Source organism: Pelodiscus sinensis, chromosome 1, assembly GCF_052426305.1.
Source record: "Pelodiscus sinensis isolate ZL-2025 chromosome 1, ASM5242630v1, whole genome shotgun sequence".
Lineage (NCBI taxonomy): Eukaryota > Metazoa > Chordata > Testudines > Trionychidae > Pelodiscus > Pelodiscus sinensis.
In genome coordinates this window covers 106,299,122-106,371,210 of record NC_143052.1, presented here as the reverse complement: position 1 = coordinate 106,371,210, position 72,089 = coordinate 106,299,122, and the positions used below count along the sequence as shown (strand labels likewise).

General features: G+C 42.7%; 2 protein-coding genes across 2 annotated transcripts in view; one reads left to right on the top strand and one right to left on the bottom strand.

The window, feature by feature from the left end:
• The window catches only part of STMP1 (short transmembrane mitochondrial protein 1), a 12,911-nt gene extending 1,575 nt beyond the window's left edge, over window positions 1-11,336 (top strand). Inside the window, exons 2-3 of the mRNA XM_006114377.4 lie at window positions 5,292-5,345; window positions 10,906-11,336. Of these exons, the coding sequence (XP_006114439.1) occupies window positions 5,292-5,345; window positions 10,906-10,986 (135 nt within the window). The 3' untranslated portion in view covers window positions 10,987-11,336. The remainder of the gene's footprint in view (window positions 1-5,291; window positions 5,346-10,905) is intronic.
• A 10,766-nt stretch (window positions 11,337-22,102) lies between these two features.
• Window positions 22,103-71,145, bottom strand: SLC13A4 (solute carrier family 13 member 4). Its single transcript, XM_006114375.5, has 16 exons — window positions 70,300-71,145; window positions 59,615-59,743; window positions 52,160-52,296; window positions 51,379-51,560; window positions 47,440-47,494; window positions 45,742-45,781; window positions 44,805-44,882; window positions 42,820-43,010; window positions 37,318-37,437; window positions 33,734-33,835; window positions 32,585-32,686; window positions 30,728-30,825; window positions 29,040-29,170; window positions 27,183-27,344; window positions 25,144-25,281; window positions 22,103-23,988 (listed from the first exon to the last, which is right to left on the bottom strand). Exons 1-16 carry the CDS (start codon window positions 70,396-70,398, stop codon window positions 23,854-23,856), a joined length of 1,899 nt encoding a protein of 632 aa, XP_006114437.3. The 5' UTR covers window positions 70,399-71,145; the 3' UTR covers window positions 22,103-23,853.
• Between the last annotated feature and the right edge of the window lie 944 nt (window positions 71,146-72,089).

Here is a 72,089-nt window from a genome sequence, read left to right as displayed (position 1 = left end):
GTCAGGTAGATTACCTCAGAAGAATTGGATATGCCAGTACTTCCAGGGTCCACAGCTCCATTCTTTGACATCTGTTAAATATTATTCACTGCACCAAAGGGTTTTTTTCTTTCAATAAAAATTATGCACACATGCAAAAAGAGATTATTTTAGGGACAGACTGTGATGCCTTTTCACCTCAAGAAGTGCCCTTCAAATCCATGAGTGTACGGTACTATTTAGTATGAAAAAATTATTACAGTCTAACAGTTAATCAGGTTGCTAATGATTTCCAACACATACAAGTGACTTAGCCTGAAATTCCCATGTGTAAAGTTGACTCACTGCATGTTTAATTACAGTGATACAGCTACAGTGCTCTAGTGTCATAATATAGACACTTCATATTTTTTCCATCCATGTAATGTTTAATACTGCTCTCCCAGAGGCAGTAGCTAGGTCAGTGGAAGGATTCTTCTGTCAACATATCTGCATATACAGTGGCATTTTGATCAGCCTACCTATGTTGTTCAGAGTGCGGACATTTTTCATGGCCCTGAGTTAATGCATCTATGTTGATCTGCTGGGGTATCCGACCTCTAGTCCCCAGTATTATGTTCATATAGTAAAAACAAAAGGAGCCCTACATTTTAGTAGAAATTCTCTTTTTGAAATTGGGTACATCTTCTTTATAACAGCTGTAGACCTTGTAGGTGGGAGGGATGGGATCAGAGAAACTGGCACTTACTGGCACTGTAAATAAACAGTGTTTCACAAAAAAAGGGAAAAAAAGTAAATCCATTAAAGTAATGGAAAATTTTCTCAATTCTTCCACCTACAGTTTTAGTTATAACATGACGGTGAGGCTACATAGACACTGGCCAGTCTTGCGCAAGAACATATGCAACTGAGGTGCGGCAATATTGCCTTATTTACATACTTAATGAGCTGCCATTTTGGGGCAAGGGGCTTTTGCGCAAGAAGGAGCAGTCTGCACTCCTGTAGAAGTGTAGCAGTTTACACTTCCGGAAAAAGGCCTTTTTTTCTGATGCTGTACTGTAAGCTTACTTGCACAAGAACACGCGTGCAGTGTAGGCACCCGGCAAGTTTTTGTACAAGAACAGTCATTCTTGCACAAAAAGCCTGCAGTGTAGACATAGCCTCATTGAGTTGCTATTCTAGTAAAACACATCACTCTGATGGCAAAGGATTTATGTTAATTTGTATTTCATGACAATTTTGCTCCAAAAGAATCAGTAGTCTCAAAGCTGTTTTAAGCATATTTTTAATCTTACTGCTTCTCCAGTTTGCTATGTTCTCTCTCTTTTTTTTTCTCCTTCTCTCCCACCTCTTTGTTTTGACAACACATTACCTACTCTGTTGTAGTGACTGCAGTTACTTAGGTATTTGAGAGGCTTCTGGCTTATCCCAGCTCTACTCTGACCATCTGCAAATACTAAGCTGTTCCTGAGGTCAAAGTTAAACTCCTTGCCCAGGGTTACTTCCCCCCCTCATTCCCAGATCTAAAGTGTGTTTTAATTAATGAAGCTGTTTGTCTCATTGATAGCTGAACATTCTTTAAACTTTTGTTGTTTTTTCTTTCAGTGTGTGTCTGCAAACTCTGGCAGATATCTAAAGCCAGATGCTCAACTATATGATTTATTTACAATTCTAATTAAATCCTTAATTAATCCTAATACCTGGCACTTATTAAAAGTAAATAACAGAGACAACAACATAGTCCATGCTAGAAACCAAACTACACCAGCAGTTTCTCATTTTTCACTATAGGTGCTGCTAACCTAATTTGGGGATATTCTGGATTTTTTGCTATGTTCAGACATGGTGCTAGTATGTCCTGATAATGCATTGCATATTTATTTGAAAATCAAGACTCTGGTCTCTCTCTTTTAAATCTTTTTTAGTTAGTTGGCTATTTTCAGTTCTGGTGTGTGTTGATAATGCCATCAGAGGGCCACTTTTGAATCACTTTAGCTCTTGGGTGTTTATTAAAAAAATAAGCTTCCATAGCCTACCCCTGCTCCAATACAAGATTAAAAAAGTAATCCAGTGAAAACAGTGGGTAATAGGACTAATACATTCAGCAGACTTTAGAATCATAATGTTTCTGAACTCAGCTGCCTCTTGAAGCCCCTGTATTGCAAACACCTGATAATAATCAGTTTTAATTAAGACTTTCTGATTAGTGTATGCAAGCTGGTGAAGGGGAAGGAGGAAGGGCACATTGATTCTGGGTTCCTTCCTCTTCTTTCCTGTGAATGGAAATAGTGTAGTGTCTGTCGCTTCTTCAGCCTAGCTAGAGCTGTAGCAGGGAGATAAAGGGATAATCTGACAAATTTTATATTTTTGCATTTTAGAGTCAAGTAATTGCTTGTTTTACATTTAACATGTATTTTAGCATATTGGGTGGTTGTTAGAAGCCCCTTTAACTCTAATTAGTTCTTTACTGTCCTTAACTGTCACATAACCTTTAATTGGCAGCATTTTTATTGTCAAAAGTGAAAGATTAAATTGTGCAACTGCCCCTCTTCATCTTCTTTAAACCTCAGTAATGGATGAAATAACACATCAAAGTCTGGACTGAACTTGCATGGTGTGTTTTGAGCTCTGACCTCAACTAATGGGATATGAGTTGTTTATGGTGTTGGGTTTGACATGGGTGTTAAGATAATTGCAATACAAAATAAGGCTCACTTCATGGTAAAGTATTGGTCTCAGCTTTGGATTCAGAATGTATTTTAGGCTAAGAGCAATAGAATTAAGGCATTAATCCTTTTTTAGGAGAAGAAATCGAGAGAACTTTCTTAGTAAAACTATTTTGTAAGGGATAGACTGAAAGGTTTCCCCAGTGACTAGCACTATAAGCCAGTCTTTGCAAAGAGTCTCTGAAATTCTCAACTGAGAGTCTCTTGCTTGCCTTTTTGGTGAGTTCATGGACACTACCAAGATATAGGAAAGGCCCTTCTGCTGTATTGACTTTCAGCAGCAAGCAGGATTTAAGATTCTTTTTCTCTCAACGTAGCATGCATTAATAATATTGCATGTAAAAAGCTTCATTAATTTACAGTTGTTTGGTATAAAACTACTTTATTATTGCAAACACACACAAAGAACGCTAAATTTGTTGGGGGTGGGGGAGCCCTAAAGTTTAAAAATGGAGTAAACAGATAATTTAAATAAATGTTCTGTTTCCCTTACAGTTCAGACATTTAGTTAAAGATAGCATCACCATGTGAAAATGTGCAACCAGCTCTATTAATGGCCAAAGCTTCCTAACAAGAACACATTCAGATTTTGGTTTTGGTTGTCTGGTTTGTTTGTTTTTAACCAATGACAGATACTGTGTTTATGCTGCTGAACTAGATAGTTGCATTCGTAGCACAAAGCAGAACAGAATATAATTTCTAGTTAGGCTTTCATTGCAAAATCATTACTGTTGCTGATTTTAAAAAAAGCAGCACATGGATTTTCAGAGATGAGTCTATACTTGCAATATTGGTAGTCAACAAAATCTTGTTAGGATTTGTACATCAAGCAAGCTTAATGTGAAATGTAATGATCATAAGGGCCAGAGTTTTACTTGGCACGGCTGTGTGCGAAGAATCTGGATGTATATTTCTGAGGAAACAAAGGATTTTTTTCTTCTTTTCTCCTCTGATTAAGATCTGAATTTCTCCTAAGTCTGCAAGTGACAGGAGCTATGCATTCTATTTCCTTTATTCTTTCTTCAAACCTCATGGACTGAAGTGACCTGTTTCGTTAGCACCCAGCAACTGCTATTCCAAACCTTAGACCTAAATTTATATTCTCTGCTAAGTATTATAACTAGGCCAACCCAGGAATCCATCGATGCATTGTTTCTGTACAAGCTCCTGAGCTTAGTAAAACTAAGCCAGGTGTTCATATTGTACCAGACAGTCCAGTATTTGCGCGCTCTGTCCGGTAAAAAAAATCAGCCAATACCGGACGTGTGCAATGTCCAGTATTGTCTAATTTTTTTCGGCTGCGCACCGGACGGAAGCCTGGTTGGGGCGGGAGGAGTGGCTGGGAGTCCCAGCTGGGAGGCGGGGCTGCGATTGCCGCTAGGAGCCCTCAGTTGGTTGAGTGTGAGGAGGAGGAGAAGCCTCTTCCTCGCTCATGCATTGCCGGGAGCCTGCGCGGTACAGGCAGCGCCTCGGGATCTGCAAGTGCCCGGGTCAGTCCCACTCTGTGCCGGCCGATTTGCTCACCCTCCCCATCTCCCTTCCCGGCCAGCCGGTTCTCCTCCACTTCCCCTCCTGATCTTCCCTGGCCAGCCCCCCTGCACCGCCCCCCAGCTCTGCTTCCCGCTGACCGGTTCCTCTTCCTAATCTCCCCTGGCCAGCACTGCTGTATTCTCGCCCCCCCTTCCTCCCGGCCAGCCGGTCCCCCTCCTCTCCCCTCCCTCCCTGCCCACAATCAAGTGTGTCTGGGTTTTTTTTGGGGGGGGGAGGGGGGGGGGAATCTACCTGCTAACCCTATCCTCAGCCCATCTGTTTTGTAGCTCATTTCATTTGCTTGTGACTTGTGACATCCCTCAACCCCCACCCAGTGCCTGTTGTTCTTAGTATGTGTGTTATGGTAGTTCCTGTGAGCCTCAATCATAGAGCAAGACACTTCTTGTGCTAGGAGCTGTATTAATATTGAACAAAAAGACTTTTCCTGTTCTATTATGTTCCCTTGGTTTTAATGGGCTTACTATTATTTTTAGAAAATAGTAGATAATCAAGAAACTTCATAGAACAAAAGACCAAGCTCTGCCCCGAAGATTTCTTGGAACTGTAAGAACAGTGATGAAGAAAAACCTCATATTCTGGTGTTGGTGGTCTTACAGAAAGAGTGGGGGTGTAGATGAGTACATAGTGGAAGGAAGAGAGAGCGCTTCAGGGAGCGAAGTATAAAAAACATCTATGGGTTGAGCTGGTAGAAGTTTTGTGCATGAAAAAAAACCTTGAATTTTAAATTTTTTAATTTTTTTGCAGTGTTTTTTAACCAATGTTTTTATCAACATCTTTTTGAAATATTTTTTTCCCACCAAAACCACCTGCATTCTCTTAATGAAAACAATAATTCAGAAAGTGACTTGGAAAAATATCTCCCTTCTGAAGCCTGGGAAATTAAAACAATTTTACAAGTTTTCATGATTTCCCTGCCACCAACACCATTTTTCAGTCTCTTTGACTGACCAATGTTTATACATTCTGAGCTAGTGAAGGATGAAATGTTAAACTCCTTGTCATTCATTTTCTTTCTTTTTTTTCTCCCCCCTCAAGCTTGGTTTTGCTTTCGGCAATGTGGTTGGGATGTATCTGGCTCAGAATTATGATGTAAGTATTATTATTTATGAAAGTAGTAATATTTTGTATAAATGGCCCTACCTGTCTTACCACCCAGGGTGGCAATATTTTCATTGTCCCTTTCCCCAGTAGTTGAGCTAACACAAAAAACTTGGCCAATTGGAGGAGAGAAAAATGCTGGCCAATAATTAGAGAAAAAATGACCAGCCAGTCAGAGTAAAGCCAAAAAAAATTCACATGGTCCAATGTATGGCACCGTATGTAATTGAGCAACCAGCTTGCCTGTGCATTGAACTGTCTCTCATTTATGTGTATTACAGTAATACTTAGAGATCCCAGCTGAGATCAGAACCCTGTTATGCAGCTGTTGTACAAACCTATATTACGATACAGTCTCTGTCTTGAAGAGCAGCTTGTAGTCTAAATAGATGAAACAGGAGCCCAGAAAAGTGAAGAGACTTGACCTGGAGTTAGCTGGCTTACCTGCTCAAACTGTCTCTTGAGGGAATCAGTGAGGTGCCGGCTTCATTCCACACAAAGTGGCCAGAGGAGGAGGAGATGGTTGTGATAAGTAAGTAATTCAGCAGTCATTTATTAAGATTCATTAGCTGAGTGGAAGGGATTCAACAGGAGAGAAGGAGATATGCAGATGTGGGGCTATTCCATAAGCCAGTGGTTAGGGCACTCTTTTGAGAGGTGGGAAACCTCTGTTAAAATCCTTTCCAGAGAAGGAAAACAAACCTGGGTCTCTCACATCTCAGGTGAGAGCTACTACCACCACCTCCTCTTTCAACTGATTTTTGAATGACTCAAGCAGATAGACAACCTCTGAGCACTGTTAAGAGATCTGACTACTCTGGCAAGTTAGTTGTCTGAACTCCTATTGCGTTTTGGTTTGCAAATCACTCTCGGGCTTAGGTATCTAAACTCAGAAGGACTCGCTAGTGAACTTGTTCAGAGGCAGAAATGTAAGCTCCTGAGTTTTTGCAGTAAAGTGTTCCTTAGGCAAAGTATGAGTTTAAGACTATAGACTTCAGAGGAAGTTTTGTGCATTGTAATAAAGCCAAAACTAGGACTTAGGTATCTGAGTCTGGGCTTTAAGAACCTACAAAACTTTGTGGACATTATACTTAGTCTTTTTAATTTTAAGGTAGCATTTGTGGCACACGTAAGAAATGTTTAAAATATGATTATTAATTGTATAGTAGGTGTTTAATTTTAGATCTGCTAAATCCTGAAAACTACAAGCACGTGATTAGCCAAGATCACACAGCTGGTCACTAGTGGGTACGTCTACACTGCACTCTTATTTCAAAATAAGCTATTTCAGAATAGTTATCCAAAATAGCACGTCTATACTGCAGGGAAGCCTCAAAATTAGTCCGAGGCAGGCTTCCCTAATGTAGACGTGCTAGCTTGATTTTAGAGCCCTAGGAGGCACTGGGGAGGAATAATTTAGAATGGTCTTGGGGAGGAGCTATTTCGACATAACAGCGGTGGAGCGGCTATACACTCCTGATTTCAAAATTGTTATTTCGGAATAGGCATTAATCCTCGTAAAATGAGGTTTACAGATTTCAGAATGAGCCATTCGTTATTTCAAAATAATTTTGAAATAACAATGTCTGAGAGACACTCACATTGTTATTTTGAAATAATGCTAGCTATCTTGAAATAATTGTGCAGTGTAGATGCACCCTGTCAGAGCAAGGCTTAGAACCAGTTCTCCTAACTCCCTGTTCAGGGCCTTGCCCTGTAGGCCAGTGTTTCTCAACCAGTGCTACAAGTATCCTTAGGGAACTCAAGAGAAGTCTGGAGGATGAGTCAACTGAAATTTGGAGAAAACTGAATTTTTGTTTTAAGTTTTATAGCGCTTTATTATTTTTTGTACTTTACACCCAAAAATTTAATTGCCTGTCCAGCTATGATTGAGTTGTTTAAACAAATGTGTTGCAATGGTAGAAGAAAAAATTGTGTGTCTGAAAACTGTAGGTATTGAGGGTATATCTATATTAGAAATGTTACAGCAGTGAGTATATCTGAAGGGCACTGAGAATACATATTTACTACAGCAATGTAAGAACCCTCCTATTGCTGAGGTAAAAATTCATCTTTTCCAAGAGGTGGCTGCTAGGTTGACAGAAAAGTTCTTCCATGTAACTTGGGGTTATGTCAGCCTAACTGGGTCTCAGGCATGTTACACTTTCACATCCCTATTAGGGGTATGAAAAATTAACAAGGTACACAGTTAACCAATGGCTCATCGCTTAACTTTCACAGTTACACACAGGTTCCCAGTGTGTACTGCTGAAATTTTCAGTGGTTACATGTACCTCAGTTTAAGCAAGCGTCACTGATGTCAACAGAACTACTCAGAGGGTTGAAGGCATATGCATAAGCAGTTGTATGATTTTGGCCAACACGTGAAAAAGCGAAATGTTGAAGCTTTTGAATTTTATTAGAAAAAGATATAGTTATAGAATTTTGTTATAAAGTTAAGAGCCTGGTGGCTTTTAATACAATTAAAAAGCAGAGACGCAGCTTCGGGGACTGGGCTTTTAAATAGTCTCCTGCCAGCTCCGGCTCCTGCTCCCCTTCTCCTCTACCTCTCTGATAGAGGCAGCAAGGAGGAGGGCAGGAAAGCAACTAGTAAAGTCACTACTTGAGTACCAGATAAACTTATTGGGTAGAATCAGAGCTTATTGGGTAGTCAACTAGTCATTTACATCCCTAGTGAATGGTGCATATAGGATTGCCAGGTGTTTGGCATTAATTGGACAGTCTGGTATTTTTGCTTTGTCTGGTTTAAAAACATTTTTTTTCAGAAAATACTGGATGCCTAAAATGTCTGGTACTTTCTGATTTTTTTTTTTCCTGGCCAGGAGGCGAAAATCCCAGATTGTCCAACTCAATACGGAGGCAGCCTGGCAACCCTAGTGCTTACCAGGTTCTGCAGGGGAGCTGTCCAACCCCGCACAGGAAGGCAAAATGGCGAGCAGCTGCCAGCAGCCTGTTAAGGCCAAAAAGCCTCATCAGGTGTTTCTTAAAGGGGTCACATAGGCACTTTTTTTTTGGTTCGGTATTTTTTCTGAAACCATTTGGCAACCCTAGGTGCATATGTAATTAATGAAACCATGATATAATCATTTTCCAGCGGCACAACTGAAGTGTCACCACAAGAGGGAAACTTCTGCTTTTAATTCATAGAAAGTTCTCCCTTGGTGATATAAAACTAATTTGTTAGCACAAACCAACTATTTGATATGGTATCTCAGATGATTTTCTACATGGTTGATCATAAGAGCCCTAATTATAGAAATGGGTGATAGAATTAAAATATAGGGTTTTCTTTTCTCTTCAAGAGTAAAATTTGAGACAAGAAGCTCTTTTAGGGATATGCTCAAGAGTAAATTAAACAAGGAGTTTAAGACGCACTATCATTCCTGCAGATGCTGCAAAACAGTATAAAGGTAATTCAGCATAGAACTCCTTATAACAAAATTCAGAAGCTTCAACATTCTGCTTTTTCACATGTTGGCCCCAATCGTACAACTGCTTATACATGTCCCTTCAAGCCTGTGAGTAGTTCTGTTGACATCAGTGATGCCTGCTTAAACTGAGATACATTATAAACAGGGCTCGACAAACTATGTAATCTACTCACCCGTGGCGAGTAGATTACAACCTGAAAGAGCTGGGTTCGGGCGATCTGTGCATGCACAGATCGCCGTACAGCGCAGCTGGTGAGCGGAGCTCGCCACGGCTTGGTGAGGCCTGATTATAAGTGTGTGCAGTTTTGGGCTCTTAGTTCCTATTTTTCAAGATTGGCCCAGTTCCCCCCCCAAACCTAGGGTTGTCAGATGGTTTCAACAAAAATACTGGACACACTTGACATTACATCACAATCTACATTACATCTTCTTTAGAAAATACCGGACATTTATATTTTCTCATTTATATTTTCTCAATTTGTTTCCCGAACAGGAAGCTCAAATATTGGTCTGTTCGGTTCAAAACTGGACACCTGGCAACCCTACCCAAACCCTGCTATACAGAAACACCACTACCTTACACACAAAAGCCCACCTGACATTTTTCATATGTCTAACCTGAGCACTCAAGTCATGATTTAAGTCCCCCAATCATTAAATTTGGCTTTAAAAATCATGACTAAAAAAAATGCATTTGGGGGATATTTTTTCTTTGCCTTTGGTGGTTTCCTCCACTTTCAGTCTCCACTTTCATTCTAGTTGTGTCTCATCTTCAAGCAGTTTTCTGCAAGCATGAGGGCTAGAGCTGTGGCTTTGAAGGAAAGCTAATATATCTTGCTGGATTGCTATTACAATAAAGCATTGGCAGCCTGGCATCTCTCATTGGTTCATTTTCAGTCTTAAATGCTTCTATTTTTAAGGGGTGTTTTGCAAATCTGCTTGATCTTTAAAACAAATGCTTATTTTTTCCCCTTTAAAGTGTGAAATTTCAAAAAATTGCAGAGTTCAGTGCAAAAATTATAGACATTTTGGAGGCTACAAAACAGCAAAGTAAATACTTTTGATATCGCTCAAAAATACTTTCCTCCTTTTGCACAACACTCTTTGTAAGTTAACTAAGACTAAAAGGAACCAATATGTTCATGTGCTCTGACTTTGTACATTTTACAGACCACAGAAATTCTCTTTATACTTTGACATTCCTGGAAGAATGTGTTAATATTATTGAGTTTGTTTTCTGTGGCCTTCTCTTAGGCCATTCATTTTTCTTCCATTGAGATAGGAAAGCTGGTCCTCCAAATGTTCTATTTCAGCTTTTTATAAACACTTCTTTGCCCCTACTCATGGTACTGAGCATGTCTCTTGATTATGGCAGTATTTCCCAAATAGTGCTCCGCGGAACCCTGGGGTTCCGTGAAGTAGGGTTGCCAGGTGTCTGGTTTTCACCTGGACAGTCTAGTATTTGTGGCCCCTGTCCAGTTTATTTAAAAAAAAAACCCACAGAAAATACTAGATATGTAAAATGTCCAGTGTTTTCTGTTTCTCGGACAGAAGGCTGGCGGGGACATTGTTCCCCTAGTGTGTGGGGGGAGGGGAGCGGGAAGCATGTGGATTTAAAGACACAGTGCCCCCCCCCTTTTTTTTGCTCAACAACTTTGGTCCCCTGGTTTTCCCGCCCTCTCCCCCTCCCCCAATCAATTTTTTTTTCCCCTGCCATGTTTGGGATTTTTTGTGAAAGTATCTGGCAACCTACCGCGAAGTGAAAGTAAGGGTTTCACAAGAACCCGATCACCCCTCCTCCCCCAATCCCTCAGAGCTGGTCTTAGGGGCGGGTGAGCTGGGTGGTTGCCTGGGGTAGCCATTTTCAAGGGGTTGTTGGGGGCCCCCCCAGCGTGATTTTTTTTTTTAAGAGGGTTCCGTGGCCAAATAAAATTAGGAAACACTGGTGTATGGTAATACTGTGGATTGGGTCTAAGGACCAAACTTTTTATTTTTGGGTGTAAACTTTATATGAAGTATTCTTTCTGCATTCCCTCATTAGTCAACTAAACACTACTGCTAATGTCTAACTTTTTTTTTCCCCCTAAAAAATATAAAAGATTCCTGACCTTGCAAAGAAACTTGAAGGTATTAAAAGAGATGTGGAAGCTAAGAAGAAACCTCCCAGTGACAAATCATAAACCACTGATGTTGCCTGGATTATCTCCACACAAACTTTAAGGATGGAATTCCCCTTCAAGCTGCAACATCAGAGTAGAAGTGTGGCTTTTGAGGATTTCCTTCACTTTCAGTCTTCCAGAATCTAGCAGTCCGGAGCTGAAGCACAGTCATGAATGTGTGGTGAGACCGAACATCCAGAGTTTCAGGACATCTGATTCTGAGCTGAAGAGTTTGGATTTCATGCTGTTACCTAATATTTTATTATGAATTTTTATATGGCTCAGATGGAGACCACTGCATATCCTGCCTGATGCTTTATAGTGTTAATACTTAAAATGCCTCAAAAGAAATTAAAACAAATGTATCTGGAGGTCACTTATGAAGACTGTTTTTATTCTGATCTATATTACTTCATTGTCCTTTCTTTGAAACCTCCTGTTTGGAACAGGATCATGCATAACTTTAGTTCTGTGCTGGAGATGGAGCGAGAGCTTTTTGAGTGTCCACTGAATTTACGTGTAAAGTCTATTTCTATTGTAGTTCTTACCTTCTTTGTGGACCTGTTATTTTTTGCACAAAGTGAATGAAAACATGCCTGACTCAAAAGGCTGTAAAAGGTTACCATTTTCAAACTATAGGTATGTCCACACTACAGAGTTTTGTCAGAAAAATGGTCATTTTTCCAACAAAACTTGTGAAACGTCCACAGTGCAATTGCATTCTTCCACAAGAAAAATCAAAAGAAAAGAGGGGGTTTTCCAGCATTGGTAATCCTCATTCTATGAGGAAGAAGCCTTTCTGTGAAAGAGCTCTTTCGCAAAAAGGCATGTGTGGACGGGGAAGAGGGAGTTCCTTTGGAATAAGAGGAAAAAGCACAGGTGCCGTGGTGGCCACTCCATTCATAGCAATTACAGCTTACATGCAAAAGAGCATCCATTTAGTCTGGATGCTCTTTCAAAAAAGCAGATCACTTTTTTGATGCACTTTTGCAGTGTGCACACTCTCTTCCAAAAAAAAAAAAAAAAAAAAAAAAAAAACTTCTTCCGAAAGAAGCCTGTAGTTTAGACGTAGCCTACATTTTACCTTCATTTTTTCCCCTCTCTCTGCTCTGTTCCATTCCGTTCCAATATTTCCCCGTCATTTCCTTACTCATTTCACGTTCGCTCCTTTCCCTTCTCTGGGACACCTTCAGCAAGCCCAGCAATTGACAAAGTAAATTTGACTCACCTTTTAAAGATAGTTAAGTGCATAGCCCTTCTCTCTGCTGTCCCTAACAGCTCTCTCTCTCTCTCTCTTTTTGTTTATACCCATACTTAAATAAAAAAACCAACATCTATCAGGTACCTCTGCTCAGGTCTGCTGCAACAACTGTAATAAATATTAACTTCTTCATATCTGTATAATGTGAGGTGGAGGAATTACCCCCATTTTACAGATGGCAAATAGAGGCACAGAGAGATAAAAGCTCATTTTTGAGAGGTGTCCCCTAAGTTTGGGCACCCAGCTTGAAACACACAAAGCTTTATTTTTTCAGAGTATTGAGCATTTTTATAGCACGGTATATGTTCAGAATACAACTCCATGTGATGCTTGTTGGAATGCTCAGTAATTCTGTAAATTGAGCCTGCGTGTTTCAGGTTGGGCACTCAGTCTATGTGGAACAGCCAATCAGTGACCCTTAGTGAAAAGTTTGGTTCAGGTGATTTGCTCAGCCTGGCACAGGCAAGATTAGACTCCAGTTTTCTAAGGCAGTGTTCACCTAAAATCATTCTTTCTTTTCCTGCAATTCTCTGTCACTATGCACCTTCTAACTATTGAAACAAAGGAGGTAGGGTTTCTATGAATAATAGCCTCCGTCACTACAGAGCCCTTGTTCCTTAGCATCCACATATCCTCCAGACCCCTCCCATTGTTATCTGCTTCAATTTCTCTTGTATCCCTCAGCTTTCCACCACCATTTTCAGCTTCTGCAACTGCCTTTTCTCCACCTGTCCTATTTCCCTGCCTCTGCATTCAGCTCAGGGTGTCTCTCCTATTCCCAGGTGCCAGCAGGGGGAGCACTGAGAACTAGAGAAATGATTGCAGGGAAATTTCTGCTCAGCCTTGAACTCGGGGGCTGGAGCATGCTCAGAAGTCAGCACCTTATGAGCATGTAATTGCCAAAATAGCAAGTTTCATCTAAGATTTTACAGCAGGTTATAACTTAGCCAAATTTGTGCACATTTTCTCAGGAATGGCAAATTTATATCTCTGACCCAAAGGCTACCTCCCTGTCCAGTTTCAAGTCCAAGATCCTAAAATTAGAGGTTATGTAGTTTCTCATCTAAATAGTTGTATGTTTGTTTTTATAACATGGGCAGGACAACATATTTCCTTCTGATGTCATTCTTTGAAATGGCCAAGTTGTTATTGACGAAACTTTCCAGAAAAGTTGACTCTGAATTAAACATCTGGCATGAAAAATTTCTGAGTGAAGAACTGAAGTTTGGCAAGGTTATAAATGACTGAAAACAGGACATTTTACATAAAATTTTTATAGATAGCACCAACCCCATCAATAAAAATAAAGTAGATATTAGACATTCCAACAAGCCATTTACCATGCTAATGCTATTTGCTGGTGATTACCCATAGATATTCTGGTAGAAGTGGATCTGGAGGAGAAAAAGTGTCACTTATTATGGGAATTCCCTAAAAAACACAGCTATGCTTAATCACTTGTGAACTGCCAGTAGGAGGCACACATGTAATTGTTTGAGAGAGACTCACAGGGGGTGAGCTAAAATCTGTTCAAGTCAATCTTGCACTCTATGTTCATGCACTTTCCCTTGAGTAAGGCATACAGAACTGGACTGATGCTGCCTAATTTTTTTTAAAACCCCCTTTTGCAAATGTGATGGATCAGGTAATGAAGAATAATGTCAGGAAGATTATTTTTCTTCCTTTCTTTGGAACTTTAGAGACAAAATTTAGACATTCTTAAAACCACTCACACTTCTTCAGCTACCACTTACAGTTGTTTGAACACAAAATGTGAATTTAGGTTTCTTTCCCTATATTATGTTCTTCCTGCTTATCACATAGAAAAGGGAATGACCATTTTGGGTTTTTTGTCTAATTAGTGACCACAGAAGCTGCACATTTAAAGGTACAATTTGTATCTCAGTTCAATTTACAGCAGATGTCAGTACATTTTCTATCAGCCTGTGAAGTTTTTCTAGTAAAGAGAATCAGGCACATCTGTGTTGCTATTTAAACTATAGAATTATTAATAATAATGTTTAAGTGCTCCATAAGGTTCCAAAATTTAGCCCATTTTACCCCAAAATAAGTTTTTACACCTGGAAAAATTGAAAGCTTGATTCCATTTTAAAACAGAATTCTTGTAATTTACTATATAGGGCTTGCAACATTTTCATGAAACATAAGTCAGCCATGGACTACACCATATTATACTGACTTCTAACCCACAGCTACACATCCAACTGGCAGAAAATATCTGGCATAAAGACTGTATGATGCATAGTGCCTGTAATGCCTTCTACAGTAGGGTTTGGAATTGTTTTGGCCATAGTGGGGTTAGGGATGTAAGCGACTAGTCGCTCTCTTCCCCCTGCCCCCGCTGCATTTATCATGAAAAGACAGCAAGGAGTTGGGGGGAAGAAAGAGGTGCTGGGAGCAGCCAGCTCAATGGCAGGCTCCACTCAACTCCAGCTCTGGGGGACGGGCAGGGGCAAAGCAGCAGCGCAGCAGCGCAGCAGCAGCGCTTCCTCTTTGAAATGTACATTTCAAAGAGGAAGTGCCACATGGATCCTGGAGCCAACGGGGGACCGCTCAAGCCAGGCTCCACACAGCATTTCAATCTTTGAAGTGAACGCCATGCTATTCCTGATCGGCTAATAGAATAGTCAATGGAAATCCCATAGACTATTGGTTAATTGAAATTTAACATTCCTAAAAGGGATTATAGGATAGACTGATTTAGAGCATCCTTGAGACTTCAGCTGGAAGCAGGTTCCTCATTGCACTCAGGGACCATGGCAATGAGCATATGAAAGATAGTGAAGTAGGCAGCTGAATCACCAGCCAAACTCTAAAACATCCCTTCTCTTGCAAAAAATACCTAGGATGAATGGGGGACAAGTACTAGCTCCACTCGCTAGGCTTCGCTCCATTATGGGGGCACAGCAATGGGAGCGAACAGAGTATAGCCTGTGTCAGTGCTTGGGGCAGGCCTAACAGCAAAGGACCTCTTCTCTGTCTATTAAATGACATCATGTAAAATTCTGGCCCAAATGAAGTTAATGTCTTCTATGGGGACTTCAACGTCCCTCTCTTACTGAATTGTCTGTCATGTGTCCCATCAGGTTCATGTTAATCTTGCCACATATTTTATTACTATATATGTTAGAAATATGCATCTGTCTGTGAGAGTGTCTGTTCAAGAACTCCTCTGAAATGGTAAGAGCTAGGAGCACCAAATTTGGCCTGCAGCTTCCTCTTATAACTTAAAGCAAGGCAAGGTTCAGTGGTGCTCAGGCAACGGGATCTCTCTGGAATCTGATTGTTTCTCATAACATGGAAAAGGGAAGGATCTGATAGGAGGGAGTTATACTGCAGAATGACCACAAGAGAGCAGTAAGAAGAGATGGTGACCAGAACAGCTATAACTCTATTGGGCCAGCAGGGAGCAGAAGTGGAGAAAGGGACAGCTATTCTATTATATATTTCAGAGAGTTTGTCTGTGTATCTGCCTGTCCCACAGCATGAGAGCAGGCACACCTCCCCCAGGCTGCTGTGTTGAGAGAGGGCTGGGATTATCCTTTTCCATGGGGCAGACTGAATACTGAACCTGCATCCCCAACCTCACCCCAGAACAATGATGTACATGAAAAACAAAATTTACTTGACAGATAATATCTTCTTGCCTCTATATAACTCCATGGTTCCCCCCCATCTTGAATACTGTGTACAGATGTGGTCACCTCATCTAAAAAAAAAAAAAGTTATATTGGCATTGGAAAAGGCTCAGAGAAGGGCAACAAAAAGATTAGGGGTGTGGAACAGGTGCCATATGAAGAGAGATTAAAAAGATTAGGACTTCAGCTTAGAAAAGAGGAGAATAGGGGGGATATGATAGAGGCCTATACAATCATTACAGGCATGGAGAAACTGAATAAGGAACAGTTATTTACTTTTTCCTATAACATAAGAACTAGGGGATACCAAATGAAATTAATATGTAGCAGGTTTAAAACAAAAGGAAGTTTTTCTTCATGCAGCACAGTCAACCTGTGGAACTCCTTGCCAGAGGATGTTGTGAAGACCAAAAGTTTAACAGGGTTTAAAAAAAGAGCTAAATAAATTCATGGGGCTTGGGTCCATCAATACTGATTAGCCAGAACGGGTAGAAATGGTGTCCCTAGCCTCTGATTATCAGAGGCTGAAAATGGATGACAGGAGAGAAATCACATGATGATTACCTGTTCTGTTCACTCCCTGTGGGGTATCTGGCATTGGCCAGTGTTGGCAGACAGGATACTGGGCTAGATGAACCTTTGGTCTGACCCAGTATGGCTATTCTTATGAGTTAAGGATCTGAACAGCTCTGGGTAAATCATCCAGGCTGGGTCTAGACTGGCAAGTTTTTCTGCAAAAGCAGCTGCTTTTGTGGAAAAACTTGCCAGCTGTCTACACTGGCTGCTTGAATTTCCACAAGACCACTGACTATCTCATGTAAGATTGTCAGTGTTCTTGCGGAAATACTATGCTGCTCCCGTTTCGGGCAAAAGCCCTCTTGCGCAAATGCTTTTGCGAAAATGGCAATCAGGGCTTTCTTGCACAAAACCGCGTCTAGATTGGCACAGATGCTTTTCCACAAAAAGCGCTTTTGCGGAAAAGCGTCCGTACCAATCTAGACGCTCTTTTCCGCAAATGCTTTTAACGGAAAAACTTTTCCATTAAAAGCATTTGCAGAAAATCATGCCAGTCTAGATGTAGCCCCAGTGTTTTATTAAAAGGAGTAGTGTGATGTATTCTGTTCTGGCCCAGGCCTCTTGTGTTGGTTGTGCTAAGTTGGTTTCACTGTGGCCAAGATCCATGAAAGGTACTTAGGCTCCTACCTCCCTTTGTGTCACTCAGCCTATACCTTTCAACCAACCACGGTACACACACAGGACAAAGACTCATATCAGTGCAGTAAGTTCAAGTGATGTGGAATTTATATGTTACATTTTGTAGAAATATGTTTATGCCTTGTTAGTTCTGTATAAGTTATCGCCACTAAGTGATGGTGTTGTTACTTTTGTGTCTTAGAAATTGGGGGTTCATGCAGTGAGGTAGGAGTTAAACCATGCAGAGACAAATTCCCCCCTACTTCTCTTTTTACTTTCTTGGGGAGGGGAAGAGAGGAGCGTATATAGAAAAAAATTGATATTTCATTAAGTTTGTCAGGGTTGTCTACTAATTTTATGTATTCCCAAGAGGTGTGTCCTATTTATTGAATATGTATGAATATAAGATAACAGATGTTATTCACTACTTCTCTTGAAATATTCATTAAAATTTAAATGATCCTCACAAATTGTCATGCTTGCTGCTTCTAAGAATAGAGAAAGTTGCAGAACTTATCCTCAGAACAGATGTTGCATGAAAACAGAGCTGTGGGGTTTTTTTCTCTGTTGCAGGGTAGTTGGGACCATAGAAAGTAGTGACTATATCACTGATTGAAACAAGCCCCTTTTCCCTTGTTTCATATTTCATCTTGTAATAGCCTTATCTTCTTTTACTGTGTTTTAAAGTTCTGGATGTGAGTCGATGTCAGAGGTCAACTTCAGCCATCAGTTCACATTGCTGCATGTCCAATCACATCCTCACAGACATGCTTCAAAGCTCACCTGTGCAGACTGCCCCTAGAGCTCTGGCAAGTTTTCATTGAGACTTTTTCAATAAGTATTCTTTCAACTGTCTAAAACTGTAAACTAGCACTGAACATACTCCTGCCCCCAAAACAAGCAATTACATTTATATGTAGTGTGGCAATGCTCTGGCCATGCCCCAAGGGTCCTGCAATTCTGGAGGATAGTGTTTGTCTCAGAGGCTCACTGTGACCCTCCACACAGCCTCTTTCCCTTTACTAGAGGCAAGGGTCACAGCCTACTGAGACAGCCTCGTCATATACTAGTCTACACCTTGGAGTGAAAACCCTTCTGTAGTCCTAGTCTCCCCTGTTAGGGGGAGACTCTGTTGTGGCATGGGGAGAGTTGGGGAAAACCCAGGCCTACCTGCTACTTCCAGTTTCAACCCAGGGACTCTAAGGCAGCAGCAACAGACAGGGTTTCCTCTACTTCCAGTCTGGAAGCTTTTCCCATGGGCCACTTCCCCAAATGATTCCTCCCAGTATCTTTCCTCTGGTACCTGAGTAAGTCAGTCCTGCTCCTCCATGGCACTTTGCCTTGCTCACAGTCCTCAGCTCTCACTCAGGGTACCTCTTCACTCTCAAACCTTGGGCTTCTGTCCTCCCTGCAGGGGGACATTTTAAACAAGCTCCAGCAGGTCTTAATGGGCTGCAGGTGATCTGATTAGGTTGCTGCTTCTGGCAAGCTCTTATTGCCTGAAGCAGTTTGTGCTACACTAGGCTTGTCCCTGGTTACTCAGGAAAAAGAAACCTTTTACCCAGAGCCCAGCATATCTGTTTTCCATTAGACTGCAGCATTCAACTAGTCTGGATCTGTCACAGTAACAAACACTGCATCAGCTTCCTGTATACCTCTGTATTATACATGGTCACCTATAAACTTGTAAATATTCCCATACAATTATTTTTAAATAGATCATTTGTAAATTAGTCTACTCAACTTTTATCTCATCCCTTCTCTAAAAAGACAGAGAAGCTAGCTAATTTAAAACTATGGTATATTCTGAAAGATTAGCACAATGTGAAAAAGCACTGTTGCCACAAGTATTGCTGTTGCAATAAATACCTTGAAACCTCATTTGGTTTTATTTTTGGTTGGGGCGTGTTCTCCTTTTCTCTCAATATATATACAAAAGTTTCTTCCTGCCTGGTGACAGAATGACATCATCATGCTCTCTGGCCATGAAAGCCACCAAAGAGAGGGGGGTTCACGAGTGTAGCAAGCAATGGGCACAGTCCCGTAGTTCAATAAAAGTATTCACTTAAAGATGAAGTTTTTATTTTCATGGTTATTGGAGGGTACAATCTATTAACGTAGAATGACAGTTTCCTTCTACATTTTTATGGTGTGTCATGCTACAAATTTCTTCTTGCCATTCACATTTACAGACCAGCATTTATCTTCTACTTAGAAAACTCAAAAAAGTCTCCCTTTAAATCATCATTACAATTTCATCATAAGCAAGACCACCTGTTTCTTTCAGTGCAAGAGTCCCTACTTTCTTTACCTTTCCTTAAACATTATACTTATAAATACAATTCTCATACATTGCTTAGTGGCCCATCTCTGTGAAAAGCTCCTGCTCTTTCCTTTATGTAATCTGTTATGCTCTAAAAGAATCTTGAAACCTCAAACATTTCCTATCTGTAGGAAATGTTCAGCAGTCTCCTAGGAACAGGACTAACGCGCAGATCCTCAAAGGTATTTAGGCTCTTAACATCGGTTGATTTCAGTTAAAAACTCGGAGACTACATACCTTTGAGAATTTAGGAGGCTGAATGCCAAATTCTGCTATGTTTACTCCCACTGAGTCATGCCTTATTCTGCAAATCACAATTTAAAGATCTGTGGAATGTCTTGCTGAGTTAGGTCCATTGTGCAAAAGGATGGAAAAAACTGACTCTTTGAAATCCATCCTTAAATGTTATGATTTGTAGTTTGCATGCCAGAGGGAGACAAACAACTGTTGTATAAATGTTGGCACAACTACTGCTTGCACAAAAGGATCTCTGCCTCAGGAAAGAAAATATGACTCCACTATAAGAGTGAAAATTTGCTCAGTGTAAATCCAGAGTAATTCAGTTGGCTTTAAAAGCATTATTCAGGATTTACATCAGTGTAACAGTATTAAATATTTGTTCTTAAAATGGAATCTACTTTTTAACCTTTTATTTGCATGTAGGATTATAATATAGTTTAGTAGACAGTACAGTAGCACTACTAGTTAAAATGGAAAAGCAATTTTGGATAGAAAAACCTGGCATTTTCTTGTGTGTCAGCCTGAGAGAGAACTTTTAGTAGGCTTGATTGTATTTGTGTGTGAAATGTTCAAAGTATATGGCGATGACTTGATTTCCTTTCTGAAGAAAAATATATTTGGTAATTGGAAAAGAGAAATCTGAAGTTGATATGACTATGTTATAAAGGTAAATAAGTGTTTTAAAAGGTTCTTCTTACCCTTGTTCATTTATCATTTTTAGTACTACTTCACTTAGACACTTGCAGCTGGCCTGTCCCAGCTGATGTGGAGTGTGGTGTTTGGGCTAAGGGGCAGTTTAATTATCATGTAGACATTCAGGCTCAAGCTGGAGCCTGAACTTTGGGACTCCCCATTAGCCCTGTCAGAAATGACCCTTGAAAATACTTCTCAATAATTAAATATTTGCTTTTGGGATGCATCAAGTTTCCAAACACATGTAATCTTGTTCATGGATGTTGGTGGCTGCCAGCAAAGATGTCTGGTCTATGGGCAATCACAGACCTTGTTCAAACTGATGGACTTGCTAGTCACCTTTCATTTGGGCTAAATGAAGGGGCAATTAAAAGTCCTTTTGTTTAATGATAGCTGAACTAATAAAAGCCAGCGGCCAAGACATGGCAAGGCCTAAATAGAAGTCAAATGATGTAGCCCAAGTGGTTTTCTTGGAGACAGATTGCAAATGCTAGGACTGATGTGGGTATAGCTTAGTGAGTGTGACAAAAAGGAACAAGAAAGTTATCAGACAGTGAGAGAAGCAGTATGAATGTGGCCCTGGGAAGAATCTGAGAGTGGGCTTTTTGGGCACAGTACCAGCTAGAAAGGCAGATTTGGATATCTGAGCAAGGAAACTGTTTCTACTGCATTCAAGGAAATGGCCTTGTACAACCTTTTAAAATAGTATTTCACCAAAGACCAGATGAAGTCAGCAGTCTCTCCCTCTTAACAGTAATAACCTGCCAAGGAACAATAATATCCTGGACTCCTTTAAAAAGTTTATGCATCCACTCACCCACATTTAAATGCAGGCAGCTGGGACATTATGCTATTGTAGTCCCTGCATGCATCATGATCTGGACTGAACTCAAGATCTCCAGCCCAAAACTAGAGCTAAAGGACTAAGATCATCTTTGGGAGAAGAACTTGGCAGTTATTGTCTATGGAACAGCTAAAGAGAGGGGATACATAGCATGTATTAAACAGTGCGTTACATTATACTATCGATATACAGGACTCACAGTATTTTTCAGGAACAAATTTCCACCAAGTACATTCAATATAAATTGTTTTGCTAAGTGGTGTTGCCTTTTTCTTTTGTTATGATTATAATGGAGTGTTTCTGTTAAATGAAAGGGGCAATGGAGAGATTCCCCCATCCTTCATCACCCCTATCTGCAAATACATACACCCTTAATTATATAGAGTATATTACAGGAAACTGCTTGTTAAAATGTAATCACTACACCATTACTAACATCCACCTGGAAAATTGCCTTAGCAGCAGTTGAGAAAAGTAAGCATGAGTCTCATTTGTAGGCTTATAGAGCACTAGACCATGACACATTGAATATTTTATTGACATCTCATTGATGTATTACAGACAATTCATACTACCTGTGAGAGATGCTAGTTTCATAGTGGGAAGTCTACTGAATGAACTCTATAAAAACAGATTAAAGAACATAGATAGTGATTATATAGGAGCCAATTTTCCTAATAGATCAAAGACTGACATTAAATCAGTGATTAAAAATATGTTACATAATGAAAACCTGCCATGGATCATTGGGATCCAGTCCATAATGCAGCTCACACACTTTTATAAAGGTAAGAGAGACTGGCTCCTTGGGGTAGCGTTGCACTGCAGTGTAAGCCCAAGGAGACAGAACTCTATTTGGCTTGAGTGTCTACACTCATTTGTAACCCCAGTTACGATCACTGAATCCTATGTCCCAAGTCTACACTGCATTATGCGGCCCCGACTCCAAACACCCATATCCCACACTGCCTAGCACCCTCCCAAAATGTGGCTGCTCTAGCCCTCTGTGGTACAATGTTGGAAAACGAATGTCCATCAACTTCACTGTCCAGAGGACAAAGAAAGCCAACTCATCGAATTGAGTAATACCTGTGGCTGTGTCCCAGTGCACAAGTCCTGTGGGGCTGGGGCTACTCTGCAAAGAAGTAAGGCTTGGAACCTTGACCCTTATGGAGTCCTGGGCCTCTGGGTCAGAGCAATTAGTGCGTCCATGGAATGTGGGATTAGTCTTGAGCCTGAGTTCAAACCCTGGCCTTACATTACAATGAAGGCAAACTCTTGGTGTGCCTCTTAGCTACAGTATCTTGAAGCTAGCTTAGTTTGGGGCTCCTGTTCTCTGGGCTGCTAGAAAGCAGGTAAGTGAATGTGGTGATGGTGAGATATACCAGAGTTACGCCTTTTCAGCCTGCTCCCTACTCATGGAGCAGCATTTGGATGAGACTGTCTCTTCTCCATTTAGAGCAGGGGGTCTCCAGCCTTTCTAAGCACAAGATCACTTTGAATTTAAGTGTAATCCAGGATCTACTTCAGACCCAAATACCCTGCCCTGCCTCCTTTGTGCCCCTTTGAGGACCTACCCCTGCTCACTCTGTCCTCCTTCTTTCCTCCACTCTCCCTCCCTTTCATCAGACAGGAGCAGAGGGTTGGAGTGCAGGCCCCGATCTTGGGCTAAAGGATTTGGAGTGTGAGAGGGGCTCTGCACAGCAAACAGGAGGCTTCTGGGGCTGGGGGGGGGGGGGGCGCAGCTCCAAGGCAAAGGGCAGGAGATGAGCAGCGCTGGGTGGAGGGGCAGCTGAAGTGGAGGCATTTGACAAGACTCCTGGTCAAACCAGTCAGGATCACCTGTCAGAGGCTCCAGGATCTACCAGTAGATCCCGATTTACTGTTTGGTGACCACTGATTTAGAGAATGTGTGGCCAGGCCGCATAAGAGTTTTCAGGGAGTGATGCCCCCTAAACAGCTTCTAAAGGGAGCTCTCACATGAGTGGACTAAAAAAGACTGTTAGGCCTGCCAAATACTTTCCAACTGGCATCTGCAGGAGGTTCTGAACTTGCCTTTTCCAGAAGAGACACCATGAGTACTGCAGCACATGAGTTTTCATGCTAGCATGGTGGAAAACTTTCGGTTGCCCTCTCCTACAGCCGCACCCAGGCCTTTTGTCTGTAGTTGTTTCTTCCCTCCCATTGTTGTGGGTGTTACATATTTACTAATCAGATTTTTCTCCACCTTCTATGTTTCTGACAAATCGGTCCTTCGGAAACAACAATAACTCAAAAAAACTTAAAAAGCATCAGCTGTGGAAATCTGTAGGGTATCCATTATGTTCTTGAGTTCTCTCACTGGAATCATAGATCCTGTATTTTCAAGGGAAGGGTCTATGTAATTGTATTTTCGCAAGGGAAAAGCTGTAAGCAGGCTTTTCTTTTGGAATTATGGTATCTCAGGGTAAGCAGCAATAAATCAAAGCAAATCTGACTTTTGTTCTCACTGTTGATTTTGAACATGAAAACGATAAAGGGCAAGGGATCTTTCACAGGAGACCTCCCTTTGGTTGTGCCAAAGGTGCTGAATCTATATGCACTCAAGTTTCTTCTTTTTTTATTTATTTGTGCAATTTAAACTAAATATTTTGCCTATCAGCTTTGGTTCTGCAAATTTTGTCATTGCTGATTATTATTGACCAGTTACATTGCTGACCATTGCCCAATCTGGAAATGTATCCAACTGGAAGAGACTAATCCCCCAAGTGTTGATCGCCACCATGACAACCACTAGACCAATGAGATTTACACCCAAGCCAGCTTTCACCTAAAGGGAAAAAATAAACAAACATAGTACAATGAATGTCAAGCAGATTAGAAAGCATTAATTAATAAACACAGAAGGTGGTAGGGTGCACAGTGGAGAACAGTCAATTCCCTCATGCTCCCAGTTGCATAAAGAACAAAGTAAATGTGCTGACTACCATGGCAGAAAAAGCCTAATGAATAGTTGTATGTGAGAGTGTGTATATAAGTGGGAAAAGTTCAGAAGATGTGGTCAAAGGTGTATAATCAATGCAATTCATCACATGACTATAATTTCTCGCACGGACATCTCTACCATATATTTATACCACATGTGCAAGGTGATAGCTATAGATTAATTGTAAATATATGATAAATCTCTTTTATCATACCCCTCTAGCTTCCTCACTTGCACTCTGCTCACACAAGTTATGTGTACAAAGGTTCCCAAGGGTGTAAATTCCAGATTAGAAACACATGGCAGCATGCTGAAGATAGACGGTGGCCATTGCAGTGTGAGTGGCAGAAGGGGCTAACTACATCAAAGACATAACTAAGGTTTCAGAGAGGTACAAACTCGAGGCAGCTAGCCCCTGCCTCCCCTTGTGCCATTGACGTCATAGCCTAGTTTTAGTACATTAGCTGAATCAGAGCTATCTTAGGTATAACTCTTGGACTTGGAATGTACCTCTCCATCTCCAACCATAGACATAACCTCATCTCTCTCATCCAGGATTGCTACTGTATTCCAGGAGAACTGGATGGGGGAATTTTGTACTGTCATCCTCTCAGACATTACACAGGAGTTATATTCATTTTAAAAAACAGAGCACACCTCCAGCAGCTAAAGTTCTTAAAATGACAGTTACTGTGAAATGGTTACAGTGCTGAACAATATTCCCTCTATTCTTTTCCATCAGTGTGCAGAATAAATTTTATTATGTGTGCCACCAGTAGACACACATGCTGCTGGCTGTGGGTGCTCTGCTAATCAGCTGGGTGGCATTTGTATTTCTCATGGGTGGCCACCCAAGTGCTCAGCATACAGAGAACACTGGCTGCTGGTCATTGTCACATTACATTAACATGACTCCTGTGATTATTTCCAGATCCCATATACGATGATGAGTTCAGTTCACTTTAAGCTTGGGAAAATGTGACAGTTCTCAGGACTTACCATGTCTTTGATCTGGCAGTGCCCATAACTGAAGACAATGGCATTTGGGGGATTGCCCACTGGCAGCATCACCGCAAAGGAAATACACATTGTTACAGGAATCAGGGTGTATAAAGGGTTGATATGCAAGGTTTCTGACTGCAGAGAGAAGAGGTGGGGGTGGGAAAGAGAAGTTTCACATTGCCTTTAAGTTGTTTGCTGTAATTACAGATAAAAGACACCTGTCTGTTTCTCTCTCCCTCCCCCCAAGATCTAGAATTGTTAACGTACCCTCTATTCCCTACATTTTAAGACCTAATTGTAAACTCATTATCCTTTTCCCATAGTTGAAAAGAGAGTGTAGTGCTTAAATTTCAAGATATTCTTTATCTAGGAACTTTTGTTTAGTCGTTAACATATTTGTAAAGAAGAGAAGAAGTCACTCTAACTCTATTTTCTTTCTCCCATTTACTTCCCTCCTCCATTATCCTGGGGCAGCTGTATTCTGCATTGCTCCTTGTAGTCCAGGGGTGGGCAAATACTGGCTCATGGGCCAGATTCCATCTGCCAGGGTTAGCCCCGGTGGGTCCCCACATTTCTGTATTTACGCCTCCAGAGGTACAGAAGAGCAAAGCTTCTGGCCAATGGGATTTGTGATTGCCCATACCAGCGGAGGTGCAGGTAAATATAGTGGCAGTGGCCCACCAGGGACTAACCCTGGTGAACCACAGCTATTTTATTGCCCACCCCTGTTCTAGTTCTAACAAGTGCTGTTCCCAACTTCATCCAGCAGAGGTCACTATAGGCTGACAGGATGAATTCCTTCCCCAAGTAGAATAGTGATAGAAATGTAGCCGTGTTAGTCTGGTGTAGCTGAAACAAAATACAGAACTATGTAGCACTTTAAAGACTAACAAGATGGTTTATTAGGTGATGAGCTTTCGTGGGCTAGACCCACTTCCTCAGATCAAAGGGACCAACCGGCAGCACCCCAGCTGCTCTGCCACAGGCGTCTGGAGAAAAGCCTAGTCTGCTGGGGGGGGGGGCGTACTAGCTGCGCCCCCCCCCCCCACCCCAGCAGACCAGGAAGACGCGGGCGGCGACGGGGAGACGGGGAGCAAAGCCTCTGAGGACCCCAGCAGCGGGACAGCCGCGGGGCGTCTGGGCTGTCCCGCTGCCGGCTTCCCCGAGGCTTTGCAAAGCCTCGGGGAAGCCGGCAGCGAGGCACCCCAGGCGCGCCTGGGCTGCCTCGCTGCCTGAGCCCCCCCGCGGCTTTGCTCCGTGTCTTCCTGGTCTGCAGACCAGGGAGACGCGGAGAAAGCCCCGGAGTACACGGGCGGCAGGACCGCAAGGTTCCGCAGTCCGTGTCCTCCCGGGGCAGCCCCGTTCGTAACTGCGGATCCGACATAAGTCGGATCCGCGTAAGTCGGGGACTGCCTGTACTAAAATAGGGTATAATTATTGTTTGCCCTCCCCCCACACACACATATTCTGCTAGTGAAACAAGCCTACAATGTCTTCCTCTCTCACAAGTGTCTCTGTTCATTCTTCCATACTGTCCTTGTTCTTGTCCTGCCATATTGTTTACCAACTCACTTCCCACCCCTCAAATAAATCTTCTATGTTTCTGCCAGAAAAAAAATGAGGACTCTTAACTAATGAACTGTAAATACAAAACAGAATTTAGAAAGATTCAAGACATGTACATGCTTTGCTGAGTAATTATATGATCTTATTACTGTCTGACTTGTCCTTCCTTTTCTCATTTCCCTTTCCTCCTTTCTGACACACGTAAAGTGTATGTCCCTCAGGGCAGGGAATATGCTTTTATTTGTTTTGAGAAGTGCTGAGTGCATTTCTGGGAGTTCAAAAAATACTGCATGTAGGCCTGATGGCTGACTATGCTTATTAATGCTTCTGTAAAAGAAAGAGCAAAGCAGTGGCACCCAAAATGAAGCAGTTTTATCTTGGCTCACAGAACCAATAGCCTAAAGTCTTAAGATATTCCATGAAGCCTAAAAGAAAAAAAAAACAGCATAAAATCCATTGTTTTTACTCACCATACTGCATAAAATAGGCAGAAAGATAGTTATGGTTGCTGGGTTACTAACAAACTCTGTTACCATGGACACCAACATGCAAGCCAGCAGAGTGACAGCCCAGTAGGGAAGACTGCTCAAGGACAACATCTGACGCCCAATCCATGTTGAAAGGCCAGAGGTCTGGAAGAAACAAATGAGAATGAGATAATGGCCGATATAAGTTAAGTTTCAAATCCAAATCCTTGTAACTGAGAGTTTGCAATGGAGTAACCCACTGCTAAGAACTTTTGTTCATTAAATTGGACAGCTCCTATTTAGTAGCCCACGTTCATTAAATTAGTGCTTTCAATCCTATTCCTAGTGCACGGTAGAATCTCAGAATTACTAACACCTTGGGAATGGAGGTTGTTTGTAACTATGAAGTGTTTGTAACTGTGCATATAAGGTGACGGTTGGTCTTCCAAAATTTTATAACTGAACACTGACTTAATACAGCTTTGAAACTTTGCTAAAGAAAAATGCTTCTTTTAACCCTCTTAATTAATTTAAACTAGCACGCAGTTGCCTTACCATGTCATAAGAACATAAGAATGGCAATACTGGGTCAGACCAAATGTCCATCCAGCCCAGTTCCCTGTCTGCCAACAGTGGCCAATGCCAGGTGTCCCAGAGGGAGTGAATCGAACAGGTAATGATCAAGTGATCTCTCTCCTGCCATCCATCTCCACCCTCTGACAAACAGAGGTTAGGGACACCATTTAAAAAAGAAACACTTTCCCTTTATTTTTAGTAGTTTACATTTAACACAGTGTTTGTACTCTGCTTCCTCCTCTCTCCCCGTCCCCCACCTCTGTTTTTTGTCTCTGCTATGGCCTGATTGTATACTCCAGTTTTCAAATGAGGTGTGTGGTTGACCAGTCAGTTCACACCTGAGGTTCTATTGTAGCTAAATGTCCAAAACTCATTTGGTACCAGAGCTCCTGATGGTGGGGGAGGAGGACAAAAGGGGCAGTTGTTGCATGGCTCAGCAATTTTAAAAGAACCAGGGCTCTTGACTATGGCTGTTACCATGGCAGTGGCCAGAGCCCTGGGAGGTATGGGGCAGGCAGTGCTGAAGGGCTGGCTCAGGAAGGCTAGCCTCCAGCCTCACCCGAGGTCCTTCCCAGGGTCCCAGAGCTGGCTTCCCACCCCCTTGCCAAGGGGAATGGCAGTTCTGTTGGCAGTCCTGTTTGGCACTAAATGGCACTACTAGCCAGTTAGAAGAGAGACCAAAACTGAATGGACAGAAGGACTGTACTTCCCCCTCACTTGTGAAGGTTGTCCTTCCCGGTCAGAACTGAGGCTCACTGTGTGGGGAAAGTTTACAGGGACCATGTCTACATATATGTTTTATAGCACTTAGTATAATGGGACCCAAACTCAGACTGGGGGCTGTCTGGGGTGCTACTATAAAAATAACGGTGCTGACATTTCCTGTGCTGTAGTTCTGCAAATCCGGGTTCCAAGGATTGTTAATCTAATTCGATTCATTTGTACTTATTTTGTTTTAGTCCCTACCATCACCAAAACCAGTAGATACTTGTATGTGGGCATGAAGGCTGAAGCAGTGTTTTCAATGGTAACACTGTATCAAAGTAGATGACTGGGTTTTTTTGTAACTCTTGTTTGCTACTTCCCAGTCATCAAGAAAGAGAACGCATAGCAAGTTGCTTTACTGTGTTAGGTGAACAACTTTCAGAAGAACATCTCACAGATTTAGGTGGTGTATTTTTTTGAAAGTGTCATAGTAATTTTGTTACCAGAATTGCCAGAACATCACAGGTTAAAATAACAGTTCAAGCTTGTAAGTATTTTAGATATTCTCTAACTCAATACCTTACATCCAGCCGCTAGAGCATAACCTCCTCCAACCAGCACAACAATCTCCCAGGGCATAGTCTTCTGGAAGTCCTTCCATGTAATTATTGGCTCCATTGAATTAATGTCTGTAGAATTTTCACCATCTTCTATGTTAAAGCAAAACAAAGGTACATAGCTAATGCTAAACCAGCCATTTCTGTAAGATATGGAGCATTTAACACTGACCTCTAACTTTGTGATCTCTAGGTAGAATTACTCAAATGCACTCTCTGTAGGGTTACCTTTTGAAGAACATCTTTAGGATAAAGCAGGTGCAGAATGCAGCTGCCAACCTCCATGGTGTGTCAGCCTCAGGAAGCATAGTGCCTAAATTCTCTGACGGCTGGACTGGATTCCCATAGGTGTCTGGAGTTGACATTGATGGTTATATAGTCCTATGGTTTAGGGAATGGCTATTTGAGAAGTGTGTGTGTATGCACATGTATTTGAAAAATGTCTCTGTGTGTGTAAAAACAGTCAGGGTTTTGACAGTTGGACAGTCTCAGAAAAGGGGCTTCATTTGTAGAAAGAATCCATTTCTCCTGGCCAAACTGAGTCCAACTGTGTTTCATTTTAGGACAATATACAAGGCCCATCTATTTTCTCAGGCTTTTCCTGGTGGTAGTATTAGTTTTTAGAAGTCTGAGTCTTTTGTTAAATTAGACTTGTTAATTGGTTTTCCCCTAAATGCTGTATATACCTATATGGAGATTTGCAATGTAAAATACATACATGTAATTTCTAAGTAAAATATGGAAACAAATGTCAAAGGACCATGTCTTCATATGATTGTACAATGCATAGCACAGAGAGGCCCCAATCCTGATTGAGACCTATAAATAATAACCACTCTCAAGAAGACTCTGTCATCAGTAATGTTAACTTAAAATGGATTGGTGTCTATCCACATTATCATTAGTAGTACATTAGACTTTTGTTTGTTTGTTTGTACCAAGCAGTTCTCCAGTTCTTGTAACCCTGAAATTTGGCAAGGATTGAGTTCTTTGCCTGTTCTAATATACACCCACTATTGCTACATACTCAACAGCAATATTTAAGACTGAGGTTCTCAACCGTTCCCACACTAAGATCCTATATTATAACAGAAAAGTTTTGGGACCTTAATGTAGCCATAAAACAAGAGGATGGGGATTACATCCTCTTATTAAAAAGTTGTGGCAAGTCTAATTCTAGATCAGGTTTACTGAACACGTGGCCACGGCCCATTTGTTTGCGGCCTGCAGTGCAGTTTGGGTTTACACGGGGCTCAACACACGGCCCACAGGTGGGATCCTTTGAACATGGCCTCCGCTGGGAACATGCTTCACAACGGTGAGTCAATATAATGGTTTTCTGTTGATATACATTTTAGGAGTTAAATTTCTGGACTCTCATTGCTCATTAAAGGTGCTGTCATATGGGTGGAAATTGGGTGAATATTGCATTTTATTAATATCAGCAGAACTGACTTAAATGAGGCCTGCATGTTGTATAGTCTTGCCCTAATCTTTGTATTCATGCACATCAGTATGAAAGAAATTATTTGCATATATGTGCATATATATTTGCATGTATATGCAACCACACTTAAGTTGCAGCCCTCCACATGTGCTGTATCACTGTGGCCCCCAGGTTGAGTAACCCTGTTCTAGATGAATCCTTACCTTTAACTTTCTTTCCAAAGCATGGTCTCTTTGCTGGAATCAGGAACAGAAGAAAACCAAGGAAGACAGAGACAGTAGCATCAGTCCGGTAGCCTTTCCTAGGAAAGAAACATTGTGATTATGGCTATATAATAACATTATATACTAAAAGTTACTGTAGTGAAGTATGTATACAAAACCTCATGGTTTCAACAGCAGGCATGGGGGAATAAGTGTGCCACTCAAGTTTATTTTTTGTTGTTGGGCTTGGTGTACCTTTCCTTCACTTATCAGGCTATATATTTATCCTATATATTATAGAGGGAAATACTTTAACCATAATTTCAGCTCATTCCCGCACCAACACAAATACAAGAATGTGATGTGCATAAAAAAATTCTAACACTTGCACAAATGTAAGTATAAATCCATGGAAAGTTGTTAGAGATTTACAGTCACAAGTCCTTGTGTTTGCACTTTGAGTGTGTGGAAAGATATCAGTGCACATACATAGGGTATGTCTAGACTACATCCCTCTGTCACCAGAGGGATGTAAATTAGACATACCAAAATTGCTAATGAAGTGGGGATTTAAATATCCCGTGCTTCATTAGAATAAAAATGGCCGCCGCTTTTTGCTGACGCTGCACTTTGCTGGCAAAAAGCGGCAGTAGATGGAGATCGGTCAACAAGGAAAGCCTTTTCTGACCAATCCCTTATGCCTCATCCAACAAGGTTTACAGGATTGGTCAGAAAAGGCTTTCCTTGTTGACTGATCCCCGTCTACTGCCGCTTTTTGCCAGCATAGTGCTGCGTCAGCAAAAAATGGTGGCCATTTTTATTCTACTGACGTGCAGTATATTTAAATTCCCGCTTCATTAGCAATTTCGGGATGTCTAATTTACATCCCTCTGGCGACAGAGGGATGTAGTCTAGACATACCCATAGAGCCTGGAAATCCATGGATATCTGCTTTATAACCAGTGATAATCAGCCCCACAGATGAGTCAATTTTGAAGATCACAGATTGGATGTAGATACTAATTTTGTATTCATGCAGGGCTCAATGCATGCAATTTTGCAAATACTGAAAACCTAGCAGATGTCCTTTAGAAAATGTGCCCCAAAATCTGAAGGGAATAAACTGGTGTTTTCCCTTGATTTGAGCCTGTGTACTCTAGCTAGCTTCACTCATTCTTCAATAATTATTTAGCATTCTAATGACTAATAACGGTTCTTCTTCAGGTCTCAAAGTCCATGAATCTACCCAATAGATCTGTTCAGGATTTAAATACTGAACCATCTGTAGTATTCCTGGTAGAACAGAGAGTGACAGAAGGAGTTATGTTTACAAAAACCAAACAAATTTTGGGAGAAAATCTGACTGTTTGTCTGCATGGATGAACTGGAAAATGACAATGACTTTAAAAACAATCTGCAGGTTCTCTGATGCAACCTGTGCTAAAGTATGAAACCAAGCCCCATGCCTCAGAACTGTGAATTATAACAACAAACAGACCTAGCAGCAAACATGTTTTTTGGAACTTATTTTTTTTAAACTTGTGCTTCTGACTTCAGAATTACCCTTCTCTTGATTCTACCAGGAACAATTTTCTCATGTTGTTTCTCATACGCTAATGGAATCACCCTGCCACCTGGAGACAGAGGGACATGATTTTGCTTGTGTCAACAGGTATAGTTAAAATAGTGAATACCCCTCAGTTTAAGATTAAGATTCAATTTGGTCCAGCCTTGACCAAAATTGCTGCTGGCATCCTGAGATTCTATGGCCAAAAACCAATCAACCAAGTTGCTTTAGAAACCCAGGAAAATCAGAACCTCATTCTTCTCAGCTGATTAGGAGGTGACCTTACTCACTTCTCAAAGAAAGATGACCAGCCTGGAACAAAGCCAGGCTCCCGAGTAAACCAAAGCAAGGTCATCAGGATGAAGAAAAACCCAGTCACCATCTCGGGATAGCTAGGGAAGTGAGGTGGGAAGAAAAAGCAAGAATATAACCTGAGATTAATGTCAAAATCCAGGAGAAAATTCAACAGAGAGAAAGAAATTAGAGATTGGCTTCAATACACAAGGAAAAACTCCACAAAGAGAATAAAATGGGAGATCAGTTTGAACTAGAGTTTTATGTTTGAGTCCCAGCTGTTACCTCAGAAAATAATAAAGCTGAGTATCTCTATTGGTGTTTATACTTTCATTTGTCATGAGACATTTATGAGCCCAAGCAAATACAAAATCTTGTCTTCTCATGGAATTTCTATGATTCTGGACCTGAAATTTGGCAGTGAGATAGACTTTCCATCATTTCTGCACTGTAAATAGCTTTCTATGTGATTTTTAAAACCATATGAAAAATATAATTACAAATACTAAAATAAACAAACATTACTATTTGAACCGCAAACATGAATACTCGTCAGTATTCTGATCTGGTATTTGGTTTTAAAGTTCAATTTTCAGAAGCTGAATAAGCGCTGGGTTTTAGATTGAAGTTTGATTGTGCAAAAATCCTGCAAACTGATCTCATGAACTTTCAACTGAACACTGAGAAATCTGAAGAAGAGCAGATCTCAGGAGAGAAGTCCCATCTTGAGAGGTAGACACCTTGCAAAATTAGCTTTTCTTTGCCACATCTGATATGGAATTGGAAAACAGATCCCTTTCTAATTTCTAGGGTTTCTAGTTTGGAATCCTAATTGTAGGGGCAAGTCCAGATGTATTGGTCCGAGTCTGTATCTAATGCCCTTTTCTTACCTTCCCCTCTGCCTGCCCTTAACAAATAGCTGTTTTTATTCAAGTCACTTGATTTGACTTATTATTTTAGAGAACTTAATACCTACCCTGAAAAAAAGAGAAACAATTTTTATAACATCGGGACTGATTCAATAGGGAGAAAGAACTGAGAGATCAAGTCCAATGTACATAAGACAAATTCAGCTTGGAGGAGAAAACAAAGATCAGTTCCAATGCATTCAAGGCAAATTCCACAGGAAAATATGCTCTTTTTACCTAATATCCCCCAGTTTCTCATATTCCTCTTGTATTCTCCTCTCTGACATCTCTTCTCGTTTGGTCTTCTTCTTCTTGCTCAGAGAACATGTTTCTTTAAAACTGAGAAGGATAATTTGGCACAGCCAAATGAGAGACAGGAATCAGATTTCAGAATGAAGGTGACATAGCAAATTATGCAGTAGACGAGACAGCTGAGATGGATGGTTGAGATGCGCTTGGTGCAGGACATGACATTAAAAGTGGGGAAGATTGCTGTGTATCACCTTTGCACTCATCCAATTCCCAGGGATGCTGGGATTCAGTTCAACCCCCAGCATGAGCAGTCTCAGAGTTGTTCTAATACATACCACCTGGTAAGAACCCACAAGAGGTCAATATGCCAGACCATAATCACTGGAGCACATTAGTGTTCCAGCCATGCTACCCCCTTTCCACCATGCCCCATCACACCCAGCTTCACCAGACCTGCAACATCCAGCTGGTGTCAATGCCAGGCAGTCCTTAGGAACACCAGAATGCCCAAACAGCTTAAGCGGCGAGGAATCCTGTGGCACCTTATAGACTAACTGAAGTGTAGGAGCATAAGCTTTCGTGGGCAAAGACCCACTTCGTCAGATGCACCTTGCATCTGTCCTAACACTTGCATCTGACGAAGTGGGTCTTTGCCCACGAAAGCTTCTGCTCCTACACTTCAGTTAGTCTATAAAGTGCCACAGGACTCCTCGCCACTTTTGCAGATTCAGACTAACACGGCTACCTCTCTGATACCAAACAGCTTACAATCACTTTACGGCACATAGTGGATATATTAAGGCCCAGCACATATAGGGATTTTGTTCTAGACTGGGACTAGTTTTTCTATATAGTGTGTTGTTCCCTTAAAGGATAGAATTCAGTACAGCCCACTTAAGATGCATTCTGGTGGCTGCCCCATCCCATTTGACTTCTTGAAAGCTCTGGGTGAAATCTTCTTTACTTTAAGTGATCTGGTAAATGCATGCTGGGAATCCCCAGAACTACAAGGTCTGTTGTCCATAAGACTGCCTTTGATAATTCTATCACTATTTAAACCAGGATTATTCTTGTAAGGTTTCACTCTTTCTGTAACTGAAGGGTAAAGTCAAAGCTGATGATCTTACTATTCTGCCAGCAAACAATTTCTATACTTCTATCAAGGAGATACAAAAGCAAGCACATTTTATGGCTGAATGCATTTAAACTGCCTACAAATTTATATGCAAATCAGGTGCAGCCCTCAGGCTCAGGGAAAATTGCCTTTGTGTGTCACAAAGTCTGGACTCATTCGTTTACTGAGATGCTGGTAAGCTTCTTTTTTGTTTTTTAACCCCATTCTCTGTGTTGCTTCTAGTAGTATTACCTGACTATACCTCAAATGCTGTAGCAACATTCTACTATTCTAGTCCATTGAGAGATAATTTGCTTAGGGGCTTTTGTAAATTGCACTAGGAGTCTATCTGCAACTTTCCTCTGTTCCAAGGAGTCACAGTATTATTTTTCTGGATTTTTCAGGTAGGAAGAACTTTATAGCACTATTTCCCTCCCTTTTTGACCTTCCTAGACTTTGCTTTCTAGGGTGACCAGATGTCCTAATTTTGTAAGAATAGTCCTGATATTTGGGACTTTGTCTTATATAAGCACTTATTACACTCTACCCCTGTCCAGATTTTTTACACTTCCTGTCTGGTCACCCTACTACATTCTGACTTAAGAACTTGAGTTTCTAGGCTAGAAAGAAAAACTGGAGAGCTTCTCCAGTCACAGTACTAGGGGCAGAAGATTGGTAGTGGGAGCCCTATTAGAAAGGCATACACATTACCAAGAATCCCATAGATCAGGGGTAGGGAACCGAAGGCCCAGGGATTGGATGTGGCGCCCAGCTTGCCTGGATCTGGCCCCCGAAGCTCAGGACCCCTCCCAGCATTGTAGTGCCCACACTGGTGCTCTAGACCTTCAACGCCCCACCATGAGGCTGAATAGCACAAAATCTAGTAGGTTGGGCTCCTCTAGGCTCTGATGTGCAAGGGGAATGTGGTGAATGTCTTTCTCCTTCTTAGTTGGGGGCCATGTCAGTGAGGATTTGAAGTTTTCTTTTTGGGGAGGGATCATTTTTTTTGTTTGTTTTTCACTTGTGTGCTGCTCCTGACTGATTTTTCTGTGGGTCAGCAGCCCCTGACCCAAAAAAGGTTCTCCATCCCTGCCATAGATGTCTGTCAGCAAGCACTGAATTAGACATTGCTTCGATGTGTTATCAAGATCACTTGCCAAGGCTTAGAAGGAAACTCAGCCAGAGCTCTGAAGCCAAACTCCTAACCTGACATATTCTCTTATGAACTACAGAGAACAAGAGTTGGAGATTAAAGAGGCTTGGAACCAACCAACACTTTACAAAAGGTCGATAATGCTCCAGTTCCTTGGTGTTCTTTAGAACAGCATTAATCAGGGGGAGTTCTTGGCTGCAATGTGGAATGTCAGTTCTGTTTATTAAAAACTAAGGGTCATGTTAGGGCCTGTTTCCTCTCAGGATTAAAAAAAAAATTAATTTATTACAGCCTTTTAAGTGGAAACTAGAAGACTCAGGGGACTGATTGGGAAAAGAACACAGAGCTATTTACAGAGCTATTTACCTCTTCAATGCTCTCAAGAACAGTAGCCACCAGAAGTCATTATCATTTAAGAGCTATTCATTGTCCTGTGTGAAATATGTTAGGGATTGTAACAAAGCTCCCTCTTGTCCTCACAATTCACTTTGTCCCTCAGAGAGGCCACTGTCTTGTGGACATGGTGACTGAATGCCTCCACATCCCTTCAGCCTGGGTGCGAGGAAAAGCTTTCACTCTCCCTGCCACCTCTTCTGTTGATAAACATAGCACCTTTGTCTCTGTGGCTGTGAGTATGGCACTTTGTATTGGTACAGCTAGGATCCCACGGAGCCTGATTCCCCTCTTATTTGCATTGGTCTGATACCAAAGTAAGCTTCCTTGCCTTAGTGGCATCCCTCCTGATTTACAGCAGTGGGAGAGGAGAATTGGGCATGTTTTAACCAACTGGCTTTTTTTCCCCCTTCTAATTGCCCCTTCTGATCAGAAGGCTCCCTGATGGCCTTGATCAAGGCACAGCCATATTAAAAACTTTTCCCGTCAAAAACAAAGACAGTGCGGAGCATAGATTTTCATCAGCCCTTTTCAGCCACTGGACTCAAGCATCAGTAAAGACCATTGTTGTGCATCTAGTGCTACTAGGAAAGGAGACTTTCTCTAAGGAGTGGATGGGACCCATATCCATGGAAAAGGGGACCCAACATTTGTGTGATTGTTAATGCTTTTGTGAATTCTCAAATGGTGGCCCCCAGCAGAGCAGGCGCTAGGCATAAGCAGAATAAACAATTACGTAGGACCCTAAACAGCTCAAGGGGATCCTTATTAATGGGGAGTGTGTGGGGGTGGTAAAATATTTCTGTTTACGGTGCCCAGGGAACTCACACCAGCACTGGGAGGAAGCTGCCATACCTCCTGCTGTTTTAGCCCTGGGATTCCCATACAGCTCTAGAAACCTGCACTCACTTGCAGCCCAGGAACAGCCAATGCATCCAGAACCCGGTCAGGACCAGCATGAGGAGGCAGATGGGGAAGCTGAACAAGAACCAAGTCCCAAAATTTACCACCTCAGCATTTGGATAGTGGCTGTAAAGGAAAAAATAAAACTGTATAAGACTCCTTCAACATGCAGCTATGCACACATTTGTGGCCATGTGGTATGGTAAAAGGGTTGTACTAGCATGGGTTTGTGATAACCATGGTCTGCATTACACATGGCAAAGGCACTCCCAAATGAATGCCAAATCAGCCCTTATATCAACACTATACCATATACCAATATGTTCCGTTTACTGCATATACAGGTTGAACCTCTCTAGTCCAACATCCTCGGGACCTGACCTACTGAACCAGAGAATGTGCCAGATCATGGGAGGTCAATATTGTCTAGCAGCATTACCAACACTTCCACTGCTTACTGGGCTCTTAGAAGACCTTTTGGTGTAAATTACAGCTAAAGAACAGCACTGAACACTGAGAGCCAGGACTAGTGGCTGTAAACAAACTTTATGGGACTACTGGAAATTTGGCCACACCCATGAGGGATGGACACATGGCTAACTAAAACCATGTTAGATCACGGATATTTCCAAAACAGACAATGCCGGACACAGAGATGTTCAACATGTATTGTAGAAATGTTTTGATGGTACAAAATGTTTTTATTGCTACTACAGGAGGGATTCATTAGACCTAGCATAACAGAGATTCAAAATGCATGTCACAATATATGTATTAATTTCATTTTTTCCGTGAAAAACAAATTCTTTATCCAAAGAGATTAATATTGACCTAGATTAACCTCAGTCAAGAAGCTCAGAGCTCCATATATCCTGCTTTCCACCTCAATAGAAATCAGCATCTCCATAACATACATCTTTTCTCCAAGGATTTTGTGATGGAAACAAATTCATTCATACTTGGGGTAGTCTGGGTAATATGCAAAAGTTACCATGGCTATGGAAATTATAGGTTAGTTTGAGGATGGAAATTAAATGTACCTGTGAATGGACATTATAATACAATACAGCTGTTTTGCATAGTGTCCTGAATCCCAAACTGCTTCAACAGTTAATTGCTTTTTAATAAAATGATAACAAGGGTAGAGATAATTTCAGAGGGACAGGCAAGCACAAGGAATGAAATCCTCGCCTTACTGAAACTCTTGTTAATTTCACATGTGGTTTCTGTGCACTTCTGGTCTTGGGCCACAAAATATAAAATGACTAATACAGCAGGATGGAGTCTGGCAAAATTGTTTATCAGTGCACCTCAGGGCAACCAAAAAGTGCTGGAAGTGTGATAATAACAAGGGGCACTAATACATCTTCTTTCAGGATACTTGAAAATCAAAATCTTCCAATAAGAGCTCACCCCCAGAATCAGTTTTACAAGAACCATTCAAAAGTTACTCTGGGAAATTATCTCTGAGCCTCAGAATAGTATAGGTTGAACCTCTTACATCTGGGGCTCTCTGGTCCAGCAACATCTATGCTCTGGCAGGATCACGAATGTTGCTGAACCAGAGAGCCCCGGTGCCTGGGAATGTGAGCCAGTCAGGGAGTCCAGTGGAGGGGATCCCCCCATTGGACTGGTGAGCCCTGTACCTGCAGAGCCCTGGCAGGGCAGGGCAGCAATGGAACCAGCAAGCCCCATCTCCCTGGAGCCCCGTCCCGGTGCAGCAGCAGTGGAGCAGCCGCAGAGCCACATCCTGGTGGGGCACAGCAGCAGTGGGGCTTCCAGCAACTAGTGAGCCTCATCCCCAGGAAGCTGCAGGGCAGCCGTGAAGCCTAGTCCCTGGAAAGCCCTGGCTGGGACAGAAGCAGGACAGCCACAGAGCCCCAGCCCTGCGAAGACTCAGCCAGGTGGGACAGAAGCAGGGCTGCAGCGGCTGGGGAGCTCCAACCCCGGAGAACCCCAGCTGGCTGGCGTCAGTGTGCTAGAGCCCAATCACTGGAGCAGCAGGGCTGGAGCCCAGTGGCAGTGGGACTGGAGAGGAGCCAGCCAGAGGGAGAGGCAGTATCTTGGGAGGTCGGTGGCAGGGGCCTACTCTGTAGCCAAGAAATTCCCTCATTTGGGACAGTTCAGGTCCCATGGGTACCAGACCAGGGAGGCCCAACCTGTATTGCATTTTTTTAAAATAAAAGAAGCAGACAAACATTCCGTCTGTGTATCTATATGTATACACTATACTAATATAGGGCTAGATCATTTCAAAAGGGGTCAGCTCCCATTTAGACATGGACACATAAGAAATACAAATCCTGCTTTCAGTCAAATATCCTTAGTAATAAACCCCACAGACAGAGACAAACACCTACATGATCTATAGGGAGCATTCATAAAATTGAAATACCCACCTGGAGAAGTGAAAAAAAACAGATTGACAGAGCCAAAAAAGTACCCAGACATGAACTACTTCAAGACAGGCCAAAAAGAGAAAACAACGGGATTCCACTTGTCATCACCTACAGTCCACAACTTAAACCCCTCCAATGCATTATCAGCAATCTATAACCTATCCTGGAAAATTAACCCTCACTCCCAGAAGCCTTGGGGAAAAGGCCAATCCTTACTTACAGACAACCCCCAATCTCAAACAAATTCTTTCCAATAACCACACAACACACCTCCATCATAATCATCCAGGAATCCACCCCTGCTATCAGCTCTGGTGCCAATTCTGTTCACATATCTACACAAGCAATTTCATCACTGGCCCCAACCACATCAGCCACTGCATCAGAGGCTTATTTAACTGTACATCCACTGATGTGATCTATGCCGTCAAATGCCAGCAATGCCCCACTGCCATGTATATTGGCCAAATTGGACCGTCTCTTCAGGAAAGAATTAATGGACTCATATCAGATATCCAAAAAGGCAACACATAAAAACCTGTTGAAGAACACTTTAATCTACCTGGACACTCATTAATGGATCTCCAAGTAACTGTTTTGTTTCAGGCCAGTTCCACAAGCCAAATACACAGAGAAGGATTGGAACTTAACTTCATTTACATGTTTAATTCTTATGCAAATGGTATGAACAAGGACATTGGCTGGCTCACACACTACCTTCCACATCCTAGGACTTAAACTACCAACCAAACAATGGCGGTGCTAGTTGTTCTTATCAGCCTGTTGTAATTGTTGGAACCACATACTCACTGTCTCGCTCTCTTTTTTTCTCCTTTCCCCCTCCTTTTTCTCTCTTTTTTTCTCTCCCCCTCCTCCCCTTTCCTTATTTATTCTTGGATCCGGGCTTCTAATACTCCTGTAATCTGAAGAAGTGGGTTGCGCCCACAAAAGCTCATGATACCATCTGCATGTTTTGTTGGTCTTTAAGGTGCTACTGATCTATTTGTTGTTTTTTTAAGTTTTTCCTGTTACAGACTAACTTGGCTACCCCTCTGAAGCTTAGTAATAAAGGGTATGTCTACACTACAAAGTTAGTTCGAACTAACGGACGTTAGTTCGAACTAACTTTAATAGGTGCTACACTAGCGCTCCGCTAGTTCGAATTTGAATCGAACTAGCGGAGCGCTTAGTTCGAACTAGGTAAACCTCATTTTACGAGGACTAACGCCTAGTTCGAACTAGCTAGTTCGAACTAAGGGCTGTGTAGCCCTTTAGTTCGAACTAGTGGGAGGCTAGCCCTCCCCAGGTTTCCCTGGTGGCCACTCTGGCCAACACCAGGGAAACTCTATGCCCCCCTCCCGGCCCCGGACCCCTTAAAGGGGCACGGGCTGGCTACGGTGCCCGTGCCAGGTGCAAGCCTGCCAGCACCTGGCACGGCACAGAGCCACCCACCCGATGCCCCCCAGCCCTCCCCCTCTTGCCGGGACCAGGCTGGCGGCTCCCGGGAGCTTGCCCTGGACCGCAAGAGGCGGGCACCTTCCTGGGCTAGTGCGGACATCGTGGACCTCGTCCACGATCTCCGCACTAGGCACAGGAAAGTGGCTGTCTAGGGCAGGAGAGCTGCCAGCCTGGCCACCCAGGACCAGGTGTGCATGAAAATCAAGGGGGTCCACTGAGACCCCCGACACTGAGCCCTGAGCTTACAATGGCCGTCCTGGGTCAGACCAAAGGTCCATCTAGCCCAGTAGCCTGTCTGCCGACAGCGGCCAACCCTAGGGACCCTGGAGGGGATGGACCGAAGACAGTGACCAAGCCATTTGTCTCGTGCCATCCCTCTCCAGCCTTCCACAAACTTTGGGCAGGGACACCACTCCTACCCTCTGGCTAATAGGACTCCATGGACCCAACCTCCATCACTTGATCTCACTTCCCTTTAAACTCTGTTCTAGTTGTAGCCTTCACAGCCTCCTGCAGCAAGGAGTTCCACAGGTTAACTATTTGCTTTGTCAAGAACAACTTCCTCTTACTAGTTTGAAGCCTGCTACCCATTCCTTTCCTTTGGTGTCCTCTAGTCCTTCTTTATGGGAACTCAGGAAGAACTTTTCTGAATGCACCCTCTCCACCCAACCCCTGCTTTTAGAGACCTCTATCCTGTCCCCCCTCCGTCTCCTCTTTTCTAAGCTGAACAGTCCCAGTCTCTGTAGCCTTTCTTCATCTGGGACCTGTTCCCAACCCCTGATCATGTTAGTTGCCCTCCCCTCTCCCAGCCTTTCTCTTCCCCTCTCCCACCTCCTTTTCCCAGTCTCCCCCAGTTTTGTTCAATAAAGACAGAGTCAATGTTGGAAGAAACGTTATCTTTATTTTGTACATCAATAAGAAGGGGGGCTAGGGAAGGGCAAGTGGAAGGAGGTGAGGGAGGAATGGGGTACGAGCCCCCGATGGGGAGGACTGGGCTGGCTCTGCGGGCTTCTGGGGGTGGAAGCTCTCCTGCAGCCCCCCAATTACTCCCTCTCCCCAGATGGCAGCCTGCGGCAAGTGCAGCCGGGCTGATGGCCGAGTGGTGTGATGTGCCCAGTGTGGGCACTCAGGGCACTCCAAGCCAGAACTTCTTTGCAAGCGGGGCACCCCTTAGAACTGTGTGTCCGGGGTGGGGGTCGGGACCCTTTAAGCGCAGCCCTCGGCTAGCCTGAGACAGCATCTCCATGCTCTAAGTCCTCCTTTTATGCCCTGCCGGCACTGCTTCCGGCCATCATTAAGCCCTGTTCAGAGTCCACTCAATGTGGACTTACTAGTTCGAACTAGCAAAACGCTAGTTCGAACTAGTTTTTAGTTCTAGATGCGTTAGTTCGAACTAGCTTAGTTCGAATTAACTAATTCGAACTAAGTTAGTTCGAACTAGCGCTGTAGTGTAGACGTACCCAAAGACTTAGGGGAGAAAGCATATATAAAAAGAAAGTATCTGAGATAAAAGCAAAATTATCTCTACAGCAAACGTCTTGCAGGGTTTCCACTAGACATGAGTAACTCTTTGATAGGATCATCAAGGTGATGATAGCCACTTCAGCACAAGTCCCTACTGTAATATCAGAGACTCTGCAGTATCACTTACTTATTGAAGTACTCTAAGAAGATGAGACTCGTGGAGGTCCCTATGATGGTGGTCAGTCCCCCAATGGTTGCAGCATATGAGATGCTCAATGAGAGGCACTTGCAGATCATATGGTCGTGCCTGGACTGGTACTGATATTTAGTGCTCAAGTCCAGGTCTTTGGGTTTAGGAGGCAGGACAAGTATCTGAGTCTGTAAAAAAGAAACACATGCCATAAAGCGTATTAGACACTACCAACAGTCTTGCCTGGGCCAGCGAGGGAGACTTTGAGTGCCAAGATGTCTATGGGTTATAAAGAAATAACCTGCCTGGGTAAGAGGAGGCAGCTTATGCTCCATGGGAATTAACTGGGATCAGAACTAGAGACCTGGCCAGTAACCCCAAACTGCTTGATCTAAAGCCAAAATGCAGGGTAAACTATAATCAGACTTCTGATTAGAGTTTGGCCCTATTCCAATCCAATCCGATCTTAACTGGATACCAGGAAACCGTTATGAGCTGGGAGGAGTAGATTCTATAATTTCAGTTTTAAGAACATATAATCTTTGAGGCATGTTAGAAGCCTCCAGGCAATGCCTGGCAGACTTTTTACCCTCACACTGGGCAATCTAATATTAGGAGGGGGGAAAGGTGCAAGATAGCTGTAATACCTACTGCACAGCAGTTAGCATATGTCTCAGAAAAGAGGTAGATGAAAATGTGGCCACAAGAAACAGTATGACACAAAGACGTTTCATGTGGTGGCCGGCAGTGAATAGTTCTTGAAATCAAGTTGTTATATTGAAAATAATAAGGTACCACACCTAAGGTGTTTCTAGACTCCATGGCTCCGTCAACGGAGCCATATAGATGAGGCAGGACAACAAAGGCAAATGAAGTGGCAATTTAAATAATCGCCTCTTCATTTCCCTTTTTCGAGTAAACTAATCTACATGGTTCCGTCGACGGAGCCATGTAGTTTAGACGTACCCCTAGAGTCCTGTCACTTGTAGCACAGGGAAGGGAGAAAATAAAAAGCCTGTACTGTAGGATCAGGAAAAAAGCACGAGCACCAGAGAAGCCGGATTCATTTGCAACAGTATAATTCTATTGGCTTCTCATGGGCTTACTTCCCCCTGAGGAGTCTGGTGGTGCTATTGGTTTAATCATCCCTTCTGTAGTCTCTCTCATGAAAGCCTTAGTTCAAATTTGTATTAGGTCAAAACTGGAAAGAGTTTGGTTGTGACCATAGAATATGGGTATGAGAGATGCTGAATGGCACAGGCAATGCAGTAGCTTTTCTAAAGATATGTGTATAGATCCCTTTTGAGCCATATATGCAAATAAATGTGTTGATTGGCGTCTAACCTGTGTTGGGATCTGTTTGTGCATGAAAGCAGTATATACACATAGCCAAAGTTCAACCTCAGGCATTGGAAGTAGGAAATGCAGATCAGGATTGGGGTATATTGGTGGAAGTGTCTGTATGCATGTGTGTGTGGGGAGGGCATGTGTGTGGTGGGTTGTCAAAGGAGAGGAAGTGCAGGGATATTGGAAATAGGGACTGATAGAGCTGTCTGTAAGATGCTGAAACAGTTTCTGCTGCCTTATGTTTGGCTTTAGCTAGAAATCTATGAGAAAAATTAATGTTTGTGTAGAGCTACCTCCAGAGGGACCTTTGGGGAAACAAAGTGGAACAGTGAAACAGAAATGGAAACTATCCAGCCACAGCATGGGATATATGGCACTAAATGCCTATGGGAACAGCCTTTGAGGAACACCTTCTCTTACCATTTAGCTACACTAAAGAAGCCCAAAAGATGTAATAGGGTTGTAAAGGCAGAAACTAAAAGTGGAAACCATCTCAGGAACCAGCATAGGTCTAACTGTCATATGTTCTGAACTTGCAGGGGTAAAGATTGCATGGGAAGCTACTGACAAGTAAGCATCGGAAAGCAGCAAGAATGTGCTGCATTTCTCTCCTCCAGAAAATTACCACCTCTTACCTGAGGTAGATGCTGCCCCTTGTTTTTGGGAGTCACAGTTCCAGTTGGGTTGGCTATCATGTGCACACCATTCATATTCTATAAGAAGGTAAATGCCCCTTGATTAACCAATACTCTCTATCTAATTCCAGAAGACACCTTCAAGGTGCTTTGTGAATAGTTCAGTCAGAGAACCATCCAATAAATCCCCTACAATTTATCTGAAACCTTATTCTATGGAATAAAACATTAAATCAAAATTTAAAAAAATCATAAAGTTTAAATGGTCGGTTTAGCTTTCCTCCCTCTGTCCATGGCAACGTTGTGATGGTAGAATCCAACATAAACCTTACAAGAGCCTAGAGGCACCTGAGCCTTGTTTTTATAAAGGCTAGAATGGTCAGCCAGTAGAGTGCCCTAGTTGACTGAACATCCCATGCTGCAGGAGTGCCCAAATCTTGTATAACAAAAGGCCACATTTGCTACTTGCTGGGAGTACATGGGCCACATTTACTCACAAATCAATTGAACTGATCACAACCTCTCATGTAAGATGGCAGCATGGAATACAGAAACTACAGACCCGGTGTTCCATCTTGATCTCAGGAGCCAGGCTGTTAGGATCAAGCTAAAGCATGGTATGCTGTAAAGTATGGACTCTACAAGAACTACCTCCCATTAAGGATAAAGGAATTTACCATGCACAATATAGAATTCTGTGAGCCACATTTTTGTCATTCCTGTTTGTACTGCTTTATAATGCAGAGCTGCAGGGGCGGATATAGGGCAGGGCAAGCGGGACAGCCACCTTGGGCCCCACGCTTCAAGAAGCCCCGTGCATGCACCGTAGCAAAGGGGGGCCCCGCGAAATTGTGCTGCCTGGGCCCCGCAAAATGGTCATCTGCCCCTGCAGAGCTGAGTGTAGGTCACGTGGCATAGGGGCTATCTATCACAATACCTTAGTATGCACCAGGGAGCTGGAGTCAGTGGTTGTGGCACTAAAAACAAAGAAAGAAAAATATATTTTTAAACACATTTTTTTCCCAGCTATTCCAGAGGGCACATGTTCAGGGCAGGTAGTGGAGCACCTGAACAAGAACTAGATTCTGCTGAATTGTGAAAAGTTCAATTTATTCCAACAGCTCAAGTGACATCTTAGCTAGATACATGGGAGAGTCGCTTTGTTCCAAAGGTCTGTTTCTGGCACTATGACAATGGGATTCCACCTCCATGAAACCAACAGTGTTTACTGACAAACTTTTAATGTCATTATCCCAGTGGAGTGAATCACTGAAAAACTGAACACTTCTATTCTATTCTATATTCTTATTCCTCCCTCATTACCACAGCATCTGAGCATCTTCCAGTAACTCATTAAAGCAATGTCACAAACATCTATCTCATGTGACTTGTGGATCTTGGAGTAATGATCTTGGTCACTTCCACCACTTTATTGGACTTAACTTTTATACAGTGGAATAATCTTTTACTTCTGATTGGTTCAGTAGCTTTACCTTCCCAATATATTTCAAGCTCATCTACTTTTCTAGTTTTTTTCTATTGACATACACTACTAGTATGCCACTTTTCAGTATGGGTATGTCTACACCGCATTCCTCTTTCAAGAGAGGAATACAAATGCAGCTGAGTGAAATTGCAAATGAAGTGTGGATTTGAATTTCCTGCCCTTCATTTGCATAATCACATCCGGGCGCTATTTCAAAATACCCTATTTCGAAAAAAGAAACACTGTCCAACCCTAGACACGGTTATTTCGAAAGAAACCCCTTCTTTTGAAATTACCCTTAAACCTCATTTTATAAGGAGTAAGGGTAATTTCGAAAGAAGGGTTTTCTTTTGAAATAACCGCGTTTAGACAGCATTTCTTTTTTTGAAATAGGGTATTTCGATATAGCGCCCAGATGCGATTATGCAAATAAAGCACAGGAAATTCAAATCTGCGCTTCATTTGCAATTTCGCTCAGCTGCATTTTCATTCCTCTCTCAAAAGAGGAATGCAGTGTAGACATACCCTATGGCATAAAAGGTGGTTAATTGAATAATGCTCCATTTGGAGCCTGATGCTTTATAGCACAGGTGCATGGCAGATAACAATAAGGTAAAAGGAGAGATGCCGGAGAGGGAATTTAGGGAAAATCAGTCCCATGATAATGAGAGTGATAATGCAAAGCTTCCAAGCTACTTCACTCTAGTATCAGGATCAGTTCTAGGAGGAGAACGTAGAGCAGAGGATATCATTACTCATATCCCTCTTATTAACAAACTAGGGAAATTCAACCTACATGGAGCTACCATAAGGTAGATGAATAACTGGCTGGATAACCATTCTCAGAGAGTAGTTATCAATGGTTCACCATCATGCTTGAAGAGCATAATGGGCGGGGTTCTGTGGGCATCGGTTTTGAGACAGGTTCTGTTCAACATCAATGACTTAGATAATGACATAGAACATTTCTAAAATAGGAACATCTGTCAGCCTAAGCCCCACTTCTCACATAATCTTTTCCTGTCAAACATCTCAAATGCTCATTTGTGAGCTTCTGTTTGCCCTTTCTTTTTGCCACTCCTGTGCTCATTTCATTGCAACCTGCGTCGGTTCAAATCTCCAGTAGTGATGCCCAGGATTCATTCTTACTCCTCATTGGTGAAAATGAGTTCCACTGAGGCTTGGCCATGTTTTTCGCTGAGACCTAAAGTAATGGGTGGAGGGAAGAAAGAAAGAGAGAGAGAGAGAAGAGAGAGAGAGAGACTGTCAGAGTTGGAAGCTGAGCAGTTTTCCTTTGCTTCAATTCAGAATTATTTCCATGAACACTTTTTTCTACTCTGGGACGTAATGCAGCAAATTATTAGTAAAGGGTGGTGAAGCACTGGAGTTGCCTAGGGAGACAGTGGAATCTTCATCCTTACAGGTTTTTAAGGCCAGACTTGACAAAGCGCTGGCTAGGGTGATTTAGTTGGGGTTGGTTCTGCGTTGAGCAAGGGGTTGGACTGGATGTCCCCTTGAGGTCTCTTCCAACCCTAGTCTTCTGTGATTCCTCCCTATTTTCTTATTTATTTAACTTTGGCTAATAAAGACCTGTCAGTAACATACCGTATGTGACTACAGCTGTAGACCTTTAGTCTTAGATATGAGAGGCTATCAAGGTTGGATCTGGTCAGTACTAAGATGGAAGACCACAAATCCAAAAACAAAAGAGGGATTTTAGCTCCCAACACAGGCTCTGCAGTAGAATAGGGAGTGAAAGAGTTCCTTAGCTGGCAGATGGAGAATATCACAAGGGCCATGCCAGGGTGGAGCGGGGGCTGTAACACAGCACCATGAAGGTATTGTGTAGCTGCCCATAGGCCACAGGAACTTTGTTGTTGTGCCTTGGATCAGCTCCTTTGGCTGGCTACTTATAGTGGTGGCAGTGTAAGAGAAGGGTGGTTGTTTCAGACCCCGAGCCTCTTAAGTACACCTTTGTTTCCTTGCCTCTGGGCTGTGCCTCTGTGTGCTGGAAGCATTTCATTGCTGGATGAGGATGTTCCATTATTAATTGCCAGACAAAATATTACATCAAGATGGAATTAAGGTTGAAAGTATGTTACAGTAACTTAGGAGGTTTTTTTTTAAACCACTATTGCTATGATGTTGTAAATTAACTAAGAACCAAATATTACCAACCCTGGAAATTCAGAGTTAGAGTTATATTTAAAAGAAATCCAAACATTTCAAGGTTTGGAAATGCAGTTAAGAGATCTAATAGCCTTCCATATGCCCTGTAATGAGAGTGCTATACCTAGTCTAGTATTCCCTCCTCCACTCCCATGGATGAGACAAGTGTAACATAATCAGTTATCTTCCATAATCAGGTATGCAGATGGTCCAGAACTTTAGGTAATATTTTATGGAGGCATGGATAGTGTTTGGCCCATAATTAATATTGACTCTTGCACTTAAAGCCCCCCCCAAAAATCATTTTTGCTCCTTATTTAAAATATATTGTTTCCTTCCCCCGGTTCTAAGAATTTACAAGTAAATGTCTTAGTCTAGGGATTAAAATTAATTAAAAGTAGGACCTTTAAAAAGTTAGCAACCAATCTTAGACTTTTTATTATTCCTAATTATTTTGGTATCAGAATAACCCACTCTTTGAACTTCACGTGTAGTTAAAACTCACACATTTTCTGCATGAGCTGCACTTGATTATTATTTTTAATTATTTCATTTTATTATTTAATGTTTTTAAGATTAGTAGTCATTTCCCTTTTTATTCTTTATAACTGAAAGTTTCTCCTTCAGCAGAGGTTGAAAGACACAATGTTCAGCTAGGAAATTCCACAAAAACATCTTTCAAAACATCTTCCATCGCCCATTGTTCTAGGCAGAACTGAAGAGACAGCTGTCTTCGGTGGGTGGCCATTTTGAAAAAGCAATCTTCTCTCACTTTCACTGTTCTCAATTGTATCAAGTGCCTCTGACTCCTCAAACATGGGTAGGTGTTGCTGTGCCTTCCCAAACAGCCTAGTGTGGCCCCAACCATGCTCTGCCACTAGGGTAGGCCCCCTCCTGCTGTTCCCTGCTCTCTGCCTTGGTGGGCCTGGGCTGGCTGGCCTCCCTGCTGGAGGTAGACAGGGTGATAGGGCTAGCTGCACTATCTATCCACCTGGAGCACCAGATCCAAAGTGCTGGAGTTTGTGGCCACAGTGGGTGTGCTTGGGGCTCTTTTGGAGGGACAGGCTGATGGAAAGGAGCAGGGCCTTGCACAGAATGGGAAGGTCCAGGGGTAGCCTCCCCCAACAACTTGGTTGCCAGCTGCTCATGCCCGCAAAGCATATGTGGCCACTATCTTCTCTGAGAGCAGTTGTGGTTTGCGGCCAACTCTGTCCACATATTTATACAAGTGACATCATCACAGGACCCAATTACATAAGCCACCACATCAGAGGCTCATACAACTGCACATCCACTAATGTGAGCTATGCCATCAAGTGCCAGCAATGCCCCTCTGCCATTTATATTGGCCAAACTGGACAGTCTCTATGAGAAAGGATTAATGGACACAAATCAGATATTCGAAATGGTAACATACACAAACCTATTGGGGAACATTTTAAATTGCCCGGGCACTCACTAATAGATCTATATGTGACTATACTCTTACAAAGCAATTTAAAAAACCAGCTGGAGAGCGAAGCTGCAGAACTTGTCTTTATTTGCAAATTTGACACTTTTAAGCAAGGTTTGGACAAAGACATGAACTGGATGGGCTGCTATATTCAATACCCTATTGACATCAAAAGCTAGGTATTGGGCACTTACAGACCACTCTATTAGCCTTATTTAGCACAGACACTCTAATTGACAAGCTTTTCTTCCCCTTCTCTTTCCCTCCCCATCCACTCTTTTTCTGCTGTTTATTTGTACCTCTGGATTCCTTGCTCCATTCATCTGAAGAAGTGGGTTGTGCCCACAAAATCTACATTTTTTGTTAGTCTTTAAGGTGCTGTAGGATCATTCATTGTTTTTTAAGTTGTTCCAATGACAGCGATAGAGATGGTGGCTATTTTGGGGAGTTCTTTGTCACAGATAAACTTTCAGTTATGAGAACTAATGGCACAAAATGTGTCCATTGCACCAGGTCAACTAAACAAGTACACTAGGAAGGTGAAAAAACTAGATGTACATGTGTGTGCATGCAGGGAATGTAGAGAAGTAAAGGAAACTGGTGTGTGCGCAGAGGAACATGGAAAAGGCAGTGATCATCTGAAAGCTAAAAGGGCAGGGAAAACTGAAGCTGTTTTGTTCAGCTCCAATGAAACAAAGCAGCTGTACAGGCAGGTTAAATGACCCGTATTCTCTGGCTGTTTTGTACTATTTCCAAGTCAGGTAAAGCAGCCAGAGAGTAGCAAAGAATCTGATCTTCCAAAAGTTAGAACTAAATAATATATCTAAGCTGGATACTATATATATTTAAATCACCCGGATACATTCTCTTTGAATTTCTTGCTTAGTGTGGTTCATATATGAAAATGTTCATCAAAAAACTTGAGGAAATTCCTAGACAAAAACTATGCTGAGAGTAAATCTAGGGTAAATGTTTATACCATAGATTAATGCTAAATTATAGGGAGGTTATAAACATTTCAAAACTAAGCATTATAAACCCAGGAAATTAACAGTTTAAATGCAAAAGAAATCCAGACGTGAAGATATAGAAATGCACATGTAGAACACCTGAACAACCTTACCTGTGTCCTGCCACAGAGCCTTCAAACTTTCCATCTAGTTAGAACTCCCTGAAAGCTTGTGCATAAGCTATAATTTAAATCTGCCCTGAAGTGATGCCCTCAACTCAGCTTCCCTTCAGCCTACACAGATTCCTAATTCCACTTCTCCTGCCAGATATCCCTGAGGCTATAAAATAAATATAGCTGTACACAATATACAAAAAATCGATAACAGGGCCAAATCCTCATGTCGTATAATTCACATTGCTCCACTGGTTTCCATGGATCTATGAAGATTTACAGGAGCTGGATTTGGCCTCCAATATGTAAAAATGAAAGAAGAATTACTGAGATCTTCATATACCTATTGGCTCCCGCTCTTTAGACATGGTGTTGCCTGCAGTACCGATGACCTCAGGCTCCTCATCAGCGTACACTAATTCTTGTAGCACTGCCTCCACAATTGGCATCACCATGGCTGTGGTGGAGGTATTGGAAAGCCACATGGATAAAACGGTTGTACAGCACATAAAGCAGAGAAGTAACCTAGAATACAAGATAGAACAGCCCTCTGGGGGCACTTTTACAACTTTTTCATGCCCCCCCTTGTCCAATATTTTAATTAATTAATTAGTATTTATTTATTATTTCTCCTCTTTACTTGCAAATATATTATATTGCCTCAAGTTGAAATTCACCCCAATACAGTGGACCAGCACACTACATCATTTCAGCCCCATCTATGCCCTGACTACAAATTCATAACAAGGTGAAGACAGGAAATTCTGCATTTCATCATGAGTACTTTGTACACATCAAATAACAGTCAAGGAGGGAACAAATAGAAGAGCCCAAGGAAATGTGAGAGCACAATGAACAGAAAGAATTGGATGAAGGGATAAAAGACAAAAAAAAAAGTCAGAAAGACGGGGGGCAGAAAAATTCATAAATTTTATGGACATGAAAAGATCATCAAAGATTGACTTAAGACACCAGATTGGAAAAGTACAATGCATTACAGGAACTGACACCATATGTTTTTGAAAAGCATACTGGGCTAGATTTAATTAATATTTGCTCATTTATTTTTAAACATGATGCTAGTACCTTTTAATGTTCTAAACTATTATAAAGGATTCACTCACATGCCTGGCTTTGCTCCAGCCATCATGACCATACGCAAAGCAATCCGCTTGTGTAGGTTCCACTTTTCAACAGAAGCTGCCACACAAATCACCCCCATGAGGAGCAAAGTTGTGTTCTTGAAATACTCTGCAGCCACCTGCAGGAAAGCAAGTTGGAGATAAGCAATCACAGAATGAAGTCACTTGCAGACAGCATGTAGGGAAAGTGGAAGAAATGGAAACCCTCTGATTCAAAATACCACAACTTAATTCCTTTTCCTCTGGTGTTGATAAATTAAAATGTATCATGCAACCTTTCAGCTAGGTTTCTCAGTTTTGGAGAGGCAAAGAGAAGTTGAGAGAGGTCATGTGATTTTCTGTTAGTTTATAAAAGTTTTACTTTGTAATGTGTTAAATGTTTAGATTAAGCCCAAACTGACACATCTTCTGTGGATTCCCACCTGCCAAAACTTCCGAAGTGCTCTTTCAACCTGGGATTCTACACCTACCCACTTATTCTTAAGTCTTTATATCTTGTTTAATCATAAGGAAAGCAAGGCTAAAATACACCCACAGAAAGCTCCCAGAGACTGATCATGTGTGTGTGTGCACGTGTTTTTGTGTAAGAGAGAGAGCAAGAGATCACAAAAATCCACAGCTATTTTATACAAATAATTACACAGAAAATGCCACTGTGCTTTTGAAGAGTTTTCTGGAAATCTTGGGACAAATTTCCATCCCCTTGTGAAACAGAACAGGTTTGAATCACGATCTAATAGCAAATCTCTAGGCAAATTTAACTACGGAGTCACCACCAATGCCTGTATAATAAACCTCAACCCTCTACCGTGACACAAACTCTCTCAGTCACTTTAGGTAAGATATTTAGAGTCAAATTGTGGCCGCATTTCTCCATGAAAGGTCACAAAGGAAGCTTGTGTCAGAGTAGGAAACTGATTCTAAGTCTCCAGAGCTCCAAACTAGCACCCTAACCATTGGACCATCCTGGACCGCCCCATGATTAAAAAAAGAAAGTAAGGACACCTAAATGCTATTCCTAACTTAGCCACAGATTTCTGGTGTAAAGTCCCTAAAGTCTAAATTTTCAAAATTAGTTATCTGAAGTTAGGCATCCAAATTCATATTTCAGCATGTAAATAGGTAGACTGGGTTTCAGATATGCTATGCAACTGCAGCTTCCACTGCTAGTTCACCACTATCAAAATAATTTTCCATGCAAGGACATAGGTTGTATTTAAAAAATATGACAATAATGTAGCAGAGAAAGTTGTAGTTTTAACACATTCACTAGTTGAGGTGAACGAGTCACAGGAAATGGTTCACAACGACCAACTAACAGTTAATTTTACAACTTCTCATGTTTACACTGCGGGTATGTCTAGACTACATGATTTCATCGATGGAGCCATGTAGATTATTTTACTAGACATAGGAAAATGAAGGGGCGATTTAAATAATCGCCTCTTCATTTACATCAAAATGGCTGCTGCATTGTGCCGATCAGCTGTTTCGCAGCACAGCGCGGTAGTCTGGATGCTTCGCGGTTGACAAGGCAAGCCCTTGTCGACCGCCCCAGTAAACCTCATTCCACAAGGCATAATGGGGCGGTCGACAAGGGCTTCCCTTGTTGATTGTGGAGCATCCAGACTACCATGCTGTGCCACCAAACAGCTGATCGGCACAGCGCGGCAGCCATTTTGATATAAATGAAGAGGTGATTATTTAAATCGCCCCTTCATTTTCCTATGTCTAGTAAACTAATCTACATGGCTCCGTCGACGGAGCCATGTAGTCTAGACATACCCTGCGATTTTAAAATGCTTTAGCAATCATGTGTCAGTTAATATACTTTAAAATCATTCTCTCTCTTTTTTTTTTTTTGGTGGGGATGATCCCAAACAAGTAACATTTAAAAGAGTAGGCCAACATTTAAACCGAAGCCCAATTATAGAACCAGCAAAATGTCGGGCTAGGGTTTGAAAACACAGGGTTAAATCCTGGCCCCATTGAAATCCTTGGGAGCTGGCCATTGACTTCAAAAGAGTCAATATTTCTCTTACTGTCCTTAGCCTTGCCACACCTCATTGGTGATTATTTCATGATAATGATCCTTGCTCTCTTTTCTAAAGCATTGCTCATGAAAAGTGCTATCTTAAGTTGTAAAAAATCTTTATTTTTATTTATGTAACAAATTCCCATGATGACATAAAGAGACTTGGCCGTCACAGTTCAATGTTTGCCAACAACTTTTAAATATCACATTTTCATCTCTCTTTCCCTACTTTCTAGCTCATTAATTCTCCTCCCGCCACTCCCCCCTCCACACACACACCTAGTCCAGCATTTTTCTAATAAAAAAATTCTTAGACTGAATGAAAGGGATCTATTGAGCTAGCAACACAAGGACTCAATTGTTTCCCTTTATCCCTTTAAAAGTATTTTGGTGAAACAAAAGAATATACCACACACGCCCACACGCACACACACACACACATGGCCATGTGAGTGATATTTCGTATAAACCATGTGGCAAGACCCTGAGTTCCCTGGCAGTTCAGCAGGCCCGCCAACAGGAGTGGGGCAAAGAGGGGAATTGCTCTGAGGCCTGAAGATTCTAAAGAGCCCAGGGCTCTGGCTGTTGCTTTTGCTACTGCGGTAGCAACAGCTGCTGGAGCTGCCCACAGGCCTGTTAGAATCCCTATGGGAGCGCTGCTCCAGCCCCGCCTCTTCCTCCCGAGACTCTGCCCCTTCCAGGTGCATGGAGCTGTCCCCCGCAGCCACATTGCCCATGGGCTTAGCAATTTTGAAGGCTCCCCTGCACATCAGACTGGAAATTTTGCAACAGCATCAGCGAATACAGGGATTTTTTTTAATTTAAGCATTTGTTTTATTTTTGGGAAATGAATAAAGCAGACTGTAGAGTATTCCTGTTATTATTTAATTTAAATTAAATATTAAATTCAATTTGTAGTATGCGGCACATACATTTTTAAATAGTCAGCTGTTTTCAGTTTTTGTATTGAAAAGATGCAGCCGTTTACAAGGGGAGGGAGGAGAACTGAAGGGCCTTGTTATTGCATAGGGCACAACTGGGGTTTTTGGCAGTGGGGAAGGAGTATGAGGCAGGCTGGGTTTGTGTAATGAGTGCAAAAAGGAGGCTCAGTGTGTGTAACAAGCACAAAGCATAACCTCACAGTCTAATAAAGTAATTTTCCATGTCAACCCTTTCACCACTGATTGCAAGTTCATTATGCCACTGAGCCTACCAGGGCAGTTTACACCCTGAAGAGCAGTTTCAGACTAACTGTACACTTCACTGTAGCAGTTTACATTCAGGCCCGGTACTGCACTTAGATCATGCCTGTACTATGAGTGAGGGATATGACTCTCTGGCTTCTGTTCACATTATTTGTGCAGACAATCCCTGTGCTTCCTGTTCTAATAAGCTAACACTGATCTTCATGCTGAGAACAAGAGTAAAAGAAAAATCCTATAAAGAATGTAGATAGCATTAATGGAAATCCCCGGTCTCATAATACAAGAACAAGATGACTAATGAAAATTTAAAAAAACAAATTCGAACAGATCCAAGAGAATATTTTTTTCCTTACAACTCACAATTAACTTGTGGAACTAATGGGTATTTTTCTCCACTCTAGCTCATTTCATCTGAGGAAGTGGGTTGTGCCTCTGAAAGCTCATGATTCATTCTCTCTCTCTCTCTCTCTCTATATATATATATATTTGTTAGTCTTTAAGGTGCTGTTTTTAAAGTTACAGACTAACACAGCTACCCCTCTGAGTCATTGACACGAGACATCACTGAAGTTAAGTTTAGATGGATTTGTCAAACAAATTAGACATTTATATAGGTAACAATAATTAGTTATAATAGTAAATATTACTAGCAGTTTTGGAAGACATAGATATCCTCCTGCTTCAGGGATCAGAGGGTACGTCTAGCCTACAGGCTTTTGTTGACAGAGGCTTTGTCGACAGATACTGTCAACAAAGAGCGTCTAGACTACATCCAGTTCTGTCGACAAAGCAAGCTGCTTTGTTGACATGAGAGGATGTGTCTAAACTACATGGCTCCGTCGATGAAGCCATGTAGATTAGGCTGATCGGCAAAGGGAAATGAAGCCGTGATTTAAATAATCGCGGCTTCATTTAAATGTAAATGGCTGCCGCGCTGAGCCGACAAACAGCTGAACAGCTGTTTGTCGGCTCAGTGCGCTAGACTGGACGCTCCTGTGCTGATCTGAAAGCCCTTTATCGACCTCCCTGTTATGCCTCGTAAGATGAGGTTTACCGGGGAGGTCGATAAAGGGCTTTCATGTCGGCAGGGGAGCATCCAGACTGTTCCGATCTGCTGACAAACAGCTGATCGGCAGAGCGGGCAGCCATTTAAATTTAAATGAAGCCGCGATTATTTAAATCGCGGCTTCATTTCCCTTTGCTGAACAAACAAATCTACATGGCTCCGTCGACGGAGCCATGTAGTTTAGACATACCCAGAGTGTAGACACAAATGACAGTGTAGATGCAATAATGCCTTCTGTTGACAAAAGGCATTATTCCTCGTAGAATGAGGTTTACCACCATCGACAAAACTGTTGACGTTATGTTGACAGAACTCAGCGGTAGTGTGGACTCAGGTATAGTTTTGTTGACAAAAGTCCACTTTTGTCGACAAAACCCTGTAGTCTAGACACACCCAGACTGAGGTTTAGGAGGAGGTTTCCTTGGGAGTTATCCATAGTTACCTACTACGAAGCTTCTCCCACATTTCTCTAAAGCAGTTGGTACCAAGAATTGTTGGTGATAGAAAACTGCACTAGCTGGACCAATCATCTGTGGCCATTCCTATGTTTCCGTGTATGATGGAATGCACCCCTGTATTCGCACAATAATAATATTTATACAGAATATGCCTTGTAAGGAATAATTTGAAAAGTAATAAATTGCCAGTCAATAATATAATGATCAAATATATGTAACAACATTATGTACACAGTAATGAACATAAACTGAAATCATAACTGAAGTGTGTTTACCAGACAGGTCTGGCAAGTGTCTTTGTTTCTCAAAGACAAAGGACAAATTGAAACCCAGCCAAGGTATTATCAAAGCTGATGGGACAGAGCCTATCAGAGCCTCTCTTTGGTAAGCAGAGAGGACAGGAACATAAGTCTTCATCTTAGCAAAGAGCAGCAAAAAACCTTCGCCGTACCATCAGTGTTCTCTCTCATTTTTTCCAGCCCTCAGTGGAATGATTTTTTCTTACTGTGAAGGTGATGTGCAACATGTCACCTTCATATTGGTGCACATGACAAAATTCATGTGGTGGGAGTGGGGCCAAGAGGTTCTGAGTGTGGGAGGGGAATCAGGTTTGGGGCAGACGGTTGGCGTGCAGGAATATGAGGGCTCCCGCTGAGGATGCAGGCTCTAGGATGAGGGTGGGTTTGAGGGACTCAGGGCTGGGACCTTTACCCTACCATTGGAAAAGTTGCAGCTGCCAGAATTTTGTGTCTGAAACTGATTCCAAGTCAGGAATTCTTATGGTTTTTATTTTAAGTTTTAAAATTAGTATTGTTAATTAAGTAAAAGGGTGTGATGATTGTTTTGTTTAAATTGTAATTTGATGTTCCTGCTTAAATATTCATATTGTGTCTGTGCAACAATGAGATCAATTCTGTTTTGTGTGTGTGAATGAGGAACGTGTGTTAGAAGCTAAATGTGAAGGCCATCAACAGACCAGATGTTTCAAAGAAAAGATGAGGTTAGATGTAAAAGCGGCAGGAGATGCTGTGTACCTCTATTGAGATGTGGATGAAGGGCAGATTGATGACTCTAAAAGATAAGGCGAGCACCTATCGGTTGGGACAAGATAGCTGGACATGAGAAGAACAACTTAAGAAAACAAGCACTCATCAAATGGCGATTGATTACAGCATGACAGTGCAAAATGTGCTGATCCCAGTAAAGGAAAACTGCTATAAAAAGGAGCTGCTTCCCCATAATTTTTGGGTACATCCTGCCAACATAGGAGCACTGGTCCAGAGCGATAGAGCTCTGCTCCTATCAGCGATCAATCTGGATGGCCACTGGAAAGACGTGGACTGTGAACTGGTAAATATAACATCAATTGGTGGGACTGTATGTGTGTGTGTCTATATAAGCATATGTTAACTGCTTTACTATTGTATTCTTAATAAACATGGCATATTGCATTTTCCCCTATAAAGATCCTGTGTTCTTCTTACAAGCATAACAGAGGTGGTTCCAAGTTTGGTGAAGGGCTCAGAGTGGGGCAGGAGGTTGGGATTTGGGATTATCCAGATGGTTCCATGATGGGGATGGCAACGAGGCGCTCCTTTCCCCTGGCCATGGCAGCTCAGTGCTGGGGTTGGCAAGAAGGGGCTTTCCTCCATTGGCCACTGCAGCTTCAGGGCTGGGAGAGAGATCTGGGCACCTGCATGGGGCTTAATGGGAATCTGCGTGGCTGCATAGTTTAGGGGAAACTTAGCCTACTAGACTCCATGGCTCTTTGCTCTCAGCTGGAAAGAAGTTAACCTAGAGGTCACTCTCAGGAAGATGCATGTCAAAGGGTGACTGAACTATAAAAGTGGGGGAAAAGCACCCCAAGTTCTTGTTCCCTTTCCAGCTCTCTTTGCCACCTAAGATGACAAAAGAAACCTAGCCTATGGGCTTTGGGTCCTAGCCTATGAGGTTAGTCAGCAGTGTCCTAAAAACGTGCAAGAACTTTGCCTTGGACCAAGTCTAGTGTTTTTAATTCTAGACAGCATTTTAGTTTTGTTTTTCTTGTAACTGTTTCTGACTGCAATGCCTCATCCATTGCACTCACTAATATTTTATTTTTTATTGTAAAATAAACTTATCTTATTCTTTAATGAAATCTAATCCAGTGTTGTGAATTGTTTGGGTAACTTCATTTAGGGTAGCAAATTGTTCTGTATTGATCCCCTTCAAGGGGCCACAGGCCTAATATATCTGGATTGTCCATATTTTGGGGGGAAATTCAGGACTGGGAGTATGTAGAGGGTCACCCTGCAAATAGCAACCAAGGCTGGTGGAAGCCAGTGTGTGATTGGTATTTGCTGAGAGGCTGCTGGCTTCAAAGCAGATGGTCCAGGGCTATGGGAATACAGACACTTTGGGTGTAGCCTACATGCTGGTAGGCTAATTGTGAGTAATCCAGGATGGAAGCTACAGCAGCATTGTGAGACATCCAAGGTTGCAGGGCAGGGGTGATACAACACCACGTGGGTCCGGATTGTATTTGGGAATGTCAGACTATGTTCCTTCTATAGGCAGCTGGTTAGCCTACTTTTTACAGGTTTAGGCGCTTAGCTGCCATTTTAGCCCCGTTGCTCTCCTGTTTGCTGCAAACAGTCAACAGAGTCAGAAGTGATAGAATACACTTTGGGTTACCTCACTGGACTTCATGACTCCAAAGAGTGGGTAGAGGAAAGCAGGAACTAGGGCTGCAGCTCCGAGCGGTACCGCTTCTGAGACCCAGTACACAGCTGTCACGATCAGCACATAAGCACATGAGCATTCCTGAGGGGAGAAATCACTGAGGTTAGACATCACTCAAACCACCTCTGCTGTATCAGCCTTTGCAAATATGTCCAGAGAATGGGCCCAGCCCACAGGTGATTAGATCACAATGTTGTCTATGGGGACTGCATTAAGGGGACTTCCCAAATGGCCAGCTGGCTGGGACTAAATTGAGTGCTACCCCTAGGGGATTAGAGAAATTCCAAAAGACAGCAGGATGCTCATAAGAGTTTAAGAACGATAGCAATGGCAACGGATGAGGAAAACACCTGGGATGAAAAAGAAGCACATATTGAAGAGGTTACACAGTTTCTTAAATCACTTCAATTTTAAATATATAATTTTGATCATTTGCTTTTACTGAATGGTCACTTCGCATTGCTACCAATTAAACAACTCCCTCCGTCTCCAGACTGTATTTCCAGTTCTCAAATGCATGTGCCATGATCTGTAAATATTAAAATGAATCTTTGATTTCTTCCACTCTAATCCGGTCTAGTCTGGGCACACAAATTGGTGTATTCTGCCAGTCGTGACAGATTGTAACTATGATGAACTCTGTACAGGGCTTTGAGAAAACATCTCTGTTTCTTAATTCAGCCAGATCCCAGACTGTGGAATAGTGAAATCTTAGGATCGAGAGTTTAGCATTTGAACAAGTGTTATACTAAGGTTAAGAAAAAAATAAAATATATATGGGTATGTCTACACTACAAAGTTAATTCGAACTAACGGACGTTAGTTCGAATTAACTTTGATAGGCGCAACACTAGCGCTCCGCTAGTTCGAACTTAATTCGAACTAGCGGAGCGCTTAGTTCGAACTAGGTAAACCTCATTCTATGAGGACTAAGCCTAGTTCGAACTTACTAGTTCGAATGAAGGGGTGTGTAGCCCCTTAATTCGAACTAGTGGGAGGCTAGCCCTCCCCAGCTTTCCCTGGTGGCCACTCTGGCCAACACCAGGGAAACTCTATTGCCCCCCACCCGGCCCCGGACCCCTTAAAGGGGCACGGTCTGGCTACGGTGCCCGTGCCAGGTGCAAGCCTGCCAGCACCCAGCCAGCAGACCCTGCACCTGGCACGGCTCGAACCAGCCACCCGATGCCCCCCAGCCCTCCCCCTCTTCCCGGGACCAGGCTGGTGGCTCCCGGGAGCTTGCCCGGGACCGCAAGAGGCGAGAACCCACCTGGTCTAGTGCGGACATCGTGGACCTCATCCACGACCTCCGCACTAGGCACATGAAAGTGGCCATCTAGGGCAGGAGAGCTGCCAGCCTGGCCACCCAGGAGCAGGTGTGCATGAAAATCAAGGTGGTCCAGTGAGACCCCCGACCCTGAGCTCTGAGCTTACAATGGCCATCCTGGGTCAGACCAAAGGTCCATCTAGCCCAGTAGCCTGTCTGCCTACAGCGGCCAACCCTAGGGACCCTGGAGGGGATGGACCGAAGCCAGTGACCAAGCCATTTGTCTCATGCCATCCCTCTCCAGCCTTCCACAAACTTTGGGCAGGGACACCACTCCTACCCCCTGGCTAATACCACTCCATGGACCCAACCTCCATCACTTTATCTCACTTCTCTTTAAACTCTGTTCTAGTTGTAGCCTTCACAGCCTCCTGCAGCAAGGAGTTCCACAGGTTGACTCTTTGCTTTGTGAAGAACAACTTTCTGTTTCTAGTTTGAAGCCTGCTACCCATTCCTTTCCTTTGGTGTCCTCTAGTCCTTCTATTATGGGAACTAGTGAAGAACTTTTCTTTATGCACCCTCTCCACCCCACTCATGCTTTTATAGACCTCTATCCCATTCCCCCTCAGTCTCCTCTTTTCTAAACTGAAAAGTCCCAGTCTCTTTAGCCTCTCTTCATATGGGACCTGTTCCAAACCTCTGATCATTTTAGTTGCCCTCCCCTCTCCCACCCTCTCTCTTCCCCTCTCCCACCTCCTTTTCCCAGTCTCCCCCAGTTTTGTTCAATAAAGAGAGATTCTATTTTTGACCACACGTTTTCTTTATTTTGTATATCAGGAAGGGGGGCTAGGGAAGGGTAAGTGGAAGGAGATGAGGGAGGAATGGGGTACGAGCCCCCGATGGGGAGGACTGGGCTGGCTCTGTGGGCTTCTGGGGGTGGAAGCTCTCCTGCAGCCCCCCAATTGCCCCCTCTCCCCAGATGGCAGCCTGCGGCAAGTGCAGCCGGGCTGATGGCTGAGTGGTGTGATGTGCCCAGTGTGGGCACTCTGGGCAATCCAAGCCAGGACTGCTTTGCAAGCGGGGCACCCCTTAGAACTGTGTGTCCGGGGTGGGTGTCGGGACCCTTTAAGCGCAGCCCTCGGCTAGCCTGAGGCAGCAGCTCCACGCTCTAAGTCCTCCTCTGATGCCCTGCCGGCACTGCTTCCGGCCATCCTTAAGCCCGGTTTAGGGTCCACTTAATGTGGACATGCTAGTTCGAATTAGCAAAACGCTAATTCGAACTAGTTTTTTAGTCTGGATGCGTTAGTTTGAATTAGCTTAGTTCGAATTAACTAATTTGAACTAAGTTAGTTCGAATTAGTGCTGTCGTGTAGACATACCCAGAGTGTGTTATGCAATCATAGCAGTACTCCTGTGACCCAGACTTTCCAATGAAATTATAAAGCTATAGCAGAGCAATCTGGATCTGTATTTGTCTAATGGCATCTTGGGTACTATTATTCAACTCAATTGTTGGTTTTACTATTTATATTTCAGTTACTTTAATATTCTTTGTTATCTTAATTGTGAATGTCTAATGCCACGTTTCAGAAATAAGGGTTAAAACCAGGTCAATGATAGCCAATTTAAACCTAAGGAACTGAAGAAGATCTGGCAGAAGATTTTAAATAAATAGAAGCAATGACAGATAATAATCTGTGTAAACATTTTCTTTGGGCTGTGTTCTGGATGGTATGATATGCTGAACTACAGAAAAAAAACACTTGAGAATGGATCATAAGTAGAGTACAGGGAGTACTGACAACAGATATTCACATTAATTAGAATAAAAACTGCTAGTCCGTTTAAAGGGTATTCGAGTCTCCTTTTATTTGTTTTCCGTTACCTTTTTCAGCAAAGGATTTATTGTGTACAAAAATTATTGTAGAAAAGAAAGTGTTAGAAATGCTCATCAATTAACACAATAATTCATGCTGGAAGAGTTTATGCAACTTCTGAAAACTCTTTGTTGTTTTGGGAGTCATCGAATCCAGGAACAGTAACAACGCAATAAAATGTAAGTGACAAATCACACAGGAAATTATGAGTCGTGAACACTACAAGCAATAGTCCGTGATTATTATATAAGAAATACAAAGAGTGAAATATTTTCATACAAACTTTCCAATGAATAATTTTTAATAATGAACATGGCAAGATTCATAGCTGATGCAAATGATCAGAGCACCTTTAATTTCCATAGAGCTATCAGTTTAGACCAGCTAAGGATCTGGCTCCCAATTTGTGAAAATTGACATCTGTTTGAAAATAATTCATGAACAGAGAAAGGGGCTAAATTTGTTCAGCTGTGGGCAGGAAATATTCCCAGAACTTCAAGCATAACTCACTGAGACTAAGGTAAGCTCTGCTGAATGTCACAGAGAGTAAAGACAGAGACATCTATTCATAGGCGACAAGTTATATGGGCCTTTGGTGTCTGTGCTCCACCAATATTCAGAGCACAGAGATCTGGCTCTACCAATGTTTGGGAATCTCCCCTGGTCCCACCCACCATCCCACCCACCTCCCCCGGACCATCTCTGTGCCCTGGGTAGGGGCTGGCTGCCAACCCCTCCTTCCCCATTCTCCTCCTTTAGCAGGGACCATAAGTCCCTCCACCTAGAGAAGCCCTGAACGACTCCCTCCCCTGCTCCTCCTGCTGTTCAGAAGAGCCCCAGGGCAGATGTAACCTTGCTGACCCAGCATTTTCTGGGTAAAAGCTACAGCATCTCTTGATTCAAAGGCCAGGTCTACGCTAAGGGGCAAAGTTTAACTAAGGTACACAACTCCAGCCATGTGAATAGCATAGCTGGGGTTGACATATTTTAGTTTGTCTTATCATGGCCTCCCCACTGTGAGAGGTCGATGGGAGAAACTCTTCTATCAATGCCCCTTACTCCTCATGAGCCAGTGGAGTACCAGAGTTGATGGAGGCACCATCAGCAGTCAATTTAGTGCATCCTTTCTAGACCTGCTAAATTGACCCCCTGGGAGGTCGACTTCTGCAGCATCAATCTCTCGGTAAGCGTAGACAAAGCCAAAGATACTTCTGATATGCCCCTACTCTGTGCAGCATCTACTCTGCCGCCTCAGCCATCTTTGCACCTGCATGGGGCACATCAAAAGCATCTTAGAATCAAGAAACGCTTTTCCCCAGAGCAGGCAGAGCTACTATGACAGTGGCTAGGGCCCCGGTCCCTTTTAAATCACCTGGGCCCCTGGGTAATTGCCCCCCTTTACTCCTCAGTCTGTGGGCCTGGCTGCTGAGGAGGCTGCTGCATGGGGGGGCCCTCCGTCAGAGCTCATTGCTGCCTGTGGTCCCAGCCCTGAGGCAGCCTGCCTGCACCCCAAACTCCTCATCTCTGGCCCCATCTCAGACCCCCACACACCGACCCTCTGCTCCAGCCCTAAGCACACTACTGCTCCCTGAACCCCTCATCCCCTCTCCAACCTTCCTCACCTCTGCACCCCAGCCCTGAGGCCCCTTCCCCATCCATCAGCCCATCCCCCAAACCTGCACACCCAGCCAGATCTCTCACTCTTCAACCCTCTGCTACACCCCGGACTCCTCCTGTACCATGAACCCCTCATCCCTGACTTCATCCCAGAGTCCATACCCCCAGCTAGAGCCCCCACCCCTATTCCCATCCCCTGCCCAACTCCTGAGTAGCCTCCTTCACCATGAACCCCTCATTCTTGGGCCCACCCCACAGCCCCCATCCTTTCATCAATTTACAAGGGAAGTGTGGGTGTAGGGTGCAGGACTTGGACCCATTCTGGGCACAACCAAAAATTATATAACCCTGCAACCCATGCATCTGTTTGAACAATAAGATGGAAGGCTGTGGTAAATTTTCTGGGTAGCCTAGAAAAAGTAATTACAGGGTGTTACACCAGCTATCGCCAATGCTACAACTGCACACATCAAATTGTTGCCAATTCTCTCTATCCTAGACCCTTAAACAGCAATGAGTTCTGTAAAATTAAGGGTTGGTGTGTTTTTTTCTTTTCCTTGGTAGCGCTACTCCATAATTAAAACTGAAATTTGTGAGGAGTCATGAGTTTGCGACTCATGAGTGCGATAGTTTCGGCTAGAGCTAGCCATCATGCAGGTTCCCAAACATGGATAAGAGCATCCCCCTCTTGCCACATACTCACTGATCTCTCTCTGAAAACACATACACACACACATACACACAGGTTTGAATTTCAGAAAAACACTGCCTTCCCACCCATTGATCTCAAACGGTTGGCACCGGGCCAGAAAGTAAGCTATAGATCAGGGGTAAGGAACCTTTTCTGGGTTTGGAATCGCTGACCCATAGAAAAATCAGTTGGGGGCCGCACACAGGTGAGAACCAAAAACATTTTAAAAAACCCCCAACAACCTATTGATGTGGTCCCCGACTGAGAAGGAGAAAGACACTCTCCACATTCCCCTTTCACACCAGTGCCTCAGGGGGCCTGGGCTAGTAGATTTTTTTTTCAGCCTCCTCCTCCCCCCCCCCAAGGCTCTGCGGTGGAGCCAAAACTGAGGGGTTCAGAGTGTGGGAGACAGCTGCTGGGAAGCAAGCTTGAGGTGTGAGGTCTGGGTAGGAGAGATGATGCAGGGAGAATGGGAGGGTGGAGGAGTGGAGTGGAGGTGCAGGTTCTGGGAAGGAAGGAGGATGCAGGAGAGGCCTGGGGATAAAGCATCTGCTTGGGAGGTAAGGTTCAGGAGTGAAGTGCAGGTGGGAGAGTTTGGGCAGGATGGATGGGTGGGGTGCAGAGCTGGAGCAGCAATACTGACTCCCTCATGCGGGGGGATGGGGATCCTGAGCTTTGTGGGCTGGATCCAGGCAAGCTGGGGGCGCTATCTGGCCCCCAGGCCTTAAGTTCCCTACCCCTGTATAGATAGTGACATCCTTAATGGTACATTTCCCAGTGATAGCAGGTTTAGGAAGGGTCATTTGTCACTTTTGCTTGTTAAAATATTGTCAGGCAGGATAGTAGCAGGAAACCTAGGATTAAGTCTAGAAAAAGAGAGCGGGGGTGCCGAGGAAGGATATCTGGGAGTGAAGAAAGACCAACATACAGTTTGTGGTATTCATAACCCATGTTATATAGAATAATGTCCTGAAAAGGCTCAGTCTGTAGCTAACCTGAAATGTTCTTTTTTAAATTGTGCCAAAGTCAGACAAAATTCCATGGGTGTTAACAAAATGTTCACGCTGGGATATGGCTCACTGTAAATATTAGCTATGTAGACAGATGCAAGATATCCTTTGTTCAGGTGGCAATCCTCTTGTTTGTCTCTTTTTTCGAAACGAAAGCATGAATAATGAGATACAAATCTTATGGAAACATACATCTGACTTATTTGATGTGCAAGTGTCTGAATTTGAAATTCTTGATTAGCTTCAGAGTGTTCCCTTTAGAAAGTGTTGTAGCCGCTTCATCCTACACAAAATGAAGAGCAGACTGACAGAGCAAAGACTGTGTGAAACAGAGACTCGGCCCACTTTCTGTAAGTCATGGAGACAAGCTAAATATAAGTGTAAGCCAGAGTTACATGCACAATCCATTTAATGACATTAACCTAGAAGGCAATGATTTGTCAGCCACAACACCACATACTTGTAGACTTTATAGTCAATCTTTGAGAGACACCCAGGAGAAGGATCCCATTTGCAGTCGGTGTAGAGTTTGCTTCAATCCCTGCAGCATGCCCCTTCGTGGCACAATGTGGTGCTGCAGGCATGCTACCTAGATTACCACCATTGGTGCTGCAACTAGATGATGTGGAGACACTGAAGTGGTTCCCACCATACACAGAGTTTACAGTTTGGTTTGACGGCTCTCAGCACCCCCATTACACAAATTGTTCTAGAACCCCATTGTCACTCTCAGCTCCCCCTTGCTTCTCTCAACTAGTTTGTTCACACCTTGAAGTCACTTTCCCTTTCCTGGCATCCAATTTCTCGAGTTTTTATAAATACGCGGTTTCCTTTGGTCTTTCAGGGTCAAATCCTTCTCCCTGGTTCAAGGAATGGACAGACCTCCTATGAAGGCTATGCAGTGCTTCTCCCTTGTTAAGGGACTTCACAGCCATGCTGAAATGGCTCAAATCAGCTTCGCCAGCCCACCAGCAGGCAGGTTCTAGTGTTCCTGCTCTAGCACCTCAACTCCTATGGCTCTTCAGAGGCTTCTGTTTTTATCACCACCTCAAAAAGCCTGATATTAGCCACACGATCTGCCTGTCATCTGCTGATTTTCTTCACCTAGGGAGGTGATCTAAGTGTGCCACAGCTGGGGTTAGACCTAGCACCGATTGAAAGATCAGTCACCCTTTGACACAGTCTCATTGAAAAGCTCACATAGGCCCTGATCCAAAGACTTTCAGGGACTTCAGCATGCTTTGGCTCAGGCCTATAGATTAAGTGGGGGTAGAACTGCAGCCTTGGAAATACTGGAACTGCTTACAAGTCAAAAGTCTGGTGACCAGGTTGATCTGCATGTTGATATTGATTCACACCTGTGATGTGGCAGTGACAGGAGTTAAAATGTGGAGCAACGATAAGAACATATGAACGGCCATATTGGGTCAGACCAAAGGTCCATCTAGCCCATGGTATGTCTGGACTGCAAAGAAAAGTTGGAAAAAGCTAGACAAATTGTGACCCACACTTTACATATCTTTTTCAGCTTTTCTTTCAGAAGAGGCTTTTCCGAAATTTGGCCCATCTACATGGGGCCAAATTTCAGAAAAAACTTCCTCTTTTGGCACATCCCTTATGCCTCATAGAACAAGATTTACAGGAATGGTAAAAGAACGTTTCCACTTTTCTGATTTTTTTTTCGGAAAAGCGGACACGTTCCTTGGACCCAACATAGCTTTTCCGGGATACCAGAGGTATCCCGGAAAAGCTCTGCAGTCTAGACATAGCCCCAGTATCCTGTCTTCTGACACTGGCCAATGCCAGGTGCCCCCAGAAGGAATGAACAGGACAGGGAATCAGCAAGTGAACCTGTTCCTGTTGCCCATTCCCAACTTCTGACAAACAGAGGCTAGGGACACACCATTCCTACCCATCCTCACTAACAGCCATTGATGGACCTAACCTACATGAATACATCTAGTTCTTTTTTGAACCCTGTTAAAGTCCTGGTTTTCACAACATCAGGATCTTTTGTATCTCTTGTATCTATAAGGAAAAAATATTGTAAGATACTTAATTTATACACTAAGCACATTTTTATAATTTTCTTTATTTTTCCTCTCCATTGCTTATAAGTACATTTAGGAGCTTAAAAAAAATCTGACGACAACTTTCTCTCTTTCCCTTTAACAGTTATTGACTTTTTCATTTTGTTTGTCATAGAACATAAAATTAACACAACTCTATTTGTTTACTCCCTAGTTTGTGCAGCCCCAGCATTGACTACAAGAGCAATATAGACTTATATGATATGGGGAATGAAGCTGCATAAACCCAGGGAGCCATTTAATGTAGTTCTGAAATGTTTATTATTCTTCAGAAGAAAGGCATTGTGTTTGTGTAAGTCCTATGTGAGAAACAGTGACCATCTTGGTGGAAGAGTGCTATACTTTGCTTACGGTAAATGTGTAAAATCGTAAGGATTTTCTTTGCCAGAAATAATTTTATTCCGATATGTTGATTCTAAACTATTTCCACTTTCAAAATATGTGATATAATTTTGACACATAAATAAAGAAGACCTTTGTATGGCTTCAAAAAAGTTGAATCTATAACAGCGTGGGGGAAGGATAAGTGCTGATGTTTTTTGCTGTTTTAATGTGTATCCTCAATTTCCAAACAAAAACAAAAGAAAGCCCATTTTCGCAGAAAACAGAGTAGTAGGTGCATGGGGAGAAAAGTGTCCACAATAACTGCTGTGTGATAATCTCTGTTGAAGGCTTAATCAGCTTCTGTAGCAGCTTGAGCTATTTATTCTGCAACTGCTGTAACACGGCTGGTTTCTCTGAGAAACATGCTAATCTTCTCCATTTAACTTGCATTTATTGATTTATTTATTGGTAACCAGAGTGACTAATACCAAAGTGGGGTTGTGTCAATAGGGTGTTAAGTGTTTTTGCCCCTTCCTTTCTCCTCATGCAACCCAAGGGGGCTGGTACATCCATAGCCTCAGAGGAGAGGCCTGGAACAGAGAATTGGGAAGCAGAATGCAAGTGGAGTGGGAGAGAAATGAAATGACTCTGGTTCCACTGACACCATCTCAGTTATCCCGCGGGGCAGAAGAAAGGCCAGACTGCAGGCAGCCATATTACAAGCCCTAGCTAAAGATAATAATTAAGTTTTTCACCCTTAAGACTCTTCCCTTTTAGGACCTCAAAGCATTTTACAAACATGAATGAAATAGCCTCCCACCAACCCTACGAGGTAGGAAGGCATTTCCCTATTGTGTGGATGGGGAAAATGAGGCAAGAGTTTTAAAAGTTACAGGGGCCAGATTTTTTGAGTGTCCAGTTTGAGAGAGCTTGAAAAGGCTTGTTTGTCAGAGCACGAGTGCTCAGAGCCAGGTCCCTCTCAGGTCGGATACCCAAACTCAAGAGACTTGAAAATCTTGGGCTTGCGCTAGATCATACTGATCAGTGGCAGGAATTTAAACTACCTCAGGAAGTCCAAGGCAGAGTCAAGAATAAAAAGCAGATTCCTCATTGCCCAACCACAATTCCTTCCTTTTGTTCTGTTGTGCCTTTCTCTGAGCCTTCGGCTATTGGCTTCTGCCAGAAATGTAATTGCTAGACTAGAGAAACAAAGGTTTGATGTGTAAAGGCAAATGCTGTGCATGTTCCTATATATCTATCACTGAATCCTGGTTCTGTTCTTTACAAAATATTTACAGATGTCCTATATAAACTCAGTCTAATTTGAAAGTCCCCAGACAACCACTTGCCATTTTGAGCCTCGTGACTCCTGATAATAATTATTTTAAAGAATTCTTGTTCAAGATAATTCCATGTACTGAAATACAAAGTCTGTATTTTTGTCATGTTCTTAAAAAAGCATTTGATACATTTGTCTGAAAACAGGATCTTTTTCAGCTTCAGCACTGATTTCCCACCTTGGCTTGTGACATCATAGTTGGCTGCTGTGGGGACTACTACTCTTGCTTCTAAATAAATCATATTTCTAAATTCTACAAAGGAGCATCAGCTCATTGCCCAGGAAGAATAATTTGCTCTTTCACCCCCCTCTCCTCATTTTCCTGCAGTACACCTGTCCAGCCTGGTGACCCTGCATCTCACCATCACTCTCTTTGCCCATCTGCTTTGTAAGCTTCAATAAAAAGGAAACAGTAATGTACTTACACTACTGGGGTATAAGAGTGGTAGAGGAAGCAGCAGAAGTGGAATGAGGACAACCAGCAGCAGGTTTCTGGCCCTGAGGAGCTCCTTTATCAGTGCCATAATGCTTCTCTTCCTGGTTGCTCTGCTTCTTGGTTGTGTCTTTGTTTTTCCCAGATGCTCTACTTCAGCTCCAGGTCCTTCTTCAGCTTTGCACTGTCAACTTCTTTCCCTCCCCTCCCACCACCACTCCTGAAATTTCTTTGTTAATAGATTTATTCTTTTCCTTTGATCTGTTTTAAAGAAATGCTATCAATGTTGCTAACCTTTTTCGGGTTTATGTAGGGCTTACTAGTATATCCTTAGGATTGTCACACCATAATCCAAAGAGGTTTGCAAGCTGGAGCATAGTGGTCTTTTTGGTGTTGATGTTTTATTCAGAATCAGGGAAGTTTCTGCATTGCCTTCTGATCCCTGTTTTATAAAGCCTCTGCCCCTTCCATCATCTGGTTTTCAGTGATGTAAGTCTTGCTTTTGGTAAACCAGTTTTTATACCTCCATAGCCACTCACGGTTATACTCTAAAGTCTCTCTTTTCTCTGCTCATTAATACTATTGCCCAAGTTTTCCAACACTGGATTTATTTTCTTCCTTGGAAATTATTAGAAGCGACTCTTTAGAGTTTAAATCCCCGAAGAAAACATGCAGTATTTTTAAAAGTTTTCCTCTTTTGATGGTGTGCTCTGTTCAGATTTCTTCCTTCTAATTTTCTTTTCAACTTTGAGTTTACCTTTCCCCTACTTTTTCTTCAGCCTGGAATTCGCAGGGCAGCACTTCTTGGAAAGATTATCCTCACTCTCAAGATAAAAAACTTGTTAAAAAGTCTTGTCCAACTAGAATTCACCATAAAGGAGGATGGAAAATGGTAGAGCCACCACCCACCATCCAAAGGCCAATCAGGATGCTTGAGACACAACCAGCCTCCTCTCACAAAGAAAGGCCTTTTCTTAGTTGCTGAACAGTGAGATTATTTCAAGGCCCAGGAGCTGCTGATAAGTAAACAAACTTTGTTTTCCAGAGAGCATGCTTTCTTTTTCATGATCATTGTTGTTTCAGTCATGGGGGCTATTAATTCATAAGGGATGTGTTGCAATCTGTGCCTATATACACACGCACATCAGCCAGGGTCCATGGAAATCAGACACAAATTCAGAACCTAATGTTCCCCAACCACAGGGTTCTAATGGCTTAGCTATAGGAGCACCTTCATGAGCTCAGCCTTTTAGCATTAAGCTTGATATCATTAATGAGGAATGGGCTGACAATAGTTGAGATATAAGAGGCATGTTGAATCCACAGGCCTGATGTATCCATAGGCTATGGGGGGTCCATGGGGAGGTGCGCATCTCAAGCATCCAGGATTTCCTGGGGAACCACACAGTTTTGGAGGGTCAGGTTCCAAACAGGTTCAAATTATCCAACATCAGTTCCATCCACCTGGACGCCAGTCAGGCCTGCTGGCAGCCTGTGCACAAACTTTGCAGCTTAGGCTGAGCCCAGGCAGCTGCATGTGCAGCCCTGCTGGTGGGAGGCTGAGTGTGGGCTCCTGCGGGCAGGTCAAAGGACTGGCTCAGCCCAATGAACAGTGAAGACAAATTATTCGTCCTCATGTGCACTCCCATTACCACTCATAAGCTTGGATTTGCTGAGTTCTCCACAGCTGCAGCCCCCTATTATGGATGTCTGAAGAAGCTAATGAGCAAGGGAATGTAGCTGAAGGACTCCGGGATGGGTAAAGCAGCAGCCATGAAAAGA

What these genes read in the sequence shown, in the direction of transcription:
- SLC13A4 (XM_006114375.5), bottom strand. Translation starts at nt 70,398, where the DNA reads ATGGCACTGATAAAGGAGCTCCTCAGGGCCAGAAACCTGCTGCTGGTT. An exon ending in GCTGGAGCAAAGCCAGGCAT is followed by an intron (nt 51,561 to 52,159) that starts GTGAGTGAATCC and finishes CTTGTATTCTAG; the next exon opens with GTTACTTCTCTGCTTTATGT. An exon ending in TAAAGAGCGGGAGCCAATAG is followed by an intron (nt 47,495 to 51,378) that starts GTATATGAAGAT and finishes CCATTACTTTAG; the next exon opens with GTCTCAGCGAAAAACATGGC.